The 64593-nt window shown below is 52.6% G+C and overlaps 1 protein-coding gene across 2 annotated transcripts; it reads left to right on the top strand.

Moving 5' to 3' along the window:
- The first annotated feature begins 5022 nt into the window (after positions 1–5022).
- SERINC2 (serine incorporator 2) lies at positions 5023–15922 on the top strand. Of its 2 annotated transcripts, none has more exons than XM_086626053.1 (10): positions 5023–5061; positions 12130–12291; positions 12850–13037; positions 13139–13218; positions 13361–13498; positions 13622–13791; positions 13882–13972; positions 14117–14252; positions 15029–15238; positions 15784–15922. In XM_086626053.1, the coding sequence occupies exons 1-10, from the start codon at positions 5023–5025 to the stop codon at positions 15920–15922; spliced, it is 1353 nt and encodes a 450-aa protein (XP_086482179.1). The 2 variants fall into 2 exon arrangements, with proteins under 2 accessions (XP_086482179.1, XP_086482180.1); XM_086626054.1 differs by lacking the exon at positions 5023–5061 and adding an exon at positions 6780–6866.
- Positions 15923–64593: the final 48671 nt, after the last annotated feature.

Genomic DNA, 64593 nt, shown 5'->3' with positions numbered 1-64593 from the left:
AAAAGTAAACTGCTGGCAGTAAACAGGTCCTCCTTGCTTGGCTTCTCTTGCAGCCTGGGAAGAGCATGGGGACCTCCCCACACCTCCCAGCGTGGATGAGCAGCACCCTCAGGTCTTGGAGCCATTCCCCAAAGCACCCAAAACACCCGGCTGTGACATGCTTGCTGGCAGCTGGTGGCTGAGGGGAAGGGTCCTGGGTGCCCTGAAAGCCCCATCCAGGCGCAGGACCAGCCCCCAGGGTGCTGGAGGCAGGACAACCCCATGGCCCAGGGATTTGTCAAATCCGAAATCATCACCCCAAAAACACACCTTACGCCGTGCCCTGGGTGATGTTCCAGAGGAAAGGTGCTCAACGAGTTTAGCTGGTTTTCCAAACACAGACTCGATTATTAATTATTATTATTATTAATTACTGTAATGTAGGTTTATCCATGAATAGCATGGCTCGGGCTCAGCAGGAACCCTTCTGGCTGCACCCCCGGCTAAGCCGGTATTGTCCCAGATACAGTCACATGAGATCATTTGTTTTCTGCCCAGGTCCCTGGGCGGGAGGCCATCCCTGGCGAGCTGCTCTGGTCCCTGCTCGCCACCGCTCCGGTGCCACCCCCAGCCAGGCTGGGCCTATAATCCCCCCGCAAAATGATACCCTGACCCCTAATGCACCAGGTGCCAGGGTGGGGAGAGGGGAAGAATGTGTCCCCTCATGCCTTGGGAATGCTGAGTGATGCTGGAGTGGGAGTGGAGGGGGAGGCAGAGGAGAAAAAAGGTGTTTTATCAAATTTTTGTCAGTGTTTTATCAGGTTTTAGCAGTGGTTTATCACCCTTGCCCATGGGTGCCCCCAGCCCCGCGGTGGGACACAGGCTGGGGGTTCTGTTGCAGGGCAAGGGCTGGAGACAGCCGCAGGTCCCTGGGCTCCAGCAGCGTCTCTCATCTCCCATTCCTCATCTTCCCTGGGTGCTGGGTGATGTAAACCCTGTGTGTCCCCAGTGCACGAGGGCTGGCACAGCTCAGGCACTTGTCACCCCGCTGCCAGGCTGCCCGGGCCCGGCTCTCGCTGCGGGCGGGGACACGGAGGGGCTGCTGCTGCGGGCGGTGGCAGTGGTGTGGCCCCTGCTCGCCAGAAAACCAGGCGGGGGGTGACCCCTGCGACACGGGTGGGGCCCCCGAGCCCCCCTGGCAGGCGGGGGCCAGCTCGGCCACCCAGGAGAGGACAGGGACCGAGCCCTGTCGCCGTCCCCGCCGTGTGCACCGGTCTTACACCGTCACTGCCATCTGGTGGCATCATCAGAGGGGACGAGGGAACAGCGTGGGGAGGGCTGGACCCTCCAGAGTCCATGGAGCCGGAGGGATTCCTGCTCCTGCCATGCCAGGTCCTGGCAAGGCACAGGGGGACAGCAGGACCAGGGGAGAAACACCTCCCAGGAGGACAGGGATTGAAGGACATTCCTGCTGCAGATGTCACCACGCTCCGATATCCAGCTGGGAAGGGATGGGAGCCACCAGAACCCCCATCTCCCACCCAGGGGGCTGTGCCCAGAGCCGGTCCATCATGTCCCCTGGCTGCTGCCAGACCCGTGCCCGCGGACAGACGGGCAGGACGGGTCCCCGCTCACCCCCCCTCTGCTCCTTGGGAGGAAAAGCAACCTGAGCCCAGCTGAGGTCAGCCTCAGCGGGCGATTTCTGGGCACTGACCTCTCCCGTTGCAGGACCGTAACCAGCCGGCAGCTTTTGGGAGCCCGCAGAAGTTTAGAAAAGCTTTTATTTAATTTTGTGCTGATCAGAGGCCAAACCCTGGAGCTTCACCTCTGGAGCAAGAACCGTGACACCCTCCTCTGCCTCAAGGACATGGCAGACACTTCAGACCTGCCCCAGCCCTGTGCCCCCCGAAACCTCCCTCCTGCCGCATACTCATGTACTCTCCCCGCTGTCTAAATTTAGGGTCTGGCAGTGGGCTGGTGCGTCCCGCTTCGTCTCAGCCCCTGAATTATTCGTGCCAGCAGCAGAGCAGCACTCGCCGCCCTGGGCAGACGTGCCAGACTCTGGCTGGGCGGACTTGGACTGCCCCGGCTCCTGCCACCGGCTCCATGTGGGCAGATGCCCCTCGGCATCCTTTGCCTGGGGTCTGGCCCCGCAGTGGGAGCGGGTTCGGGCTGGTGGGGTGCTGGAGCTGGAAGGTGTGTTGTCAAAGCCAGGAAGAAGGGCTACAGGTGGCAAAAGGAAGACTAAGGAATATACGAGTCCATCGCTCCACAAGATGGGGGACCTGGTGCCACAGGACACGGGAAAGGCTGAGGTACGGAATGTCACCTTTGGCTCTTTACTAGTGAGATGGGCCTTCAGGAACGCCAAAAACCACAGGGAAGGGGTGGAGCAAGGAAGATGTAACCTTGGTGGAAGAGGATCAGGTCAGGGGATACTTGTCCAGCAAACTGGACATATGTAAGTCCATGGGCCCTGATGGGATGCACCCATGAGTGCTGAGGGCACTGTCTGATGTCATCATGAGGCCACTCTTGATAATCTTTGGTCAGTTTTGCTGACTGGGAGAAGTGTCTGAAGACTGGAGAAAAGCCAATGTCACTCCTATCTTCAAGAAGGGCCAGAAGGAGAACCCAGGGAACTATGGGCCTGTCAGCCTCACCTTGATCCCAGAGAAGGTAATGGACCAGTTAAACCTGGAAACCATTTCCAGGCATGTTAAGGACGAGAAAATCATCAGGACTAATCAACGTGGCTTCACTAAGGGGAGGTCATGCTCAACCAACTTGATAAACTTCTACAATCAAAAGACTGACCTGGTAAATGAGAGGAGAGGTGTCGTCCACCTGGACTTCAGGAAGGTGCTTGATGCTATCTCCCCTGAAGATCCTCATAGAGAAGCTGTTGATGCAGATGGATGAGCAGACAGTTGAGGTGAGTTGGAAACTGGCTGAATGGCCGGGCCCAGGGGTGGTGACCCGTGGCACAAAGTCTTCTTGGAGGCCAGTCACCAGCGGGGTACCCCAGAGGTCTGTACTGGGTCCCGTCTTGTTTGACACCTTCATTAACAATCTGAATGATGGGGCAGAGTTTGCAGATGACACCAAACTGGGAGGGGCGGCTGATACAGCAGAAGATCATGCTGCCATCCAGAGGGACCTCAACAGGCTGGAGAAATGGGCTGCCAGGAAAGTTCAACAAGGGAAAGGGCAAAGTCCTGCCCTTGGAGAAGAGCAACTCCATGCACCAGCACACATTGGGGCTGTCTGGCTGAAAAGTGACTGCAGAAAATGACCTGAGTGTCCTGGTGGACACCAAGTTGAAGATGAGGCAGCAAAGTGTCCTGGCAGCAAAGGAGGGGGACGATGTCCTGGACTGTGTTAGGGAAAGTATTTCCAGGAGGACAAGGGAGGGGATCCTTTCCCTCTGCTCAGCACTGGTGAGGCCACACCTGGAGTCTGGGTCCAGTTCTGGGCTCCCCAGTATGAGAGAGACATGGACATACTGGAGGGAATCCAGTGAAGGGCTATGAAGATGATTAAGGGTCTAGAGCATCTCATGTATGAGGAGAGGCTGAGGGAGCTGGGAGTGTTGAGCCTGGAGAAGGGAAGGCTCAGAGGGATTTCGTCAGTGTCTATGGGTTCCTGAAGGAAGGGTGCAGAGAGGACAGAGCCAGGCTGCTTCCAGCAGAGCCCAGTGACAGGACAAGAGGCCACGGGCACAAACTGGCACGCAGGAGGGTCTCTCTGAACATCAACAAACACTTTCTGACTGTGAGGGTGACCAAGCACTGGCACAGGTTGCTCAGGGAGATTGTGGAGTCTCCATCCTTGGAGATATTCAAATGTCATCTGGACAAAGTCCTGGGAAACCGGCTCCGGGTGGCCCTGTTAGGCAGGGCATTGGAACAGATGATCTCCAGGGGTCCCTGCCAGCCTCAACCACTTTGTGATGCTGTGATTCTGAACCGGTGGGTGTGATGGAGCTTGTACATGTTCTGGAGTCAGGATGTGTGTTGGGGCTGGTGGATGTGCTGGACTTGGAGGACTTGACAGCCAGGAGTAGTGCAGCACTCAGCTCTTCCTGGGCCTGAAGGGCAGTTGTTGACCCCATGTGTCCCCTTGGCAGCTCTCAGCAAGGCCGCATCTGGTTGCACAAGGTTCAATCGTAAAAAATCACAGGGTTTCATTAACTCCTCTCCTGGAGTTGGGCGCCAGGTGACCGCAAGTCTCCGCAGCATCCTCAGCTGCTCTGAGCAAAAGCTTTGGTGAGGACCCATCCTGGCCTTGCCAGGAGGACCCAATTCATAGCAAACACACTTGAAATACCTCTGGGGACTCAGAGGAACTGACCCCTTCCCATGGACTGCTTTGAGGGGAGGGAGAGCTCCAGCAGTGGGACAGGGGTCCTGGACAGCATCTCCTGCTCCAGAGGCATCCCTGAGCCCCCTCTCCGGACTGGGCTCATGGTGTCGGTGGGGTCCCCTTGGCGGTAAATGGTGAAGGAGGATCCGGGGCTGCTGCTTCCCCGGTCCGAGGGGCTGGAAGAGGGTATGGAGGGGTTCGGGGGGAGGATGGAGGGGTTTGAGGTGGGGGGATGGAGGGGTTTGGGGTGGGTGGAGGGGTTCGAGGAGGGATGGAGGGGCTCGGGGAGGGGGGATGGAGGGGTTCGGGAGGAATGGAGGGGTTCGGGGGGATGGAGGGGTTTGGGGGGTGGAGGGGTTCGGTGTGGGGGGAGGTGTTCGAGGGGGGATGGAGGGGCTCGGGGAGGGAGGATGGAGGGGTTCAGGGGGAAACGGAGGGGTTCGGCGGGGGGTTTGGAGGAGCTCAGCGGGGGATGGCGGGGGCTCCCCTGCGGACAGGATCGACCCGCTGCCCCCGCCCCCGCCCGACGGCGCTTCCCCCGCAGGGGCCGCCCCGGGGAGGCGCGGCGGGAGCGACGCGCCCCGAGCTCGGCGCCCCGGGGCCGGCCCGGGCGGAGCCAGCGCGGCGGCGGCGGAGCGGAGCGGGGAGCCGGGAGCCGGCGGCAGCCGCGGCCGCGCCATGGGGGCCTGTCTCGGTGTCTGCTCCCTGCTCAGCTGCGTGAGTGCCCGCCCGGCCGGAGGGCACCGGGAGGGCACCGGGAGGGCACCGGGAGGGCAGCGGGGCTGCGCCGGCTCCGAGCGCCGCAGCGGCGGGCGCGGCCCGGGGGGGAGGGCGCTGCCGGTGGGGGCTGGGGAGGGTCCGGGGGGGGTCTGGGGGGCACTCAGGGGCTGCGTCCTGATACTGGCGGGAGGGTATCGGGGAGGTCTGGGGGACACCCCGGGGATGAGCCCCGGTACAGCCGGGGGGAGCCAGGGGAGACCTGAGCGCGCTGCGGCCGGGGGGCGGCGGAGGGGACGCGGCGGGTTCCAAGGAATGCAGCCCTCTGTGCCGGGGAGGGCAGGGGACCCCGGGGGGATGCACCCTTCTGTGCCGGGGGGGCGCAGGGGACCCCGGGGGGATGCACCCTTCTGTGCCGGGGGGGTGCAGGGGACCCCGGAGGGATGCAGGGCATCCCACTGCACCCAGGGGTGTCTGGGGCAGACCCGGGGGTTTCACCCCAGGGAACTCGGGGGTTCGTGAACATCATGGTCGGGGGAGTCTGGAGTTTGAGGGCACCTGGGGTTGGGCACCCCAATGGATCTGGGAGATGTGGGTAGCTGCAGGGGGTGGGGGAGGTCCAGTTGGCACCCCGCAGCACCCATGCGATGCTGAGGGGCAGGGGGTCCTGCCTGGTTCTCACCTCCGAGCCTCCAAAGTGAGGGGCTGGAGATGGAGTAAGAGAAGGAGCCGGGACGAGGGGTGCAGGTCCATGGATGGGGGGGCCCTGCGTGGGGTGCCACGGCCCAGGGTGGGCACAGGGTGCGTGATTCCGGGTGCCATGCCCAGTGACGCAGGCAGCTGCCCATGGCCAGCGCTGCTTTTCCTGGCATGACCTCACCTGCGGGCGCGGGGCCAAGGCAGAGCTGCGGAACCAGCCCGGGAGCCTGGAAACGAGGCCGGTTTCACAACTCGACCTCAAAAGTTTTGGAGGTTTAATGAACGGGAGCTTCTGAACCGCAAGATGGGATGGAGGACAGTCCCCAAGTCCGTCTGTGACACACGGCTGATATTTTTCCTTATGGGCACGTATTGGAAAAGCCACGACTTACTCTGGAGCAGGGCTGGGGAGGTTTCTGGCCTAATTCTGGATTTTTTCCCCAAAAAAAACCCTATTCTCGCCCAGGCTGTGCTAATGGGGTAAAGCTGCTATATAGGTGTAATTCTCCTATTCCCTCCAGTGAAGCTGGTTGCATAAAGGAGTGTTTTAGCTCAATTCTGAACTGAAAAGCCACAACATGGAAAAAAACCCTGACCCAAACCAAAAAAACCCAACCCAATTTATGTGTAATTTTTTAAATTTTTAACTAGAAAATCTAAACCAACCCCTTCTGGTCAGCCTGCATCGTTTGACTCCGAGCAGCGTTCAGGTTGTCAAGCCATCTCTTCCGCGCTGTCCCACTGAAACTCCACAAGCTGTTCCAGAGTGAAACTTTGCACCATGGAAGAAAAATTTCCCTTTCTCTGCCTCTCATGATTTGCCGGACTTTGGCCACTGCTGCCATGAGCAATGAGGTCATCTTGACACTCCCTTCTCCAGGGTGATCTTCCAGCAGCCTTCTAGTACCTAAAGGGGCTACAAGAAAGCTGGAGAGGGGCTTCGGACAATGGCGTGGAGTGACAGGACAAGGGGCAATGGCTTTAAACTGAAAGAGGGGAGATTCCGATGGGATCTAAGGAAGAAATTCTTCATCATGAGAGTGGTGAGGCACTGGACCAAGTTGCCCAGAGAAGTTGTGGCTGCCCTATCCCTGGAAGTGTTCAAGGCCAGGTTGGATGAGGCTTTGAGCAACCTGGTGTAGTGGAGGGTGTCCCTGCCCATGGCAGAGGGGTTGGAACTAGATGGTCTTGAAGGTCCCTTCCAACCCAAACCAGTCTGTGATTCTATGATTCTGTGATTCTATGATTCTATGACAGGGTTGGTGTTTGCCAGCAGAAGCCTGCCCAAGTTGAAGCAAACCGCTGGGGGGGTGTGCAGCCCTCCAGCATGGTCTGGGCACCTCGTGGGGCCTGTCAGCCTTGTTGTACCAACAAAAAATCACCTACCAGACGTGAAGGCCACCAGCCTCCCCAGCCTGTGCCTGACCCTGTGGGTTTGGTACTTATTAACCTGCTGGGTCATTAATTTAACAGGAGATAAAGACCAGTTGCTTAGCATTGCTTTTGGTTGACTCAGTCTCTGCACCCGTGGGTTTGCTGGGGCAAGGGCAGCTTGCAGAAGATGTGTTGTTGGGGTGGTGTTGTTGAGCTGGTGTGGTTGGACTGGTGTAGTTGGTCTGGTGTTGTTAGGGTGGTGTTGTTGGGGCAGTGTTTGTGCTGGTCTGGTGTTGTTGGCGTGGTGGTTTTGGGCTGGTGTTGGGGTGGTGGTGTTGGGCTGGTGTTGAACTGGTGTTGTTGGGGTGTTGTTGTTGGGGGGTTGCTGGTGTTGGTCTGGTGTGGTTGGGCTGGTATGGTTGGACTTGTGTAGTTGGTTGGTGTGGTTGAGCTGGTGTTGTTGATTTGATGTAGTTGGACTGGTGTTGTTGGGTTGGTGTAGCTGGTCTGGTGTTGTTGGGGGGGTGTTGTTGTTGGGGTGGTGTTGGGGTGGTGTAGGTGGGTTGATCTAGTTGGGTTCAAGTTGTTGCATTTCCCTTTGTTGGACGGGGTGGACAGTGCTTGTCTGGCTCTGGCCACGCTCTCCCAGCCTCGAAGTCAGAGAGGCAGCACAGCAGCCCTTACGTGTGAGTCGCACTGGACGTGAGCTGGATTCAATGAGGAAGTTGATAGTGAAACTGGAGACATTTATCTTTCATCTGCGGTGGCTGAAAACTGATGCTTCCTCATTTATCCACCACTCTCATGCTGCAGCCACTACTCCCGGTTGGCTTTTTCCACCCTGCTCTTTGGCCACGTTCATAGATATGGATATCTTCACAGGTCTTTGAACGGAGGTGTGGCAGAGCGTGTCCTGCACGGCCTTAACGTGGGTGGATTTTCTTTGCTTTTAACCCATTTGTTTTTTAAAGAAAAAGACTCAATTCAAGAGGTGCTGGGGCAACAGGTCAGGTTAGCACGTGGCACAAGGGATCTGCTTCCTTTGCGAAGGTGCTTAGAGAGGGATACCCAGGAAGGGCACCAGGAGCCGTGAAAAGATGTTCCTGGTGACACAGGACTCTCACATGACTGCTGCATTAAGGTCAGCGGGACGGGGCTGCCGTACCCCGTTACCTCGGCGGTTGCCTTCCCATGGTTGCAAGAGGCTGTAAAACCTGAAATACGGCCATGGAGCTTGGCCCTGGAAGAGTCATCCTTGAAAATAAACCTCTGGCAGGCTCCAGGGATGCTGCGGGCTCCCAAAAACCTCATACTAGAAACGACTTCATCCAGCTGCAGCTTTCCCAAAGGCCAACTGCATGGTTTGGAGGCTGCACGTGGAGAAAGGGTTTCCCTTCAGCCCAGCTCCGTCATGGCCCTATGGACACCCCTTCAGCCCTCTCCACCTGCACCAGCTCTGGGGAAAAGGTGATGCCCAGGACTGTGCTTCCTACAAGTCTTCAGTGATGCTTGGACATGGGGCTGAAGTCCCAAATCCAGCAACCTCCTAAACCTGGCGAAGAGAAGGCTCCGAGGAGACCTTCCAGCAGCCTTCCAGTGCCTAAAGGGGCTACAAGAAAGCTGGAGAGGGGCTTTGGATAAGGGTGTGGAGTGACAGGACACCAGGCAATGGCTTTAAACTGAAAGAGGGGAGATCTAGATTAGAGATAAGGAAGAAATTCTTCCCTCTGAGGGTGGTGAGGCACTGGAACAGGTTGCCCAGAGAAGCTGTGGCTGCCCCATCCCTGGAAATGTTCAAGGCCAGGTTGGATGAGGCTTTGAGCAACCTGGTGTAGTGGAGGGTGTCCCTGCCCATGGCAGGGGAGTTGGAACTAGATGATCTGTGAGGTCCCTTCCAACCCAAACCAGTCTGTGATTCTGTGATTCTAAACGACAACAAACCTCAGGCCAGTTTCAGTGATTCTGGGACTGGGAGTTTTTGTTTCAATTGGCACTGAAGGGAGAGGAGCTGGAAGTTAATGCTGCGCCAAGGTGCTTTGTAGCTCAGGTCAAATAATGCAATAATTCTGCGTTAAAAGGCATTTTTGTTGTTCTCTTTTTTATTTTACTTTATTTTATTGTTATTTGAAGGGGAAATACACGGGCACATTTTAAATGTGTTCTTGTGCAAGTGGTGCGTTTAATGAGCCCCAACGAAGCGATCTCAAATGGAAGGCCGATTTTTCCTGCTTTCAAGTTGAAAACACAAAGTGATGTCTCTTGAGTAGCTCCTGGAGCAGTGGGATGAGGATCCCTGTGGCATGCGGGGGCTCCTCTCACCCACCCCAGCTCCCGTGGGCACCCTCAGCTCAACACAACCTCTGGTGGGGCTGGGCCGTGGGGCTGGGCCGTGGGTAAAGAGGAGTAAATCAGGAAGGAGGTGATTTTTCCTCAAGTAATGATGTTCTTAGCTTTAAAAAAGAACTTCAAAGCTGCCTCTAGTGATTTTGGGGACATCAAAGTGATCACTAGTGAGCGTCCGTGAGCAGCCCTGATGAGGGAGCTGTGGGTTTGATGTCCTTCTCACACAGCAGCTCAACATCTGGATTTCTTTCCCGACACATCTGTTTTTCACTCTGATTTCAGCAATGAGAAATGTATATTTGGGTTGATCCTGGGCGATATTTAATTAGTATCGATTGCTGGGCATAATTAGGAAGCACATAGCCATAGTGAACACAATGCAGGCGCATCCCGTAATACTGGGAGAGAGCTGGACTCTTCTCCTGCTTGCAAGTATATCTGGCTGTCTGATGCTCCTCAAGTGCAGGAGAGAAAGAGCTGTTCAACGGGAAGAAGTGAGGTGTGGAAAGCCAAATAAATCCATGAAGTTTGCTTGTAAATAGAGGGAAAGTAGTTTGCTGAGGACCAGAGATGGTCACAGGATTTCCTAGGGAAAAGCTGGCGCTGATGCAGGAGTTAGAAACACTCAGTGTTGTAAATTCTGAAATAAGTGGGTTTGGGAACGTGTTTTAGCTGGAGAAAAATATTTGGGAAGAGAAGCAGTGGTATTTTAAACAAATTCCAAATATTTAATTCCCGTTGGTCTCTAGGTGATACCTGTAGCTGGATGTTTGCCAGCACCTGCGTGGGGATTTGTCATTGCGCCCTGGGCTGGTGCGGGGGACGCAGGAGGCTGTGGGCTCGTGGTGGCTTCTGAGGCATTAAAAAAAGGAAATAGCCTGAAATTTCCCTATTTTAGAGGACTTGGGGTGTATTTTGTGGTTGCGTTACTTGGGCTGTCTGTCCTGAGAGCCCCCCTGTTCCCGCTCAACACCATGGGGAGTGGGGCAGAGTTGGGAATTTAGTTTTAATTTGGATTTTGGATCCTTTGAGGTTTTATTTAGTGCTTTGGTCCATCTGTTTGTTTACACGGGGCCGATGCCGGCTCCTGGCTCAGTGGCCACAAGGGCATCGCTGCCCGCTTTGCCTTGATGCGAGATGTTGGTTTTGCTTCCCCAACAGCCCCTGATAATTTCTGAGGGTGAAGCATCCTCAGTAAAAACCTGAGAGACAACTTATTGCCCTGTTTTTTCCCCAAATATTTAACATGGGACCTTCTGTTTGTACGATGTAGTGGATTAGTGATCCAGCAGTGACAAGCCATCCCAAAAAGCATCTTCCATTCTCTTGTCAGAAAATGCCCATTTATTCTCCAACTTTTTGGGAAAATAGGGGGTGTGGCAGCGAGCTGGGAGATCCCAGGGGCTTGTGCTGGTGATTAAGAGGCTGAGAATCTTCCCATCCAGATCAGAGATGCCGCAGTTGGGGCTGGCAGTAACCTGCGTTCCTGCCCCCTCACAAGCTTTGAAACCTGTTACGCAAAATCCCCGCAGCTCTTCTTCCTCTAAGGCAAATGACTGGGGCACTCCCACACCTTGTAGGTAAATATCCAAATTCTTGGACAAGCTGGTGAGAACATTGTATGCTAGAGCAGCAAAACTCAACTCTAGTCAACTCAACTCAACTCAACTCAACTCAACTCAACTCAACTCAACTCAACCTTGTAGGCATTAAATAGACAGGTGGATATCCAAATTGTTGGACAAATTAGTAAGAGTAGTCTATACTGGAGCAGCAAAACTCAACTCAACTCAATTCAACTCAGCCCAGCCCAGCCCAGCCCAGCCAAACTGCTGGGCTGCAAACATTATCTCCCTAATGCTTCCCTAGCGATGGCTTGCAGGAGCCAGGGAAGGCTATAGTTTAATAAAGAATTCATTTTTCTGCCTGCAAATCTTATTCCGTGCAATCCTTGTACAGGAAACCCGTGTTTTACTCATATTTTGCTGGGAAGTAAGGTTGGGTTTTGCTAAGCTGGGGTTTCCCTGGTTCCCCGCTCTACACCCACCTCTGGCGTGGCAATGGGAGTCCCTGGAGCGAGGGTGCACCCAGCAGTGCTACTGATGCTGGATTTGGGAAACCAGAACCCACCATGGACTCCCAGGGATGATGTGCCTCAGTTTCCCTACCAGTAAAATGACCTTTGGGGAGGATGAAGGATGGCAGAACAAGCTGGTTTCCCCATGACACTGATATCAGTGTTTTCCCCACCCCGTATTAAATGGAGAAGGTAGCAAACTGGTTTTTTTTGTAGGGCAAGGAGGCTCCTGCAGGACACTGCCTAGTTTTGACCAAAGCGTTTTTTTTGCCTGCAATTGCTGGGGAGCAAAAAAGAAGACGAGGATGTCTCCAGGGCTCCCGGTGCCATCTTCCAGCTTGGTTGGTTATTGCAGTGAACCCGTTCCTGCAGCTCTTTTGGTTTTCACCATCTTTTTGGGGGGATTTGGGACCATTTCCGTGAGGCCCTGCGGGGCGCAGGTTGCGACGGTGGCTGGGGAGAAGCTCCGAGCAAAGCCCCCGGTGGGGATTCCTGGGCAGATCTTACGGTTCGACCTGGGCACGTGTTTGGGGGCCCATTGCCATCCCTCTGACACGGGGGTGCTCTCGTTGCAGGCGTCCTGTCTCTGCGGCCCCGCGTCATGCCTGCTCTGTGCCTGCTGCCCCTCCACCAAGAACTCCACCATCTCCCGCCTCCTCTTCACCTTCTTCCTCTTCCTCGGCACCCTTGTGTCCATCATTATGATAATCCCTGGTGTGGAGAAGGAGCTGTACAAGGTAAATAACTCTCAGAGGTGTCTGGGCTTGGTTGCCACAGGGAAGAGATTTAGTTTGTGGTGGGCACGTGAGGCTGAATCAGAAAGTGGATTTTTGGGGCATGATGGGGTTTCTGTTCCTTTTTTTCGGAGCATCTCGCTGGGAGAGAGTGTTGTTAACTTTGCTTTTCCATGGAGGAGAAAATGCAGTGGGATAATTTCATGCATTATGTAGTTTTCCCAGATGTCTCCCAGGACGGTTTCCTACATCCCGTTTTTGTGGGGGGTTCAACTGGCCAAGTGACTGGCAAGTGCTGGAGCTGGGACTGCAGACACAGGGAGCCGCGTTCTGCCAGCTGAGCTGGTGCGAAGGCTGGGCTGGGCTTTTTGGGAAGTGCTGGTCTCATCCCAGCTTCCCACTGACCTCCAGGGTGGCTTCAGCTGAGTCACCCCACCGCCGTTCCCACGCCGGCCAACTGCCTCCCTTTACGGGTGGCATTGGAGCAGCCATGGGTGCCTGGCCCATCTTTGGTGGGTGCGGGTTTCTGGGATGATGCTCACTCTCCCGTTGCCTTTGCAGCTCCCTGGCTTCTGTGAAGGCAGCGGGTCGGTCCTGGGGGTCCAGACCCGCGTTGACTGCAGCAGCTTCCTGGGCCACAAAGCTGTGTACCGCATGGGCTTCGCCATGGCTGCCTTCTTCTTCCTCTTCGCCGTGATCATGGTGTGCGTGCGCAGCAGCAAGGACCCACGGGCCGCTGTGCAGAACGGGTGAGTGTTCATCCCAGCGGGGTGGATGGTGGTGTGGGGCAGAGACCCCCTTCCCAGTTGGGTTCCCGCATGCGGATCGTGCCTTCTCTCTTCTCCTGCAGCTTCTGGTTCTTCAAATTCCTGGTGCTGGTGGGGATCACGGTGGGAGCCTTCTACATCCCCGACGGTGCTTTCACCTCCGGTACGGAGCTGCCCCCGCTCTCCTCTGCACCTCTGGGTCAACCCTCAGCACAGGATTAGACCCAGGGCTGGAGTCGGCACCCGCTGCCATTGCCGAATTCCTGTTAGCCCTGCTCTTAACTGGTTTTTCTCTCCCCCTCAAGTCTGGTTTTACTTCGGTGTCATCGGCTCCTTCCTCTTCATCCTCATCCAGCTCGTCCTCCTCATTGACTTTGCCCACTCCTGGAACCAGCTGTGGCTGCGCAACGCGGAGGAGAGCCAGGCCAAGGGCTGGTACGCAGGTCGGTATGGCTGGAACCACGGGGGGTAGGGATGGGGATGCTCGTCCTGAGGGTGGGGGATGCTGAGCCGGTGGGGCCTTGGGGCTCTGCTCCAGCCTCTTGCCTTTTCATTTTCTCCTCCAGCCCTTTGCGTCGTCACCTTCATCTTCTACGCCGCCTCCATCGCAGCCGTAGTGCTGCTCTACGTCTACTACACCAAGCCTGAGGGCTGCACAGAGGGCAAGGTCCTCATCAGCATCAACCTCATCCTCTGCCTCATCGTCTCTGCTGTGTCCATCCTGCCCAAGATCCAGGTGAGGTGGCGGGGGGGCACCTGGAAGGCTGGTGGCCACATCACCACGGGGTACAGGACCAACCCTGAGCACTGGCCGTTGTGTTTACAGGATGCTCAGCCGCACTCGGGGCTGCTGCAGGCGTCCCTCATCACCCTCTACACCATCTACGTCACCTGGTCCGCCCTGGCCAACGTACCGAGTAAGCAGGATGCAGCCTTGGGTTCTGGAGGGGGTTGCAGGGGGCAGGACCACTCGCTGGGGTCGGTGCTTTGACCCTGCCCTGGGTCTTTGCAGACCATCAGGGCTGAGGAAAGGTGCTGAACCCCCCATGTGTCCCCCCCAGTCCAGATCTGTAACCCCACGCTGCTGGTGAGGAACAGCACCAGCTCAGCATCGGCCACCCAGACACTGACAACCTGGTGGGATGCCCCGAGCATCGTAGGGCTGATAATCTTCATGCTCTGCACCCTCTTCATCAGGTGAGGACTTGGCTCATGTCTCTCGGGGCTCTGTCCCTCCACCTGCCTGGAGCAGCGAGGGGTCGGTGACTTTTAGGGAAAGTCATAGAATCCTGGAATCGTAGAATGGTTTGGGTTGGAAGGGACCTTCAAGATCATCCAGTTCCAACCCCCCTGCCATGGGCAGGGACACCTTCCACTACACCAGGTTGCTCAAAGCCCCATCCAGCCTGGCCTTGAACACTTCCAGGGATGGGGCACCACAACTTCTCTGGGAAACCTGTGCCAGTGCCTCACCACCCTCAGAGGGAAGAATTCTTCCTTAGATCTCATTGAAATCTCCCCTCTTTCAATTCAAAGCCATTGCCCCTTGTCCTGTCACTCCACACCCTTGTCCAAAGCCCCTCTCCAGCTTTCTTGTAGCCCCTTTAGATACTGGAAGGTGCTGGAAGGTCTCCCCGGAGCCTTCTCTTCTCCAGGCTCAACAGCCCCAACTCTCTCAGCCTGTCTCCATAGCAGAGGTGCTCCAGCCCTCACATCATCTCCGTGGCCTCCTCTGGACCCGCTCCAACAGCTCCGTGCTGCAGGGGAGGTCACAGCTTGGTCCAGGGTTTTTGTCACTAAGTTCCTCTTGCAAAGTCATCGCAGTCCCCAGGGACACAGGCAGCTCCATGGGATCATGGTGGCAGCATTTAGGGTTCCTGCACAAGCTGCGTCCCCCAAACTGTCCCAGTGCAGGGTGTCCCAGCTGAGCTGGGGCTGGGGGGCAGCTGCCTGAGCCGTCCCTCTGCCCGCAGCCTCCGCTCCTCGGACCACCCGCAGGTCAACAAGCTGATGCTGACGGAGGAGAGCGGGGCCGGGGCGGGGGGCGAGGCGGCGGTGGAGAGCGGGCCCCACCGTGCCTACGACAACGAGCAGGACGGCGTGTCCTACAACTACACCTTCTTCCACCTCTGCCTCCTCCTCGCTGCTCTCTACATCATGATGACCCTCACCAACTGGTACAGGTGGGCAGAGCTCCTGCAGGGACCGGGGGCTGTCCCTCGTCCTCTGCATCCCCTTCTCCTGGCGTCCTCCCTGCTCTTGCACCGGGCAGAGTTGGCTGAGCAGGCGCTGATCAGCATTAATTATTTTTAGGTGGCATAAGGCTGCCCAGGGCAGGTTGGGCCTGGGTTCACCAGCTCTCTGCTGCAACATCCTCTACTGGGATGGGATGGGATGGGATGGGATGGGATGGGATGGGATGGGATGGGATGGGATGGGATGGGATGGGATGGGATGGGATGGGATGGGGGGGAGCAGGGACTGAGCCCCTGGCGTGCTGTTGGCTGCAGTGGTGGGGTCGCATCCTGTGGGGGGCTGCGTGGGTGCAGGCATGGGGCACCTCCGTGCTCTTCTCCGTGCTTTTTTGCATTACACCCATGGCTCAGCGCTCGCAGGCTCCATCCCCCCGCGGTGCGGTTGCTGCCCGCCATGCTCGGGGCAGGCAGGGGGGTGCCACCCCACTGGCGCAGCACGGTGACGGATGCCACCCGCTTGTTTGCTGTTTCAGGCCGGACGAGAGCTTGCAGGTGCTGAGGAGCCCCTGGACGGCCGTGTGGGTGAAGATCTGCTCCAGCTGGGCCGGGCTCCTGCTCTACCTCTGGACCTTGGTGGCTCCGCTGGTGCTGCCAGACCGAGACTTCAGCTGAGGTGGCCCCGGGCGTCCCGCTGCCGGGTCAGAGCCATCGTGGCCGTGTCCCTCGAGGCCGGTGACAGCCCCAGCCCTGCCTGAGCCTCAGGCTTGGCAGGCGGGAGCAGCTACGCGGGGTTGTGCCTTCTTGCAGGACTTCTGTTTTAACACGAAAGGGATGAAGTGCCAAGTAGGGAAAACCAGCGAGGGCTGAGAAAGACTTGAGGATGTTTTCAAAGCTTTTCTAAACTCGTGTGTTTGTCTAGTGCCTTTGGCGGTGCCTCCGTACCCTCTTCTTCTAGCAGAGATGACTGCTGTGCCTTGGGAGGGTTTGGTTTTTACCAGCTGCTGGCATCTCACTTGGTGCCCTGGGACCACGGTGCCTTTTTGGAAAGTCCCTGGGACTGGCTGTGTATCGGGGCCTGGGACCTGGAACCTGGGACCTGGGACCCGGCTGGTGTTGCGTCCCCAAACAGCCTGGAGGAAGGCAAATCTTTGGGATCTGTGCCTGGAGGCAGACATCCCGCTGCATCCCCCAGCCTCAGTGGTGGCTCCAGCTCCTCGAGGATTCTCCTGCCCAACCGTCCCCGTGGGGGGATGGGTCCCAGGTCCTGGGTCCCTGGTCCTTGCTGGAGCACAGGTCGGGTTTCCCGCAGGCTGCGCTGGCCTGGCCCCAGCACCTTGCCTTGTTCATTAAGTCTTATTTGGAATAAACCTGGCAGATTGTCCTTCTGGGGTCTTTCCTGACACGTGTGTTGGGTGTGTGGGAGGTGGAGGAAGGGGAGAGATCTTAAACAGATCTGATGCCGGGGTGAGGGCAGAGCTGGCTGCCCTGTGTGTGCAGGCAGGGCTGGCATCACTTTGGGGCACAGTGGCTTTGGGCCCCGGACCCTGCTGCCAGGCTGTGACACCCCGAGAGTCGCTGCCGGAAGTGGGAGGGGGGGAACAATGCTGGGTGGGCAGTGGTGGGAAGCAAAGTGGGGTGCACAGTGTGGGATGCACAACATGGTGGGGTTCACACAGTGTAGGGGTGCACACAGTGTAGGGGTGCACACAGAGTAGGGGTGCACACGGAATAGGAGTGCACACAGGTAGGAGTGCACATAGGATAAGGATGCACACAGGATAGGGGTGCACACAGGATAGGGGTGCACAGAGGATAGGGGTGCACACAGATAGGGGTGCACACCATGCCCAGGGGCACACGGAGATGGGTACACACCACGCTGGATGTGCTGGTTGCACCCTGGGTAGGGGGTGGGGGGTGTACCCCCGAGTGGGTGCGCACTCGGGCAGAGGGGTCCCCGTCGCCCACCGCAGCTGAGGCTCCCCGGGAAAGGGCCTCCCGGCTGAGCCCGGGGCTGGAGCGGCGGTTCGGCCGGGGGAGCGCGGGCGGGGCGGGGACGGGCGGCTCGGCCGGGCCGGGGCTGCGCCACGAGGGGGTGCTGGCGGCACGCGCTGCCGCGAACACCCTGCACCTGCACCCTGCATCAGTCACCCTGCACCCTGCATCCCTTATCCTGCATCAGTCACCCTGCACCCTGCATCCCTTATCCTGCATCAGTCACCCTGCACCTGCACCCTGCATCCTGCATCTCTCATCCTGCATCAATCACTCTGCACCCTGCTTCAGTCACCCTGCACCCTGCATCCCTTATCCTGCATCAGTCACCCTGCACCTGCACCCTGCACCCTGCGTCCCTCATCCTGCATCAATCACTCTGCACCCTGCATCAGTCACCCTGCACCCTGCATCCCTTATCCTGCATCAGTCACCCTGCACCCTGCATCAGTCACCCTGCACCTGCACCCTGCATCCTGCATCCCTCATCCTGCATCAATCACTCTGCACCCTGCATCAGTCACCCTGCATCCCTTATCCTGCATCAGTCACCCTGCACCCTGCACCAGTCACCCTGCACCTGCACCCTGCATCCCTCATCCTGCATCAGTCACCCTGCATCAGTCACCCTGCACCCTGCATCAGTCACCCTGCACCTGCACCCTGCATCCTGCATCCCTCATCCTGCATCAATCACTCTGCACCCTGCATCAGTCACCCTGCATCCCTTATCCTGCACCAGTCACCCTGCACCCTGCACCCCTTATCCTGCATCAGTCACCCGGCACCTGCACTCTGCATCCCTCACCCTATATCAGTCACCCTGTACCCTGCGTCCGCAGCTTGCACCCTTCATCCTGCACCCTGTCTTCTTCACCCCTTGCTCTGTACCCTGCACCCCTCAGCCTGCACCCTGTGCTCTGCATTGCACGTCCTACCCTCCACATCATGCACTTTATACCCTGCATCCTGCATCCTTCACCCTTCACTCTGCATCCTGTGCTTTGCATCCCTCATGGTGCACCCTCTACCCTGCACTCTACACCGTTAATCCTGCACCCTACATCCTTCATCCTGCACCCTGCATTCTGCAGGCAACCTGTACTGGGCTGTACAGGCAGTGCTGGGGAGGGCAACCTTGGCTGGTGGGTGCAAGCAGTGCTGGGATGTGTGAGGAGGGCAGAAATCCCATGTCCAAAGTCCCTCTCCAGATTTCTTGGAGCCCCTTTAGGTACTGGAAGGTGCTGGAAGGTCTCCCTGGAGCCTTCTCTTCTCCAGGCTCCCAACTCTCTCAGCCTGTCTCCATAGCAGAGGTGCTCCATCTCTGTGGAGCAGAGCATAGCAGCCCTTGCACCATTTCTGTGGCCTCCTCTGGCCCCGCTCCAACAGCTCTGTGTCCTTCTGATGTTGGAGACCCCAGAGCTGAACGCAGCACTGCAGGGGGGTCTCAGGAGAGCAGAGCAAAGGGGCAGAATCCCCTCCCTCGACCTGCTGCCCACGCTGCTTTGGATACAGCCCAGGACACGGTTGGCTTTCTGGGCTGCCAGTGCACGGTACCGGCTCGTGTTGAGCTTCTCATCACCCAACACCCCCAAGTCCTTCTCCTCAGGGCTGCTCTCCATCCATTCTCCGCCCAGCCTGTACTTGTGCTTGGGATTGCCCTGACTCATGTGCAGGACCTTGCACTTGACCTGGTTGAACTTCATGAGATTTGCAATGCTAAACCAAAGCAACTTAACAAGAGATAAACCCAAGGCACTGGTTGCATGAAATGTTCCCTTGGCTCCTGAATGCCACCCCTGACCAGGGAGCCTCTTCGAGGATGAGGATGGCTCCACAGAGCTGGCAGCACCCAGCAGTGACATAGCAGCGTGCAGACGTGTCACATTGACAGACTATCCCTCTCGGGACAAGTCTCCAGCTGAGCCAGCAGCAGTCTCTTAGCTACCACCAATATGCCTCATCCCTGGGATTTTCTCTGAAACAAGAAATCCGTGTTCTTTCCTTCGCTCTCCAGCTCTATCCAAACAGCACCAGTGTGACACGGCTGGAATAACCCAACGGCCAGCGCCGCTGTGCTCCTTCCCCTGCCTTGACTTGGGAAGGTCTGGCTTGCACAAAGCACTGCTACAACATTTATTTTCATTCATGGCTCCTGTCCATTATTTATTTAAATAAGAATAACCTTCACTTGGAGCCGTTTGATGGCAAAAACCCCTCCAGCCCTAAGCAGGATGTGAATGAGGCTCCTGGGCAGAGGTGCTGGGTTCAGTCTGGGCCCCTGCAACGTCCTCCCGGTGCTTGTTATGGGAATGGAGAGTTGTGGCTGTTCTGCATTTACTTGTTAGCAAGTAAGAGTTCAAATACCCCATCGTTAGAGGGCAGGGAGGATGGGAAGCAGCCCTTTGCCAGCTGGGCATCACCGCTGAGTTCACCTGGGTCCACGGGAGAGGCTGCAGGGAGCAGCCCGAGGAGGCTGTCACTGTCCAGCTCGGGACACAGCAACAACCTGAGAGGCAGACGCTGCTGGTCAGCCCTGAATTACGCCTGGGATTCCCCAACCACGGCTTTGCTTCATGGGCCTGATGGAAAAGGGATGCACCAAGGGGAGCTTGGGGACTGCACAAGTGGCATTGAGCCAGTGAAGGTCTGAAAACTCCCTTTTTATGGGGATCATTGCTTCTGAAGGGAAGTGTCCCCGTGCCACGCATACGCCTGGCAGCAGCAGCAGCACATTTGGAAAGACAATTGGGTATTTAAGAACTCTATGGTAGGGGCTGGTTGCTCCAGCTCTGCCAGCAATGATGAGCTACAGGCTTCCTCCAGAGTGTGCCTGGTTTAGACAGTGTCTTCAGCCAACAGAAACTGGTGGCTTCAGTAAGCGGCTGGTTCATGGGCATGGTCCAGCCTGTGGCACCTGCAGGCACCGTATTTTGGAAGTAGCGCAGCCCTTTTTGTTCTAATTTTCTGGGTGAATAATTCCTCAGCAAACATCTGCTGTCTTTTCGCTCGGCAGCAAACACAGCCCTGGGTGGGGTCCCCTCCCTGCCTGTCCCTCCCCATCCTGCACCCGAGTGGCAGCCCCGGCCAGGAGAGCAGGATCAGACCGTGCGTGTGCCGGGCAATCCGTGCACCGGCACTGTCTGCCAACGTGGCTTTAATTGCTCTAATTTGCTCTCCCTGGGCGGGCACCTCAGAGCGATGGATATGGGAGAAATAAGGGGAACATGGGAAATTGGGGAATGCAGGCAAAGCCGCTCGGCGGTTTGCTTGACGAAAGATAAATGTGATCACTGCGTTGCCAAATTAAACTGAATTTAAACCCAGGGATGAGGATGGTGCCCTCCTGGAACTGCTTGGGTCAAGGGGTTTAGGATGGTGAAGAGGAGGGACCCCCCCCAGCAACGCCCAGGTCCAGGGTGACGGGGGCAGCCACAGTCCCAAACCGCTCCCCTGCCCACCCTGGTCCCCGGGCGATGCCAGTGCTGCCAGGGGCTCCAAAGCATCATTTTATTCTCTTTAATGCATGGTCTCCCTTGTTTTTTTATTTTATTCGAGGGATTAACACATCGGGCAGCAGCCGGACTGGCTTTTGCTCAAAAGAGGAGGAGAAAGCGTTTACATAATTCATTTAAATGAGGCACCCGGGGAAATCCAAATTGGACTTCCAGCATGTTTACAGTGCCATGCAGAGCCCCATGATCCGCATCTGGAGCCATTAATGCCTCCCAGACGGACCACAGAGCATGTATAATTAATTGTGGAGCAAAGCCATTGCCCAGCCTCCGAAGATAATGCTCAGAGGCAACAGCAGCGTCGCGCAGTACCGCTCCCCCGGGGCATGGATTTATTTCAGAGGGTCTTTTCTCTTCCCCAAGAAGTTCAACCAACCTGTCCTTGGGGTAGAAAGATGCCGTGGAACTGGGGGATTTAGGGAGCAGGAGGAAGAAGCCAAGCTGGGCTTCGAAATGATGGCTGCTTGACTGGGCTTGTGGGCAAGCACCATCTCTGAGGACCACTCGGTGTGTGTTTGCGCCCAGTGAGCCCTGTGGCCATCGGCAGGTGTCAGGGCTGAGCCCTGCCCTGGGGAGGAGGTGAGAGGGTCCCCTCAGAGGGGAGAAAACCCATTAGAATGGGGAACAACCAGTCCAGCACCAGCTATCCCCAAATATCCCCCTTTCGTTTTGCAGAGGCATGGACCAAGCATCCCCTGCTCCGATGCATGGGGAGGTTTGTCACTGGAAGGGACACTGGGCTGGGCTGGGGGGACTGGGCCCCCTCCCTGCCCTCGGAGAATTGCTCCCTGTGGTTTCCACCCGGTGACCTGGGGCTGATGTCGCTCCCTTGGGTGCTCTCCAGCTGCAGCGCCCCGAGGCAGAGCCCGCTCAGACCTGGGGCCAGCTGCCAGCCGTGGTCCAGGATGGTGTTTGTGGGTTTCCAAGAAGGTGCCCCCAGCCTCGCACAGGGACACAGGGGCACCTCAACCCACCCAAACACTTCATTTCTAAGACCCCAGAGCGGAAGCGACTCCTCTGCCAGCCCCGCTGCTTTCTCTACCTTCAGCGTGGCGTTGAAGAGCACAGGAGGGATGCGAAGGGAGACAGGGAGTGCAAAAAAAACTGAAAAAAAAAAAGTCAAGCTTGAACTGTGCTGCTCGAGAAACATCTGTATCTATAAATACCCGCCGATGTGAGTGGGAACAGACTGTATCTCCAGCAGCTCCCTAAGGCAGCGGAGCAGCCTCGCCCCAGCTAACCTCATTCCAACACATGCTCCTGGAGCACACACAAGTCACTGCAGCTCTGTAGGCTTTTTTCGGTGATAAAAAACCCCAAACTGGTCTTTAAAAAAAAGAAATAAACAAGTGTTGTCTTCTTGCTTGCGTCTCGGTCACAGGGAGGGTGAGCAGCGGACCCGGGGGATGTGACTGGGTCTCCGGGGTGCAACAGGGCTGTCCCACTGGTCCTCGCTGGGACATGATGTCCCACTGCCGGTCCCCACCCCGCTGTCACCCCTTTCTGTTACCTTCTCCATCCCACCGGCCTGGCTCACTTATGCTGGGAGAAACCCGTATCGAGGGCAGACTTGCTTCTTCACCACACACAAACCCTCCTGCAGCCACCGTGGCCTTGGGGCAGGGAGGTGCTTATCCAGATGGGAAACCACTGAGCTCCTGGATGGATCCATCCCTGCTCTGACTCTCTGTAGGAGCCCAGCATCAGCCCTGGAGCAGGTAGGTTGGGATGGAGTCCAGGAGGACACAAACCACCATGGGCTCTAGCTGGCCCATGGTCATGCCAGTGCCAAACAACTTTCTCAGAAGGGTTTTGCTCTGCAAGTGGTGACCATCACTGCTTCAGGTTGCTCCTAGGGAGATGTCCCTCACTGTCCAGCCAGGGTTGTCGGAGGCCATCACTGCTTCCACCTGCATCGGTCGGGGATTTCCATCACAAGTGCTCCTAAGGCAGGTGTTTCCCAAACCATACCACGCTCAGCAGCTCCCAGGGGTCTGAGCCCTTTCTGGATGTGTACGTGACCTCCTGGTGCCCAAGAGCCATGTTTGCTGGTGCAGGAAAGGGAAGGAGACAGGGACCTTTCCTTGGTGTGGGGGTTGCTGGAGCCTCAGCTGCAGAAAGGTCCTTTTAAGTTCTTGCTGGTGCCATGGCAGGTGGTGGGTTTCCATTGGTGAGGAACATACCATGCTGAGATTTTCCAGATCCCAAACTAGAATTAACACTGGGCCCAGAGACACGGAGCCAGCTCTGAACACCCCCAAATCCTTGCTCAGACCACACAGAGTCAGAAAAGGGAGAGGTTGAGTTTGCTTGGACTCTGTGGTCCTCTCTGTTGCCCATGCAGCTGGTTGGGGGGAGTGAGGTACATATGGAGTACCCCAGAGCTCCCCCAGGCAACAGCCACAGGGTCATCCCACATTGCTCTGTCCCCCAAACAGTAAATCCCATACTTCATCCCTCCTTGATAGCAGGAGCCTGCACACACACACACTTCAAGAGATTACGGGGTGTCTCTTTTCCCATTTCCAGCAGAACTACCCTCTTCCAGCTAAATCCCGTGGTCCCACCGCCTGTCCTGGGGCTGCCCAGCTCCCGGTGACACTGCATGGCGTGGTCCCACCAGGCTGCTCTCCGAGGCTGTTTCTCCAAGCCACTCAGCACTGCTGTTGTGCTTTATTCCCAGCATCATTGCATCATCTGTGCTTGGATCGGGGCCATAAGCCCAAAACGCCGGCAAGGCGACACGTCATGTCCCAGCTTCGCAAGGACTCGGCTCGCTCCAGGTCCTGGAGAAGCTCCATCCCGGAGAGCATCCCCCAGCCCAGCCCGCTGCCACCCGTCACGTAGGGCTGCCACAGATGTCCGTGGGCACCGGGGACCCTCGGAGCTGGCACGTGTGTCAGAGCTGAAGGCGGCGGTGTGGGAAGCACGGGCTGCCCTTACATCACCCTCCTCCATGGGGGCTTCTCAGGAGCACCGGGGCAGTTCTGGTTTGTTTTTTCCCTTTTTTTTTTCTTCCTCTCTATTTTTTTCCCCCCCATCTCCCTGTAACAACTAGGACTTTTCATCAGCCACCTCCCTCCCCCTCTTTTCCTCTCTGACTCATTCCCTTCTGCCCTCACAGCCGGGGATGTGCAGCTCCCCACGTCCCACAGCAGTGCCGTCCCTCCGGCCGGGCGGTCCACAGCATCATCCCGACAACGCAGCCCAGGACGGACAATCCCTGGGCGAGGGACAACAAGGGACTCAATGCAATGGAGTGAACGTTTTCTTCCCTTCTGTACTAATTCTAGCTGTGAATTTTGATGCATAAACATTTTGATCATCTCAAAGACGTTCATCAGCAGAAAATCCCTTGACCCAGTGACAGAGGAGTATTTCAGGGAGCATTAAGAGAGCTGGGAGATGCGGCACCATGAGGACAGGCTGGCCAGACCCTGGCCACCAAGCCAGCCTGCTGCTCCTGGCTGCGGTGCTATCCTGTGCCATCCCCTTCAGGGTCCCACCAATGGCTGGTGGGGGTGCAGAGTAGGTTACCTGGGGTCCCACGGTCCTCACTGGGCTGGGGGAGGGGTTGGCTGCTGATACCTGGAGTGATGGAGACAGCTCCGCCAGCCCTGGATTTCGACCCCAAAAAGACATCCTGACCTCACTGGCAAGTGCTGTCACATCGCAGCCACCTGCTTCGTCCTCTCCCCACTGGTGTTAGTGACCTGCAAAGCCTACAAAGGAAAAGCTCCTGAAGGCTGCGGGTCCTTCTTCTATCCCCAGGGCCCTCCAGCCGCTGTTGCAGTAGCTTTACTCAGGCAAAACACTGGGAGCGAAACCACTCTGACCCCCAACTCCTCTGACCCCCAACCCCTTCCATCCACCTCCCCTTGGCTATAAAGGATGCAGCGATCCCCAAACCCAGTTACTGACTCCTCTTTGAGCATCACACCCCAATCCCACCTCTAATCCCAGTCCCCTACCCCAGCGCAGCCCCACCATCCAATGTGGGAGCTGAGGTCCCAGGGGAGTGACACACGCAGAGCCCCGGGGGCAGCAGCAGCCCCTCAGCCTCTGCCACCCCCCTGCTCTCCCCTGCCGCCAGCCCCAGGCACACTGCGGGCAGACGCAGGAGGCTGGGGTAGTGTGGGGGGTGCGTCCCCACCCACGGCAAACCATCTGGGGCTGCAATGAGTGAGGCTCAGCTGACAGAGAGAAACGCTTCCAGCGACTGTGGGCGCAGGGACCGGGGCAAGGACGGCTCTGCGGCCCCCGCTGCCGGTGATGCTGCTGGGGGTAGCTGAGGCTCAGAAATGAGCAGACATGTTTTTTTTCCAGGAGATCAGGGCTAAGGAGGAGGTAGGGGAAGGTGATTTATTAAACTGGTTGCTTCAGTGAGAGACCTGAACAGGGAGAGGTATCTGCTGGATGAGCCTCTTCCCCGTGCAGGGAGCCCGGGTGCCTGTCCCCGCATCTCCCCGGGGACAGCAGCTGCTCAGGCTGCCTCTCGCTTTCTCACAGCCTTGCGCTGTGGTTGTCATGAGGATATCAAAAATAAATGAGCAGCTCAGGCTCTTGCCTGGGGAGTTCCAGCCTCCGTGGCTGGATGCGGCCATAGTCGCACTCCGTCTCTCCAGTTACCGGTGAGGCTGGTCCAGCACAGTCAGCGCGGGAGCATCCGACTGCTGGTGACGGAGCACCCTGAGGACACCCACACTCCTGGAACCCAGAGCTGATCCTGGATCATGCCCTGTGTCACATCAGGGCTGCCCGTGGCTGCAGCAGGCACAGGAGCACCATGGGCGTGCGGGGTCCCATCCTGCTCATGCTCAACTGTCCTGGTAGTATTTATTCCAAGAGCTCAAGGGTGTATCTGTAAACCTGCGTGAGCCCGTGACCAACCCTAAATACATCATTCCTGACAGATGTTTCTCTCTCTGGGCTTTAAATCCCCCAGAGAAAAGTTAAATCCCTCCAGCCCTGGGGATGCTGCATCCTTCCCCAGGCAAACCCTTGGGTGCTGGCTGCAGGTCCCTCGCTGCAGGGGCCGTTCCTGCGCTCCCCGTGCAGCTCTGCAGGCAGGCGACACCGCGTGCCCATGAACCCCTTACACCCATCACCGAGCAGCCTGGCACCCTCGTGTCTTGCCGTTATTTTCCTGTTTGCGCGTCCCAAAGCGCTGTTTGTCGGTGTGACAGCTTGGCACGGCTGACTCACACTCAGCTTGTGATCGGCTCTAACCCTCAGCTCTTCTTCTCGCTGAGCTCCCACCAGCCCCTCGTGCCGTCCCCTGTTTGTCCCGCTGAGCAGCTCAGCCTGGGCATGGGGGCTTGTGCTTGTTCCTTGTATGGGGCTGCCTGGTTTTCACATCAACCTCTCCAAATCAGCAAGAGCCATGCAAACGCCAGCCCTGTCCTCCAGCATGTTGGTGGGACTGCTTTGGTGCAACCTAGAAAATTAATACATTCCTTCATCGTTCAGAGCCTGTAGTCATGAACCGGAGTCCTGAGCAGCACTGTTTAACAAAAAGCATTAATGAGCATTGTTTGATGAAGATATTGGACTTCTACTGTCTTTCCTTTGTCATTATTTACAGTCAGAGACACTGAGGCATGAGGGACATCTCAAGGACATTGATGAAGATCATGTAGAGCAGGAAATAGGGTGTTTTGGTCTCATTTGGATGCTCTGCCCTCTCAGGGCTCTTCTTCCTTTTCTCCTTCCCACATTTCACACCGTGGTCACAGTTAGGGCCAGAAACCAAACAAAACCCAGCTGTTGTATGAGCCTGGGGGGGTCTTCTTCTGGCATCCCCCCACCAAACAGCTGCGTAAATCCATTTTCTTTATGAAACCAGACTGAGCTGGCTGAAGAGAAACGCTCACCAGCATTGCATTCAGATGCAGGAAAGGTTCCAGGTGAAGATGGTTTAATGACTGTTTGTTTTCCAGGATTTACTCTATGCTCTGGCCCATGCTTTGCTAACCAGGCAGCTTCAGAGTGGGCATGTGCTTGTTAATTTTTCCCTGATTTTTATGAATTGAACAGCTTGATCTGTGCTGAATTGAGGCTTTCCCTTTTCCTAAGCAGGTGCAAGCCACAGTCTCAGCGAAGTATATTGCAGAGATTCGACCCCAGAAGCAAACTGTTGGGGCTGCGAGCATCAGCCACAGACTCAGTTCCTGGTCTGCAACATTCCTGATGTGCGTTATTTTTAAGAGACGTTGAGATGGGCCTTAATAATGGTTTTGAAAAACGATGCAAGCTGGCTGGTGGGATGGCTGGATCTTATTTGCAACTGTGCTGTGCCCTGGGACATTGTGAAGGGAGCATGAATGTGGCTGTAGCAAAGCTGTTCTCCTTTCCAGGGATACTGTGCATCCCCGGGCAGAAGTCCCTTGGCTGGGCTGTCCAGCTTGAGGGGAGAAAGACAAGCAAGGTCTTGAGAGCAAAGGAGGTTGAGTGGAAAATGAGATGCAGGAGGGACTGGGAGGTACGTGGGAAGAAATCCTTAAGGATTCACATAGTGGATAGTTGGACTTATCAAATAAAGGACTTTTTTGTTAAAAAAGATGGTGATAAAGACCATAAAGACACTGATTAGAAAAGCTTCGTAAAGGCCAAGTGTTGTTAAATGAGCTGAAGCAATATGGAAATTGCCCCTTCTTAGAATAATAAAGGGATTTTTCTGTGTGCAGGGACTGTTGAGAGAAGCAGCAGGCTGGATCCATCATGATGGGTCAACCCAGCAATGCTGTCCTCTAACATGAGCCCACATTTCGTGGTGGGGGGACTTAATGAAAGCCGGGGTGCCATTGACCTGCCAGGCTTTCTCATGGCCAGCTCATAGGTCTGTCTCAGGTTGCAATCAAAATAATTCCAGTATTACAGCTCTTTTTGCTTCCCAGGAAATATGGCTGCAAGACCTCCTTTGTTCACCACGTATTTTTATGTTCTAAAGCACTCTGAATGTAAAATTTGAGAGTGAATCATATTTTTGCTTTAAATAAAACTCCTTCTATACTTAAGAACGTGTTCGTCATCGATTGTGTGACTTCTGTGATTGAGCACTGGTTAGAAGAATTAAAGCAGCCAATAATTATCCTTAAGCTCCACCAAGGAGCACGTTACTGAGGAAGACATAATGAAAGAGGTAATATTTGTGGGAAGAAATAATTTTTTTTTTTGTTAAATCAAATGATACAGTTGGAAAATAAAGACTAGCTTTTAGCCACAAATCAGAGTATGACCATGGGCAACAGCAAGTATGTCCATTTTTTCCCTATATGCTGTTTAATCTAATGATGGTTGTGACTCACCCCTGCAGACTTGCCTCCCTTCCATCCTCACGCAGGCAGGGCTGTCACAGCACCGTTACACTGGGACAATAAAAGTCATGTTCTCATCTGCCAGGTGGATGAAGCTGTTAAATGATTTTTGGAACAGGTCTAGACACAGTGGAAAAAAAATGTTATATTTCCTTGCTGCACATCCCACCTTCATCTGGTTGTTTTTCTGCTCACTCCTCAGGATGCTGTTCCAGGAGACCGGGAAAGCATCGGGTGGTCCCTGCAGCTGGGGCTCTGCTGGTGTCTCACACGGTGTGTGATCTGGTGGCCTTTTCTCCACTAAATGTCACAGTCCTTTTTAGGCAATCAAAAGCAGTTTGGAGAGCTGGCCTTAATAAGTCAGAAAACTTCTCGCAGTGCTTGCCTGTGGGATGCACGGCTCAGCATCGCTAAGTCAAGGCTGCAAGATCCAGCCCCTGGGAGCCAGGCGCTGGGGATCATGGGCAGAACCTGCTTTGTCATTAACCTTCCCATTTTAGACTGCATACTCCCATTTTTTACTCGGCTGAGCTGTGCCCAAGGGCCATGTCTGGTCTCTCTCTCCTCTGTGGATCTGTGGAGAAGGAAGAAGTCAGACAGGGAAGGAGGATTTTGGTGACACAGTTCGCACACAGTTTTGGGACACCCTCCTGGATCATAGGAAGAGATGAAAACACTCTGTAGCTTGTCCTAAATCCCTGGAGTCATGGGCACTGGATCCACAACTACTTCAGGTTCTACACAGGGATGGAAAAAAGCAGAAAAGAAAGACAAGGAGGGCCATGAAGATGATGCAAGGGCTGGAGCACCTCTGCTATGGAGACAGGCTGAGAGAGTTGGGATTGTTCAGCCTGCAGAAGACAAGGCTCCGGGGAGACCTTCCAGCACCTTCCAGTACCTAATGGGGCTACAGGAAAGCTGGAGAGGGACTTTGGACAAGAGTGTGGAGTGATAGGACAAGGGGCAATGGCTTTAAACTGAAAGAGGGAAGATCTAGATGAGGTATAAGGAAGAAATTATTCAGTCTGAGGGTGGTGAGGCACTGGGACAGGTTTCCCAGAGAAGTTGTGGCTGCCCCATCCCTGGAAGTGTTCAAGGCCAGGTTGGATGGGGCTTTGAGCAACCTGGTGTAGTGGAAGGTGTCCCTGGCCGTGGCAGGGGAGTTGGAACTGGATGATCTCTGAGGTCCCTTCCAACCCAAACCATTCTGTGATTCTATGATTCTATGAAAACAGGGAGAAATGGCTAAACGTGCCTTGTCAGTTGTGCAAGGATGCTCTGACCTAAAACCAGACTTCTCTTTCTGAGCTAATTCTCCCACCAGCCATTAATAGCATGGACATCTGTGACTGCTGCAGTGAGCTGGAGACATGCTGACTCTCTTCACATAGCACCTGGCTCTCTTCCTAGCATTAGCTGCTGGCTGATGTGAACCCGCCAAGGAAAGGGGACACATCCTGCCTCCCCCATCTGGTGCTGTGAACAATGCACAGATGTGCCAGGACATGAGCGTTACATGGCTGAGGTGTGACGTGCTGTTGCAGGACTAGCCCAGGGCTTGGCTACAGGGAGATGTGCCTGTGGATGCCCTTGTTCATGTCGACCTGAACCACATCCATGGTGCTTTGCTTTGGGAAACTGAGGCAAGCCCATGGTTACCTGATGCATCCACAGGGACCCAAACTGCACTTGCAGACCTTGGCATCAGCCAGGTGGCTGATGGGGCAAATATTGTGTCCAACCACAGCTTATGGGACTTTAAGACATGCAGCAATTTAATACCTACCCAGCATCCCTCCCCAAATACATCTGCAATATGCCCCTGCTAGTTTGAAGCTCATGTCAAGTGTAGAGGACACACAGCCAGGAATGTTCAGCAGAGCCAAGAAAATGACTGAAGTGCCTTTGAAAACTGACTGGAATATGAACTGAAATTACAGCAACATATTAGGTGTAAGCGTGGTGGCCAGCAGGCCTGACAGAGCAGGGATTTGCCATGGACACCTGTTGGGGAGCAAGGAAAGAGCAGCCTGGAGATCTCCCGACATCTCGCACGGACAGATGAAGATGCTCTGTTGGCACGCTGGGGCCAGCTGCGTGGGCCAGACCCTATTTGCATGGCTGTTGCGTGGGACAAATTAATAACAAACTCAAAGCAATCTGTGCTTGCAAATGGAGGGAACACAACGTTTGTATTGGAAACATCTGGAGGAGTGAACAATGTCTGCGTTCCCCTGGGGCAGGGGGGTGGCAGACAAAGTCTCTGCAAGCCTGTGTTATGTTCCTTGGAAGAAGAGGTCACGGGGACCCTCTGGAAAGAGCAGAGATCCCCCCCAAGGAAAGACAGTGACAGCAGACATTTGGGAGCCTGCTGAGGTCTTGGCAGCTCCCCACTCCAACTGCTGAGGGAAGGCTCTGCATCTTATTTACTTAAGTGAAGAGGAGGCCAAGATGCGACCTAACAGCAGCCTACAACTCTTCGAAGGACAGATAGAAATGATGCATGACGGAGCCAAATTGTTCTTGGTACTGGTGGATGGTAAAACAAGGAGCAGTGGACACAGTCGTGACTTGAAAGGTACAGGAGGTCCTTCAATGGGAGGGTGATGCAGCCCTACAGTAGACTGATGGAGGCATCTCCATTCGTGGAGGTTTTCAAGGCTTAGCCAGACAAAGCCATGGCCGTTCTGCTCTAAGGATGGTGATAGTCCTGCTCCAAGGGGCAAGAGGAACTGGAGATCTCCAAGGCTCTCTCTCTGGGGAGACCTTCCAGCAGCCTTCCAGTACCTAAAGGGGCTACAAGAAAGCTGGAGAGGGGCTTTGGACAAGGGCGTGGAGTGACAGGACAAGGGGCAATGGCTTTGAACTGAAAGAGGGCAGATTTCGATTAAATCTAAGGAAGAAATTTTTTACACTGAGGATGCTGAGGCATTGGACCAGGTTGCCCAGAGAAGTTGTGGTGCCCCATTCCTGGAAGTGTTCAAGGCCAGGTTGGATGAGGCTTTGGGCAACTTGGTGTAGTGGAATGTGTCCCTGCCCATGGCAGGGGAGTTGGAACGAGATGATCTTTGAGGTCCCTTCCAACTCAAACCATTCTATGATTCTACAATGTCCCTCCCAACCAAGGCCTCTGCTGCTCTATCGGGAGGAAATCCAGGGACCTGAACCTTGCGCAGTGACAATACTGAAGGGACATCACCGTATTGTGTCTCGCTGTGCGGCAAAGACATAAACCATGGCAGAAGTTGCCTGAGTCCTCCAGTCTGAGCTATGCCTGTTTAAAAAGTAGAGGTGACCTGGACCCTTTGAGCAGGAGAGGAGGCTGAAGGCTGGCATGGCAGGAACCACCAGTCGGGCTGCAGAGATTGGGGAGGGATGTGCTGGGGCTGGTGGGGCTGGTCAGAGCTTGTTGGGATGTGTAATGTCTGGGGGACAAAGCTGTGCATGAACCTTTGTCATTGCTTTATTGGACTAAGCTGCTCTGTGCTTTCTGTATTTCAAAGTATAGTTACTCATTTTACATTTTAAGTATATATATATATATTTTTTTTAATTTAATTTTTCCTTCCAGCTGATTTAAAAGCCTTTGGAGAGTTCTTGATAGGACATGGTCTAGACAGAGCCCTTGCAAAAACTGCTTCCACCACTGCAGCACATGGTGGAAGGAGCAGAATGGAGAGCGAAGGAAACGGCTCCCACCTAGGAGTGTCTCCTGGTGGCTCCAAGTTCTCAGCCAGGCTCCTGCAGGATGCCTGTTCTCCTCTGGAAGAACCAAAATCCACTGTGGTCATGTGTGTCCAGAGCAGTGATGGACATGCAAGTGCTGAAGAGTGACTGTTTGGCCCATAGCCACCAAAATCCACCAAAAGCCATAGCCTGGAGCAGGACTACACCTTCCTACCCAGCACCAGAGCCAGGCTGAGGCCACAGAGTCCCTAGAAATTACTTGTACTTGAAGAGAGACCGACCTGTCCAGCAGCAGGACTCCTCCAACCTTAGAAAACACTAGGGGTGGTGGACATGGCCAGGGAGGTGGGCAGGACCTCTTTGGTACCAGGCAGGCGTTGTACCCTGGAGTGATGTTTGCTGCACTTGTGCTACTGACCTGGTGGAGCAGGGAGTACTGCACAGCCCTGTGTACTCAGGGTTATGGGTTGTCTTCTGGGTGGGCAACTTTCTAAAATCTGAGCAGATCTTTTCCCTGCTGAAGAGCGTTGGGCAGAAGGGAAGGAGGAGCTGTACCACGGGGAATCGTGCAGCCACTGTAGAAAGACACATCCATAAGTATATGTACACATATATGTGGGTATGTATATGACTGTATATGTATATAAAGCAAATAACCTGCTCAGTGAGCACATGTTTCACCAGGAACTTTCTCCCAGCAGCCTCAAATGTGGACATTGGCAAGGGCTGAGTGACCCATCCCTGTGCCCCTGTGTCCAGTAACAGTGATGGATATGAGGAGGGTCTGCAGTCCAGGAGGGGGGCACAAGCAGAGTCCTGATCTGGTGCATTTTTGGGAGCTGGCAGGATGCAGGGAGGTGATGTTGTGCTTGACATCTGGAACAAAACGTGTTGAAACACAGATGCTCATGTTGTCAGTGTCATGGTTCCTTCCATGTCCATGTGTGTCCTTTGCAGGTCTCGTCCTGCCTTCTGAGCTACGGGGTTGCTCAGGGAAATCTCCTCTTCACCTCCCGTCTTCATGGCTGCCAAGTTCTCTGGACATCTCTCCCAGGCTCCCACGCTTCCCTCAGCACCTCACCAGCTTTCTGGTGAGGGTGACACTCATGCTGTCCGAGTCAGCACAGCTGGATCTAAGGACAGGACAAACAAGCCCAATACTTGTTTGTACACCAGCAAAAATGAATCCATTGTTTCTCAGACAATTTTGGGAAGCGGTTCCGGAATCTCCACTGTTGTTCAGTGATGGAAAAAAGGCTTTGGAGTTTCGGAGAAGATGGGAGGTTCGTGACAGGAGATTGCCTGGAGTCAAGCAGAGGCATTTTCTTCTCCCTGCCTGACATCGCTCTGCTCATGGCTTGGGAAACAGGTCAGATTTGGGACCATCCAAAGCTCCCAGCACCCTTTGTAAAGACTCTGCTCAGCCCAGCGTGTCCAAGCCAGTGTCTTTGCTCCAGCTGCCATGCAAAGGGCAGCCGGGCCCATCTGAGTGGTGACGTGCAGAGAGGTGGCTGGAGGAAGGAGGTGGCCTGTGATGAAGCATCCTTCCTCCCTGCCCATTCTCCCGCAGCAGGCAGCTCAGCCAGGCACAGCCCTGCCCTGTCCCCAGCCCTAACCCAAAGGCACACAAAACACTTGGCTTCTTAGGGTTAATAACCACCTCCTCATCCTTCCTCATCCTCACTTCTCCTCGGTCCTGCCTCCCATGGCCTCCATCACAATGTGACACAGGTGTCCCCCCATCATCCCCCTGGGAGGCTGCCGTGCCCCATGCAATGTCGCATAAGTCCTTACAAACAGCATCCTAATTTCCCCCCAGTTTCCTCTGGTTTTTGTCTCTGACATGTTTTGAAGCTATCAATGACTCCCATTTGGGGTTATTCTTGGCTCTTCTGGTGGCAGCTGGGCTGTCAGCGAGCGGCCAGACCTCGGAGGCAGTGGTGCCAACACCACGTCATCGTCAGAGAGGAAATCAAGCAGAACCCACTGTTTTTAACAAGTTCTTTCAAAAGCAGTTTCTTTACCCCATGACATTTCTCTTCTTTCTTTTTCTGCCCCTCGAGACACTCTTCTGCCCTGCTGTAGGGTAACTACCGAGTCGGGGAAGGCAGCTGCAGAGCTGGGGACAGCCCAAAACTCTCAATTCCCTGGCCAGACCTGGAAAAAAACATCTCTTCCAGCAATATACTTTTCAATCTTATCTATATCAGGCTGTTTTGGGGGGAAAAAGGAGTATTTCTCTGCCCTCCTGCAAATCCTCTCCAAGCGACCTGTGAAGGATCTTCTCCCAACCGCTCATGGTGCAAGGAAATCGTGGGGTCCCTGGTCCCCTGCCTTGGACCCAGCTGTCACTGTGCAGCAAGTCAGAGGTCACAGGGCCACCCGACGCCTTGGCAAATGCTCCATCTTCACGCCCAAAAGCAGGGCAAATCTTTCTAAATAAGTATCTTCCTCCCCAGGTCAGTAGGATAGAGTGGGTGGGTGGGAATGATTCCTCCCTGCCACGGCTCAGGGCTCAGAGCTCTGCAGCAGACACTGTTCCTGCCCAGTAAACGGGGGGAATTTGTGCATTTGAGTAACTTGCTCCATGTCCCCATTCCCTGGGAGTGGCCCTGGAACAGCAGGTTAGAAACAGCTGGTAGAAAACAACCTGGGATATGCTCCAAATTCCTAAAAACACGATTTTGCTTTGACACGTGCCCCAGGCACCCTAGTTTCAGTCACTCTGGGCCAAATTTTCCCTGTGGAAGGGACAAGGAAGAAAGTACGCAGCTTTTTTGCCAAAAGATGAACCAAAAGCTGGATGGCTCTCTATACTGTCGATCTCCATATATATCTTTCTCTCCCCATACTCATCTACCCACATGCAATCTGCCGCTCCGAGAGCTATCTAGGTTTCCAAGAAGTCCCTGGGGCGATGGTGAGGGAGCTGTTCTAGTTCTTGACTGTGCCGAGAGCCTCTTTTATAGCTGGGTTAAAATCTTTGCTGCTCCTTTTCCCTTCCCAATTCCCCATATCCTCCAGGGAGATTGGGGGAATCTTTCCAGCCAGTGAGGAATTTTCCACCTAAACACTTTTCTGACCTAAAATCACTTATCTTTCCAGCAGAAAACACTATTTCCATAGAAAATGATGGCTCACTCTACAAATAAAAGCCTTGAAGTCTCAGCTTCCAGAAAAGAGGGGCTTTATCCTGCTCGCTGAGCACCAATGAATATTTTTAATCAAAAGCCTTTTTTTTTTTTTCTGCAAATAAACTTTCCCATTAACTGTCCTGAGGGGCCCATTCCCAGAGTTTCCAAACCCCCCAGATGACGGCTGGGAGCCAGCAGCACATCAGCTTCCTGCAGAGCTGCTCAACTTCTTAAAACCACCAACACTAAGAAGGAAAGCCAACGGACTCATCGGACCCAGCCAGCGGGACTTGGCTGCCAGAGGTGGCTGAACGCTGAACACACTTCTGACGATGCTGTTGGCAGCTCTGCTTCCCTGGGCTTTGCGGATCCATCCTTGGAAACGCTGTCGCTGCTTAATAGTAAACATGTGGGCATCTCGGCCCCTTCCCCTTCCAGCGCTGGGGTGCAGACGGAGGTAGAGGGCAGTGATGCTTCGTCTCTCTCCTCTGCTAGAGCAGCTCATCCCAGCAGGCAGGACCAACTGTGCTCACACAGGGCTTGGCAGCAAACCCTAGCCTGGCTTCAGTGCTAAGCTGGCGATGAAGGAGACTCTTCCAGGCCAAATGAAGGGAAGGTCAGCGTCTTGTCCTGGTGCTGAGGGCTACCATCAATGTAGGAGATAAATCTGGAGAAGAAAAACTCGAGAGCCTTCCCTTTGCATTTGCTCCCCTGCTATATCCACCTTCAGATTCCTCTTGTGCCCCTGGTCTTAGATCAGGGGATCTCCTGGGGCTGGGAGCAGCTGGATGGGTTTCCCTTGCAGATGGACATCTGCTCCTTCAGTGCCTTCCTGCATTGCCTCATTTTTGCCCACAGTCACAAGGATTGGAAGATTTCCAGGAAGACTGTTCCTATCCCAACAAGTGCCTCGAGGAACCGCAGTGGGACTTGCGTAGCAACCAGGGCCATCCAAGAAGGGACTGCCGAGATGTGAAACCTGGCCACCAGTTTCACAGTGAAACCTGGCCACCAGTTTCACAGCACAAGCCCTGGCAGCATTTGTAGGTTGTTTTCTGTGGACGCGTCAGGGAAGTTCATATTGATAAAATTTTCCAGCATGGCATGCTGGAAAGGACTGTTCCTAGTGTCTTTTACCCAATCCTTTCCCCAGCCTGACTGTCCCCAGCCACCCCCAGCTTGGCTGGTAAATCCCAGCACGAGCACAGCAGTGCTAAGGTGGTTGTGTTTTAGATGCCTTATCCCACAGGATATGGAATCCTCGAGACAGAAGATCTGTGACCTGCCACAAACTCCAGGGACAACACAGGGGTTTCTGCATTCCCTGATGGGCTCTTCAAAGGCAAACCAAGTCCTCAGCCCTAAACCCATCTGCACAATCCTTGGCATCTGTAGCTGTCCAGACCACAAAAGTGCCCGCTTATCTTCCTCTTAACTGGAGCCAGCTAACCTTTTTTTTTTTCCTAACGTACCCCCTGTGATGCACTTGATGATGCACTTACTGGCAGTGGTTGAAGGAGAAAAGCTGCAGGTGCAGGAGATGAATTTTCAAGGATGAACCTGAATACAGGAACGGGGTAAATGGGTGCACCCCAGGAAAGGGTACACGGAGAAAAGCATGTCTCTGAGATGTGGGGCAGCACATGGAGCTAGGACAGGGACACGGTGGATGTGTTCCCTCTGGCAGTGTCAGACTGTCCCTGCTTCAGCCACGCTGGGGTGAGCTCAGGCATGGAGACAAGGAGCTGTACTCATAGCACTGGGATGCTGGGGAGGGTTTGGGGCTTTTTCCCATGAGGTTTTTGACTTTGAGAGCAGGTTAAGCAAAAAGCAGAGATGACCCTGACTTTGTCTGGGAGCTGTAGTGGAGCAGGACATGCCCATGAGCTGGTGTAAAACAGCTGCTCCTGGCACCTTAGCACTGGTCCATGCTGGACAAGGACCCGGCAGAGGATTTTCCAAGACAGACATCCGTATCTGAGAGTATTTGGAAAAATGATTTGTCTTATCTGTCCCATTTCTGTAGGAATTTGGCTCAATTTCCATGGTACCACAGCATTCAAATTCCTGAGTTATCCCTTTTCCCCAGGTAGCATTTTGGAGAAGGAGAAAGCTGGAGCTGTAAGTGATGGAGAGTGCAGAACAACTCAGGCTTGGTGAAACACAGAGAGATCACAGCTTTACTCCTGAATGATCCAAGGAGGATTGGAAATCGCCAGGCTGTGGCAGGCAGGTCAGGCAGCTCCACTTCGACAATCCCAGAAGTCCTACAGCAGGGCAAAGGGCTGCAGAGGGATGCATCTGTGGGAGGTGAGAGGGATGCCCAGCCATCAGCGGGGAGAGAGTGGGCTCGGGGTCACAGGGATTTGAACGACACCCACATGGAAGCGGGAGGATTCCCCAGAGCATGAAGCTTTGGTGGTTTCCCTTTGCACACACAAACTGCAGAAGGGACAAGACTTTGGAGCAAAAATAAGAATGGGTTTTTCAGAATTATTTTTCTCTCCTAAGATATAAGGACTCTTGAGAGGAGTCTCAGCTGTCCTGTCCTCTCTGAGCAGTGGCAGACACCAGGGACAGCAATGGTTCATGCAAACACATCAGAGCCTGCCCCCTCGGACCCACATTGGGTGGTTCAGGAGGGCCTTGGGCTCTGTAAACCCCTCCTAACACCACAGGGTGCCTAAGGGCTCTTTTGCATTTTGTCCTTAAAAACATCCATTGCCTCAGCTCCCCACTTCTAAGATTCACCACTTCATGCATCTTATCTAAGTAGGGTGCTGGGTCCATATTCTGCTGCCATCCTGGCACCCCAAGCTTGTATTACACCCCTGGAGATGGGATTACAGTAATCATATGATCATAGAGGTCTATACATTAGCAGAGAAAACAGCCATGCTCATGCTCTGAAACATCTGCAGAACATGCTGACCATGTCTTATAGGAACATAGTATGGGACTGATTATTTGATTGGAAGCACAGAAATAATGTGTTTAAAGGTTGTAAAATCTGACCTGAATTGCTTTTTGATTATTATTGCAAGTGGATTTAAGCTTGGAGTTGCTAATATAAAAACATAAGTAACATCATTAGTAACAAACACCAGTGTGCTGAGGTTTCTTTTATTACTTTATAATTTGAAACAGAAACTGTTTGTGGTATCTTCTGAGATGAAAAAAAAATGCATAGAACGTCTGGTCCAGACGATTTGAGATGAATATACTGGATTTGATGAACATGAAGGAACAGACTCCAAGGCCTGAAGTTTGTTGATTTCTCTGCTGCTGTTATTTCCAGTTAAAGTGTCATCTCACTTGAATTTTCTATCAAAACTTTTTGAGGTGGATTTGGAAATGTGTGAACCTCAGTCCCATCAGGATCCGTCTTGCACAGTGTGTTCCATGTAAGGCAGCAAAACCCAGCAGTGTGAGCACATGTCTCACAGCTTTTCCCAAGACAGCTGCTGGAAAAGCGTGCTTTTCACATTTTTTTTTTTTTTTGACTGAGAAGGAGGCCATCAGCAAAACCAGGCAACCCCGAACTCAGCACACCAGCACTTGCTTCTCCAGAGACCCCAACCCTCCCTGACCACAGCTGGCTGATTGCTGTGATGACATTGGGTTGAAACGGTCCCACATCTTTAAAGGAAGTACCATTTTTAGGTTCTTTAAGGGAAGAATTCCATCTTTGAAGGGATTCATATGTCCCATGACATCTGCAGGGAGATCCATTTGCCCCGATTTAGTGCCTAAAAATTAGACTACCAAGTGTAAACCGGTCCCCTTGGCTTCCTCTGAAGGCAGAGGAGCTCCTTGAAAGAGCAATCCATTTCCTCATGGTGGCCTTCCAAGACAGGGCAGATGACTCCCCATCTGGAGGTACCTGCTGTCTATGCAGGTTATCCAGGGAGTTTAAGGTGACATTTAAAGCTTAAAGCTAGGTCAGAGGACTCTCACTTTCAGGATTTCTCAGTTACAGGATTTAGCACAAGGATCCTGTGTTTTCCAGCCTCTATTGTCTCAGTGACCCAAAGGAGAGGGAAGGAGGAGCAGAGGGCTGGCAGTTACTCCCATGTCTTTGCCAGAGTGTCCTGAGAAACATCCATATCAGAGAGAAAAAAATGGCTCCAAATAAGATGCTGGAGCTGATGAGCTAATTGTTGACTCTTCTGATGATTGTAGCAAATCTAGTGCCAGTGCATCCACCTTGTGATGTACCAAACGTGGACGGATGCAAGAGAGCTGGGAGGATGTGGAGCAGTGTTTTCTTGGAGGACATTTCCTTGGGAGAGGCGCAGGGAGTATAAAGCTCTTTGGGACCAGCCTGGAAGATATTCCAGGAGAGTTAAGGGAACAAGTGCCTGCAACAAAAGCCTAGAGCTCTGTGAAGTCAGGTTGAACGTGTTTGGTAAGGATGTTTTCCATGGGCCAAACCAGTGGAAGACTTTGTATTTGGACAAATAAATGGTCCATACAACAGGAGGCAGCATGGATAGTAAAGGATACAGCAGGAGGGGAGATGAACCAGTGTGGGACAAGATGATCAGAGCAAAAGTCATCTAAGAAATGTCAGCAAATAAGGGTATTCCACCACCGTGAGCTGAAAACAGCCCCAGTGAAGATCTGAAGGACCTAAGTCAACTGCTAACCACCACGGGGAAAGGCAGCAAGGCCTGGAGGCAGTGGGGACTTGGATGCTACAACTCGAAGTGGTCACCTGAAGGAGGAAAATCTCTTGTGGTTTTGCAAGTTAGCCAAAATATTCAGTATCTGCGAGTCACATCAGGGCAGCAGCAAGGATTAGGGATGCAGCTTTATTTGCAGGTCTAGCAGTGCACTTTCACTTTAGTGATGTTGATTTCTCCGCTGCTCACCAGCACCTGGAGGATATAATGTGTCAAACTGGAGGTGTTTGTAGATGAGAGATAACAACTGTTGAAAAATTAAATTAAGTGTCCTTAGAAAGCGTTAGCCAAGGTGCAGAAACAAACCAGCTGTAACTGCAACACCTGGGAAGCGGAGTGTGAACTTGGGGAATGCAGGAGGGTGATAATATCTTGCTGTTTCACCCAGCAACAGGTCCTGGAGGTAAATTGTCACCCGGCCAGGGAGAAGGAAGCAGCCCTTGCAGCTATAAGAAAGCACGTGGGCAGGTTTCAAGAGGCACATGTGGTCTTGCCAGTCCTTTTATCTGTGTTTTCAGTGCATGTGCTAACAGGACCGGTTATGTCTGCATTTAACCCTTTTGTTTTGACTCAGGTGCTTGCATCATATCTGTCAGCTCAGGCAGGGGGAACAGGCACTGGGGAAGCCTCAATGCTTGGACCAGCACAGGTCAAGCCAGGTGGGTACAGGAGGAAACTGTCCTCCACGCACAAGTAAACACTTGCCCCAAAATGAATATGGTTTCTCTAGAGTGGCTGGAGAACTGGCAGGAAATTCTGCTTCTACGTTCGAGCTCCAGATGACAGAGGTGCAATTTGGGAATGGATGGCACGGGATGCTGCAGCTGGCATGTACTGTGATGTGAGACATATTGGGTCCATGTGGAGCCCAGACATGTGCTACAGACCCAAGGCCACATCCTTGGAGGTGAAGGCTGTGTGAGGTTGCAGAGCTTGTGACGGTGACCCAGGTCATAAAGTGAACACTTGGCCTACACTGGGGTTGTGACAATGACTGGAGGGACAATGCAGAGTCTGAGTGGCTGGAGCTCCTTCAGGAGTCTGGGATTTGGAGTCACACTGCATATCTGTCCATGTTGCTGAAGACATCTCCAGATACTCACCCCTGCGATGTTGAATTCCTGCCTATCCAAAGGGAACTGGCACAACAGACCCAGGGTCATTTACCTTTTTTCTCAAATGGAAGCAGAAAGACAAACTTGTTCTTTCACTTTTTCCAGGCCAGGGAAAGTCAAGCTGTCACAGCAATTTCAAGACAACCATTGTCCCAAGTGATTCTCAGCCTCATGGTCTTGGCCAAAGGGCCACATAACAGCCTATACCAACAGTGGTTAAGGAGGTGGCAAGGAAGCTTCCGTGTGCATGAACTGCTGGTAGACAGCAAAGCTAATAACAGTTTTTAACTTCTGTGTTAAACCCTCAACAAGGAAACGGTACTTGGGTAGACAGCACAGAACAAACTTGACACCTGTAAGTGTGGCACATCTGCTCGGTGCAGCATCACCATAAAAAATACACTGGCTCTGTGCAGATGAGGGAGTTGCATGTGATCTTACCCATAACCAGAGCCTCACGAGCAACGTGATGCTAGTCTTAGCTGGAATTGCAAATTCTGTGATAGCTGAAGAAGTGGAGGCCCATGATGTCCCAGCTTGGGATGTCTAGTCTCAGCTTGCTTGGGTGTTGTGAGATTGATGTAATAAATGTGAGTGTTGTTTGCAGAGCGCGGATTTGGAAAGTAAATCTTGGAAAAGCTAAATCCAAGACTGTCGAGAGAGAAGTGGTTTCCTTTCCCATTTTCTATCCATCACACCTGCCAAACGCTAAAGGCAACCCCAGGAGAACATCCTGCAATCACTTATGGAAAAAAGAGTTTCAGGTTTGTGAGGGTTCTCCACTCACTGCCAGAGAAAGCAAAGCAATGAGAGGACATTTACTTTCCAGAGATGTGAAGTGTGTGGCACACTGCACCTTAATCGTGGCCATGTCGGAGCAGTGACCAATGGAAGACTCAGGTTTGCACTTGTGCTCGTGAGCAGATGCTTTGAGAGGCAGCCCTGACCTCTGGGAGATGAATGGTTTGTAAACGGGTCCTGCCTGTCCTGTCTTGTGTGGTCCACAGAAAAAGCAGATAACCAGTGACTCCCATACTCCTGTGTTTCTGAGCATGCCCTGGCCGGTTCACAATTTCATATCCATGTGCAGCTTTGTCCGTGTCTGCTCCAGCTGATGGCATGGCCTCAGCCATGTCACCCTCAGGGAAGAGGTTTTCTCCTGTCCTCCTCTCACCCGTTGAGTCTCTCGTCCACAGAGCCCTTAAGTCCATCAGGATGGAGTGTTTCTCCCTCTGTGCACCCAGCATCCATCAGGACAGAGCTCCCATCTTTGCTGGGGCCTCCAGATGCTCCTGTAATTAAAGCAACTCTTGAGAAAGCTGTGGAGTGGCGTGTGTTCATGCCGTTGTGCCATGGTGTAACACTTTGTCAGGACTGATGAGGGAGCAGAGAAATGATGGAATAATAGAATCATAGAATGGTTTGGGTTGGAAGACACCTTCAAGACCATCTAGTTCCAGCCCCCCTGCCATGGGCAGGGACACCTTCCCCTACATCAGGTTGCTCAAAGCCTCATCCAAACTGGCCTTGAACACTTTATCACCTTTCTGCAATGGCTCCTCAGCCCTCCCCAGGCAGAAGGTGGACTCAGAGGAAGGCATCGGTCTCTTGGACACACAGATCCTGCTTCTGACACAGAGACTGATCAATGCTGGAGCCAGTGACCACGTGGAGCAGAGTTCTTGCTCTTCACAATCTCCAGGTCAACTGGTTATTTTTCCGGTCGAGGTGCTTTAGTCAAACAGAGGCAACTGAGTGAAATTTTATAGCCTCTTTTTTCTGCCCGAGGCCAGATGAGATGAGCTAATGATCCTCTCTGGCCCTGAAGTTCACACCTCCAGGGTGATATCGTGCTCGGTATCCAACCTTGAACACCATGATGAATGGAGACCCAGATGCCAGCTGTGCAGTGTTGTGTCCAGAGACAGCCTCTTTGGGCATGATCATCCCATATTACGGATCTGGAGAAAAAACTGCCTTTCCCTCAGTGTATAACCAGAGACAGCAACTCTGGTCATCATCTTGGCCAGCCCCATGTCAATCAGCCGTGTTTGTCCCTGGTTTCTGCTGACAACGAATTTCAAGGGCTGGATCCACGCTGTGTGCAGAATTATTTCCTGATACTTACTCTAAGTTTACTGCCACTGCTAGAGATGAGGATAAGGGGAATTTGGAAACGATCTTCAGAAAAGACCTCTTTGCACTCTGTGTTTAACCACGCAGGCAGAGACCCCCGGGTGGGCAGCGGTGTGCTCTTGGGGTGGCCACGCAGAGCCCCTCTGCTCTCCAGACCCTGCCAACAGGGTCTGTTTTTGTAAACCCAAATCAGCCCTGCAGAAACCACCGTTTTTGTGCTGTCACATGGCTGTGAGACAGGTGCAGGTCAGGTCCTGCGTCAGCAGAAATCAGTGATTTACCTCTGCAACTCTCTCCTTCTTCTTACTCATAATAACCACCCTGGGGTAACCCCACTGGGATCTCTCTCCCCTGGATCTCCTCTTGCTGAGGAGCAGGAATTGCCCAAAAGGTCACACGTGGTCCTGTCGCCAGGTCCCTGCCTCTGCCATACGATGGACCGTGCCACGGGCACTTTCCACCTCTTGAGCAAGAGGGAGAAACAAGCCCTTGTTTTTGTAAATATGAATTGAACAGAACTATGCCTTTCCTTCAAATGTTTATTTTCATGACCCGGTGGGTCAAACAGCCCAAAAGTACGGAGATGTTTTCTCAGTAGGCTTCGATTTGAAGCAATCCAAAAATGCCGAGAATCTTCCGCGGAGTCGAGTTTGACGTCTCGGTCCAGGGCTAACAATGCAGGACGTGGCTGAAGGTCTGCGTGAAACATCCACCCTTCACATCTGTTTGGTTTTAATCAGAGATTTATTACGAGCAAAGGCAGCTCTTGGAAGAGTTACTCTTCTCTGACATGCCTGCCTGGCCTGTTGGACCAGATGGACAGAAATAGTTCCACGTATTACTCAAATTCTGGATGGCTACTCACCATAAACTACAGGCAGGCATGAGCAGAATGGACATTATATTGTCCTTGATTTATAGACAACCACAGAAAATAAATTCTAGCCTTGTATGGGGATGTTAGCCACTTAAGTTTCGGTATTGATCTCCAAGCCAAGAGACTGAAACTCCAGGTTTTTGTAGCCCCAAAGCCAGTAGCAGTAAAAGTTTATATTATCCCTGATGAATTTGTGCTGCACATTGAATTGGAAAAGCGATCTGAGGAGCAGAAGAGCAGATTAAATTGTTACACTGGGAACTGGGGGGTATATTTCTTAGGCTGCAGTTGCAGGGCTTTACTTCTTACTACCTGGTTTTGAAAAATAAATATTTAACGAGGCAAATTTATCCTCCTGCACTCGTAATTAAAGGGAGATAAATTACATTCCTAATTATTCTTAACAAAAGGAAAAGCAATTTCCTCCAAGATCAGCGAGAATTCCCATATCTCCTCAAGTGAAATAAGAGCATGTAAGGAATTGGGTGAGATACCAACCTAAACCGAAAGAGGACATTTAGCATCTGGTGGAAAAGCAGAGGCAGTGCTCATCTCTACTGGATAAGCTCACCCAGGGACACTGGGCTAGGAGAAGGGATTTCTGGGCTCCAGCACTAACTTACTAATGGACTATGGGGAACTCCCCATCTCTCGGCCTCAGTTTCCCCTTTCTAATATGAGGATAATATTGGCTGGTGCTCACAAGGACTTTGTTGCTGGAACGCTTTTTAATGCCAAGGTATGAGTTGCAACATCTCATGGAAAAATACTTTTGGAGCGTATTTGTTGTTGGAAAACATTAATATTCAAGCTCGGAATTTTCAAATATTGCTTCACATTTTATGAGAATTTTTTTCCCTTAGTGATTTTTATTACTTTTAAGAGTTTTTCCCTAACATACCCCAACTGTTAAAAAAGTGGTTTATCAATATGTCACCGCCGATAACAAAGTAAAACGCAGCTTATCAGGATGCACAGTCATGGAACCACAGAAGCCGCATCCAGCCTCTCTCCCAACGTGATGCTCTAGTAGTGCTGCCCCTCACAGGAGTGGAAATGCTGCATGTTGACAACCTCCACTGCCCTCAGAGAGAGAAAGGGACAGGACCGGGACCTTTCCTGGTCTTGGCTCAGTTCCCTGGCGAACATCACTTGGGGAAGCCCACCCAGTTTCCCACTAAATGATCCCGTGAAACTACAGCCCCTCCTGCCCACCTCTGCCTCATGATGCCTGCTCTGTCCTCTCTTGATGCTGGAGCAGCCCCTACAATCCCTGGCACTATTTGCACCCTTCAAGGCGGTCTGCCTTCCGCAGGCGCTCCCCTTCCCCACCTCCCTCCCCACGCCATGGCTCCTGCTCCTGGAGCTTCTCCCAGTGCACCGCCTCATCTCTCCCATCCCTTTGCGCAGCTGATCCCGGGCATCTCAGGGTTGCCTGTTCCCTTCCACCTGTTCCTTGTCCATCCCCTGCTCCTACTCCAGTTCCAAATCCCTTTGGCTTTTCCTATACCTTTAGCTCTGTTCCCAGTTTTCGTGCTCCAGCCTTCTCTACGCCTGGCTCTTGTCTCCCCTGGATCTGAGTCAAGGAGTTTTCACCTGCAAGAGCTCAGACTGGTGGATCCTTGAGAGCAGGAGGAAGCCACGGCTTTGCTGTCAGCTGCAGCTTCAGCAAGTGCCACTGGAGTAGAAAGGTGCAGACACAGAAGATGCTGCTGATACATGGACCAGCCGTGCAGTTGGAGCTACAGGAGCCGTATGTCTATAATGTACAGACGAGGTTTGATGTTAAACACAAGCCAACATCAGTGTGGGCTGCTAGCAGCCTGCTTCCCTCCTCCAAACCCTGGCAGCACGTGTGCCCCTTCCTCACATTGCTCTGGTCACGTACCACCGTGAGCAGGTCGCTCAGGTCACTGATCTGCTGGAGGACCAACCCAAGCCCCACCACGGCTGAGCCCAGCACCAGGGGTGAGCCCACCACAGCGGGGATGGGAGTTGGGGGCATGGGGAGTCCAGGGAGGTGGCAGGGACACAGGACCAGGACGTGGCATAGAGAAGAAGTCTTCCTCTGCCAGTAGCATCCTACCAACTCAGTTGATCAAACAAAACTGCACCAAGCTGCGTCGCTGGACCAAGCCCTCGCAGCAATTTTTTTTCTATGCATTTACAGCCTTGATTTTCTAGGTGGTAACAAATGGCAGAGACTTCACTCAGAAATCACCCTGCAGGCCCTTATAGCGACATTGAAAAGTCACAACTTTTTGAACAGAAGTTGGCCAGAATTATCAGGCTGGGAAAATAATATGTTTTTTCCTCTAAATTTCTTCTTAGAAACTCCTAAATAGTTTTGTCTGAAGTTCACTCCCTCCCCTTGCCCCTTAAAAAGAAAATCAGCCTGAGGTGGGTGCTCCATTATACAAAATTTCAGCACAAATGATTTAAATTAAAATTATAACTCCAAGCAGAGTCTTACAAGGGAAGTTTCAGACAGCCTTAATAGGCAATGATGCTACAGTGAATCGCTCCTTTTTACTGGATAATATTAATAGGCCTCTTTGGACAATTATATCCAGAAACAGCAATTAAAGTAAGATCAGAAAGGGTATAAACTCTGGGCCAGATCCTCAGCCAGCACTAACTGGTGCAGCACACAGAAACCAACAGACCTAAGCAGACTTACACCAGTTTTGAACTGCTCCAAGGAATTAGTGATTTCCTGCCACCCTCCCTTTGCATTTGTCTATTTTTTTCTCTTGAAGAGCCAAGGGCTCAATTAGTTTAACCCTAACCACAGAGACAAAGGAACCTCTTCCCCACCAAAAATTAAAAATAAGGCAGTCCTGGGATAATTGATGATTTCTTCCACTTTGGTAGGGGTTTGTTAATACCATGGTTTTGGGATTTTTTAATAATTGTAAGAATTAAGTGCTGTATCCTTCAGGACCTTTTCTGTCTCTTACATCCTTTGATGAAGAAAAAGGAGGTAATGTTGGATAGTATAAAAATGAGATTTTTGTTTCAATTAAAAAACAGGCCTAATGTCCTGGCTATTGCCTGTCTGACTCTGGGAAGCAAAGGACTTCACTTGCTTCACGTGTAGAGAGACGGGATTAAGGTGGGTGAGAAGTTCCCCATCAAAAACTGAATATGTCACTGTGTGTTAGGGACGGTACCTGCTTCTCTCTAAACCCTTCCCTGAGCACACAGGAGAAAGAAGAGCAAAAAAAGCAGGTATGGCTATTTTTCCTCTCCTTTCACTTTCTTCAAGTCCAAAATCTACATCTGCATTTAATCCCTTACCAGAAGACAAACAATTTGGGAATTTCTTCTGAAGGTGTTTTTTCTTATTTTGTGTCACTTTCTTAGCAGGTGTTAGATAATGAAGTCATGTCATTGGCAAATTTATATGGCAGTCTTGGCAGCTGGGAAGCTAAATAGCCCCTGAAGTGCCTTAAGAAAATAATTTTTTTCCATCAAAATTGGACTACACAAAAATGAGCCTGTTTTTTGCATCTTCTAAAGAAGATGACAAGCACTGGGGAAATGAAGGGGAGGAGGAAAGTTTTAAAATGCATATTTTGAAGTCAACATCTGGATTTGGAGATGCCTGGATCCATTTACCTACAGACACCCAAAGAAAGCCACCATCTTGGCCAACACGTGAAGACTTGGGCCATGGACTGACTTGCTTCATCTCAGAGCCCAGGAAACTGGGCGGAGGGGATAGAGCCGTTGCTGAAATGCCTCCTGGAGTTAGCCTTGGAGCTAGTGAGCCACCAAATCGCTGCGGCAAAGCTCATTGTGTCCCCATCTTGTAAACCCCTCCAGAGGGTTGACCTTGAGGTAACTGAGACCCCTCTGAGAACCCTCTAACACTGTCAAATAATAATCTCTAACCTCCACGTGTACATTCATTAATTTTTCTTGTTCCATGAGTGAATAATGAGTGGTGGAAAGGCTGGTAGATCCATTTGTAAGGGGAGAGGAACCCCCTGAAGCTCATCTGCTTGGTTGAATTGCAAAACTCAGAGGGGCACATCAGCTGTCAGGGGGAGGTTGAGGACCTGCAGCTCTATATCCTCATGGGATGGCTCCGACGATGACCCAACCCAACTGAAACCCTCATCTCTGCTCCACAGGCTGGCAGAGTGGGGAGATGCAGGAGTCAGGGGTGGTCACCGGGATGGAGGTGAGGGAAAGCCGAGACACGGAGCAGCAGGACAGGTGTGCTCTGGTGTCACCATCACCTGGGGTATTCGTTGGTGCCAAACAGCAGGAGGGACTTCAAGACTTCTCTGTAAAAGACTGCTTCTTGCCCGGAGTCCTGCCTCCTCCCTGCTTGAGTGAGGACAAAAATAGCCCCTTTTTTGCCTGTTGGCTGAGGACAAGAGGCTCTTGTTCTCTTGCCATCTGCCTTCTGCTGGCCCCTCTGCAGCGTGGGACCCCAGGAAGCCAGCCTGGGCGGTGAAGGACAAAAGTTTTAAGCTCCTGAAAAATTCAACAGAGGAGGGAGGAAATCCTTGGGAACATCCTCAAGAAGGGAATGGCAGTAGGAGACACCCATCCCTACAAACCTAGCCTTTACTATCCCCGACTCCTGTGGGGACGGTGCCACCGCCACCCCACAAAGCCACAGCCTCGGAGTGCCCGTGCCCTGTGCTTGTCCCCTCTGCATGCACGGCCAGCTTGGCCACTCCTGGCTGCAAACTGCGGCCGGGGCCGGTGCAGCGATCACAAGGCTGAGAGCAGAGCCCTGTGATGGGTGGATCCAGCTTGACCCCCTGGGACCAAATTACGGATGACCTTGATCACTGTTGCAGGGATCTACCACGGCACTGACACCGACTGCACCTCCAGCCAGTGCAAGCTGGTTGCCTGGATCCTCATTCCATGCACAGCTGGAAGGAAATGGTAAAGAGCAGGACAGGCTCCTTGTTTTTCTATTTCCTTGTAGTATAAATGATCAAATATAGATTGAGACAGGGTTTTCACCTGTGTTACACAACCCCCAGCACAGAGCCTGGCTGCGGAGCTTGTCGGCAGAGAGGGATGGCTTTCCTGGGAAGGAGCGAGGATGACAGCGAACCTCGCTGCTTCCTGCATAGAGCGAGAGGTAAAACCAGTCCAAGCTTCAAATCAGACAGAGAAAAGAGCCAGTCTCAGGTTTTCCAGTCCCGCTGGGTTTGCTTTCCCCAGAGGGCACAGCTCAACTCGTGCAGATGTCTTTTCGGATGAGGAATGACCTGGTTTGGAAAGGGGCGACGTCTCCCAGAGCCGGCTGGGGAGGGCAGCGTGGCCATGGCCCGTGGCAGCATCTCTGCAGGTGGCCAGCAGGACAGCAGTGCCCGGCTCTGCCGATGGCCACAGCGGGGCTGGCAACCACCGAGCATCGTCCCCTCCTTTTCCTCACAGCACATAGTATTCTCATGAAATACAACGCTTGGCTCTCTTGCTGGCTTTCTTAGAGCCCTCTACAAAGCATCCAAGTATTTAACCCCGCAGTAAATTCACGCCAGGAACGAAAATTATCTTCGTCTCCCTTTTTTGAGGCAGAAAGAAGCAAAAAATTCGATATTTAATGCCAAAAATTCAGAAGTACACGAGTGAGGCACCCCCTCCTCCCTAAATATAGTAGGATCGACTTAAAAGTCAAGATCTTTGTTGCTGTTAAAAATAGCTAATGAAGTGACAGTATTTGCTCAGAGGCTGGCTGTCCCGTGTGAGCGTGCTGCCAGCCACCACCGAGTCTCCGATCATCGGGAAGTTCAGAAGTGACATGTACAATGGCAGCGACCAAGTTTTGTAAGCACAATCTGGGAGAAAACAACAATTATGCAAGAAAACATGGCAAAAAAAAACCCCATCTGGGTTATTTTCTCCTTTTGTTTGCTCATTGGGTTTTGAGTCTGCAGGGCTCAAGTTTTCCACATTTTCTACAAAACAAATAATTGGCTTTTTCAATGGAGTTTGAGATTATCACATAATCACCTGTTTCAAGGAGGTGAGGCCAGGAGGCAATGGCACAATCCCCAGCACAGCCAGAAAACCCAGTGGTGCTCAGAAATGAGGTGTTTCTGAACACAGAGAGAAGGAAAACTCCAACCTCCCTATTTCTAGACGTGTGTGAGAACCAATGAACCTTTCTCCTCTCTCCCGAGACTTGCAATTATAGATGCTTGCCATATAGCCCCGTAATTAATGTAGTGGGTCCAGAAAAACAAAAAAGCCCCTGGAAAAAAAAAAAAAAGTTTTCTCTTTGCCTGCCAAAACATATGCCTTTTGTTACACCCCTGGCTTGTGCATCTCCCATGTGCTGCAGGAGAAAGCAAACTCCAGTGATTTCATTGCTATGCCTTGGTCATGCTCCTGTTCACATTTGAGGAGTAATTTCTGGACAGATAATGCTGGTTTGGAAAGCATCATGTGTGCCTGAAAGCCACATGGTGAGAGAGAGGGGAAGAAAAAGTCATCCTTGCTGTTCACTGGTAGTAAATTCTCCTTCCTGGGAGATGCTGGCATTTTTGGGTGCTGTTTGTCTTCAAGGCAAGTCTTTTCTCCTTTCATCTCAGAGGTGCTGGGAGCAGCAGGCAGCATCAGCTGCTGCTTGGTGAGGGGCTCCCCTTTATCAGGCACAGCTGCCGGGAGATTCCTCCGCTTCATTTTCCTGTAAATCATCTTTAAACACCAACAGATCACCCTGCACACACGCGTACGTGTGCGGAGGGTGCGAGCGTGACAAATGGGAGAGCAGAAGAAGAGGCTGCGTTAAGAAAGGTGCAGCCTGGAGCTGCTTTTTAGAGGATTCCCAATTAAATCGAGCTTCAGGCATTGTAAGATGAGGGAGGGTCTTCCCGCAGGAGGCTGGACAGGGTGGTCACAGGGGGTCTTTTTGACACAGGGCTGATGAAGAGACCTCAGCTTGGCAGCAAGTGAGGCAGGTGGGACCTCTGAAGCTGGACCAGCATCTCGATGGGAGGACAGATGGCAGCTGCCCTGGGGGTAGAGAGCTCAGGTCAAACTCTCCAAGCCCTGCATCAGCAGGAGGAACAGACTGGCTGGTTTTTTGTCCCGTTTCTTTTTAGCATCTCCATCACCACCTCAGTAGCTCTCTCCAGCAGCTGTTCCCGTGGCTGTGGGAGAGGCTCTCGGGGAGGTGTTAATGCCGTGTCTTGGTCTCGGCAGGTCCCATCCTGCTCGACAGCGAAATGCTTGCTGCTTGCATCCCTCAAGCTCTCTGCACAAAGATGATTTTAACCCGTCCTTGCACCTACAAACACCCTGCAGAAAGGCAGGGAGCCGATGCATGCCCAGAAATGTGATTTTTCTTATATTCACACACCAGATTATTCAGTCTCCCAGGCAGATTTTCAGTGCCACTGGGCCTAATCTTTCACCCAGCTGCTGCTATTTTGAGTCTAGTAAACTGTATTTAACAGGATCCTCTTCCCCAGGCCATAATACCCGCTCTGAGGGGAAGGGGTAGCACAGCTGACCAGCCCCTTTCCCGTTTGCATCTGTTGGTCAGCTGAGCAGAGCCTCACAAATAATGAAGGTCCTGAGAGGTCTTTAGGAATCAGCAGGGAGGCGAAGGAGAGAGACTCAAGCTGATGCTGCCAGTGGGGTAGATGCAGGTGAATTGGGGCTGTGACACATCTGGCTTGGCAGCAGGTGACTGACCAAGCAGCTGGTCTTATCTACAGAGAAAAGGAGGGTGAATGATTTATGCTGCAGCTCCTGGTCACGAGCAGCCACCATCCTCCCTGATCTGCAATGTCCTTCCCAGGCAAGGCAGCCTAAGGCTGCGCTCCCCACCGTGCCCACACTGAGCCCAGGGCTTCAGGGATGGCGATGACCTGGGATACAGGGTGGTACAAAGCTGAGCTAAAGGGCTGTGGCCAAGTCTACTTTGAGGCAGAATTGCACTGGTTGTGCCTGTGGATGAGGGTGTGAGGAGGGGGGGCATCACAGCAGATGCAGGCAATAATTCCAGAGGTATGAGCGCGTAGTGTTTCAGCTATAAACCCTGACTGGACCTCTTCAGGTTGCTTCTGGCAGCCTCTGAGCCAGGGATGATGGGAAATAGAGGGTTTTCAGATGAACTGATCGCATTCCTGTCCACTGCAGAGCTTCAAGTCTGTTAGCAGCCTCTGAAAAGCAGAAGCGAGAGGAAGAAAGAAAAGGCGTCAAGGAAATGATGAAGTAAAGACTAAGCCTCACATCTGCTATCGGTGTGAGTCAGCACAAATCCATGCACATCAGTAGAGCTGGGCTCATGTGGAAGACCTGAGCATCCAGCCCTCCTCGTCCTCATTGCCAGCCCAGCCACCACAAAGCCATGTTAAAATATTTCTGAGTGCCCCTCATGGCCCTGATGGGCAGCAGAAAGCTCAGGGATGGTGCTCCCTCAAGATGTCTCTTCTGGAGGAGGACTGAGGATAATTAATAAAAACTTCATCAGGGGACTCATCTCCTGAGCCAGCTCTGGGGCATGAGGGCTTCCAGGGCTGAGCTGTTTGCTGGAGGCTGCTGCGGGGACACGGGGGATGTAGATCCACACTAATGAACAGTCCCATGGGCTGATAAGTTAAAGAGCTCAGTGCTGGGGACGGGGCTTCTCCGTGCCTGCTGGGTGGGAGCCAATGCTTTGCGTTTGTGCAGAAGAAACAACTGCTGCATGCTCGTGAGTGCCAGCAGCCGCGGCGGTACCGGTCTGATTAGCCCCGTGGAGCGCGGTTTGGCAGCTGGCGTCAGTGTCTCCCACCACGATACAGTCATCCTGTGACAGGCAGCCGTGGCCGTGAACCACGGGAGGAGACATGGTCACGACGTGTGGTTTCCCCTCCCCAGGCAGGGATGCCTGGGCAGAACAGACCGCGCGGGGCTCAGCTCCCTGTCAGCAGGTGGCTGCACTTTATTTTTGCTGGTTAAAAAACAGTTAATTAAAGCAGAGCAGCAAAAGACACAGGGGGAGGGAGAGGAAAAAAGGCCTCGAAGGGAAAGGAGCGTCTGATGGAGCTGAGATGTAGGAATTGCCCAGGCAGTTCCCTGATTCATAGCGTGTTGTCCCAGCAGGTCTGGGATGCCTGTAGCCCTGCCTGGGGCCAGGGATGCCGGGCAGAACGCAGCAAGTGCCAAAACTGTGTTGGGGCAGTTTGACTCCATCCAGAGCTGACTTCGAACGTGCCTGCAGGTCTAGGAAGAGAAAAAAGCTGGGATGGAGCCCAGGAAAGCCAAAGCTGTGACCTTTGCTCATAACTTCTCAGTGTCCTTTCCGGAGCTAAGAGCTGTGACAGCCCAAGGACATCTGTCGGAGCACCGCGATTCGCTCCCATCTGAGCTCCTCCAACCAGTTCCCAATGCCTGATGGGGGGGAGAGGGGAGAGTTGGGGTTTTGGTGCATCGAGAGCCCCATGGGTGCACAGTGGTGGTGAGGAGGTGGAGGTAGCAGAGCTGGTGTCCGGCTGCTTGGCCTGGGTCTCTCCGGTGAGGTCGGTTTCAGGACTCGGTGGAGCCGGTGTCGGTGTTTGCTCCCTGCCTCCCGCGGGCTGTGCGGCGCTCAGAGCGGGAGGAAGGACCGAGGGACCGTGGGGACAACTTCAACAACAGGTTGCCGTGTTTCGTGTTTGATAGTGCAACAGCGAGGGATGAGAGGAGGTAGGAAGGCTACTCTAGTTATTCCCCCAATAATTAAAATGTAGAGTTTATTGCTCCTTCCAGCGAGCCTCACGCAGAGAATTAAACACGAGATTAATGAGGTGCCTAATGGTTTGTGCAGCCCCACTCAGAAATAAAGCAACTGTTTGCTCCTTGTGTGACTGGGTGTCTGAGAGCAGCCGGTTTCTCTCCAGATGATGTGCGCTGCTACCAGTGACAACTGCAGATGGATGTTTGTGCCGCTTGCCAAGCTGTGGAGAAAAGCACTGACGCAGATCTGAGAGAAATGCACTCAAACTTGCTGCTTCCAGCCACGGGTGGGAGAACAAAAGCTCGGGGAAGGAGCAACATCCAGGACTTGGCTGCGGTCGGGCTTGCTGGACGAGGTTACTCTGATCCAGCCGGGACTACAGCTCTTCAATTGAGATGCCACAAAGCTGCTGGTGACCCAACGCACTTTGTCACCCTGAGGCACAGGTGCATGGGTGGCCGTGACAGCAGCGTAACCCCCGTGCAGGTCTGCCCGCGTCCCTGGCAAGCAATAAAAAGTTCGGTTGTATAACCACGGCTTGTGCTCCAACTGGACGTGTTATCTCTTGCTCTACCTCATTTTTTTCTTTTTTGTTTTTTTAAGGACCACCCGGTTAAAGTGTTTTCTTCCAAAGCATTTGGCCTCTGCGTCAAAACCACATGCTCTCCCCAGTCCTCCGAACACGGGCTCTCCATGCTGGCTCCAGACACTGATGCTCTCTCCCACTGAGGGCTGGGAGTGAGTGTCAACCCCCGGAGGAGCCCTGCTGTGGCTGGGACCGAGAGAGGCAAAGCAGGAATTAGAAATGCCAGCTTGTCCCCTTTCCAGAAATTTTCAAGGTCTTTTCTTGCCGGTATTCCGCAGTGTGTTGCAGTCTGCATAGATGCCAGCATGGCTTCAGCTGTGCCTGTCGGGACATGCATCGTGACATGCTCTTCCTCTGCAGCTCCTGCTGCCTTTCCATCACTGGGACATGTGGTGGGGCTGGAGCTCATCAGGTGCCCCGTCCCTGCTCCTCCTCTCAGTCACTATAAATCTGTTCATAGGAGTAGCTCATGGATTCATGTCGGTGGTCTGATGTTTGCGGGCATCACAGTGGTACCTAGTGGGGTTCGCCTACCAACCTCTCTGAAGAGGAACTGTGGGCTGAAAGATTCCCATCCAAGAGCACAGGGCTGGAGAGATCCCAGGAGCTGGCATCATCCATCCCCTGCCAGATCATGCCAACCCGTGTCCCTGATGGCACCAGCTGATCCCCCAACCACAGGTAAGACCCCAAACCTCCTCCACTGCCAAGCCTGAGACTTCCCTACTCTCTCATCAGGGTGTTATTCCTAAATTACTCTAAATTACCCTTCCCTGGTACCCAGCAACATGGAGAACAGTCTATTGCCTTCTCTCTGCAGTGAGAAGGGCTGTCCTCTCGCATAGCTGAGTGTTGTTATCACGTCTTCCCTCCATCGCTTCTAGACTAAACAAGCCCAGTTCTCGCAGCCTTTCCCCACAGGTCATGTTTTTGAGACCTCTAGTCACGTTCACTGATCGCCTCTGGACTGTCTCCTGTTGATCATCATCTCTCTTTAAAGGCGGTGCCGGCTGGATGCCGTTCTCTGGCTACATATGCAAAGTAGAAGGATTATTTTGCATTTCTGATGGGCAGCATTTGGATTTATACCTCCCAGGGCTGTGGAGAGAGGAGAAAGCCAACCTCCTCTTAACAGCTCCACTAGTCACCCATTTATGATACTGCCTCACAAATCAAGCTCCCATTATCTAAGAATCGCAAGACGTAGCCATTCAGGCATTTTCTTCCTAATTCTGGTGTCTCAGGAACCACTGGGTTGACTCGTTTTGGTATTCCCTGCACCTGGGAAGGCTGGAATCCCCGTGATCTTCCCCAGCACAAAGTGCTGAGAGATTACAAGTGGACAGATACTAGAGCTAGGCAGAAAAAATGCAACTCCCATTCCCTGGGAGAGGATCAGGAGAAACTTAACATTTTTCTCATAGAAAATCAAAATTCTGAGAATTCTGGGCTGAAAACCAATAGGGTTATTTTATTCCTTTTTTTTTTTTTTTTTTTTTTTATTCCAGAAATGCTCTGCAGTGTCTCATGCATCTTTTTGAACCTTGCTTTCCATTCTTCAGCCAAATCTCATCCCCCAGGACTCTCTACCGCCTGCCTTCAGCTGACCATGCTGTTCCACCATGGAGGAGTCTCCATCTACCCTGAGCCATCAGAGATGTCATTCTTTGGCAAAAAGTCATCCTTTTTTAAACAGACAAAGCAATCCGTGATCCAAAAAAAACCCCACAGTGTCCCAAAGGTGTCAATAAACCCAATGCAGAAGACTCAACGCTCAGCAGTACATAACCAGTTGTACCGAGTACTTTTTTGCAGCAGGTCTCACAACTTTTTGATGAGAGGAGGATGTGCCAATGTCAGAGCAGAATGCCCAGGGAGGTCCAGGCTTCACAAAGGAGCAGTTGCAAAGGTGGGAGAACATCCCCATCCAGACTCGTGTCCAGCAGCAAAGCAGCATGAGCTGAATGAGCTGCTGTTGGCCCATAGTCTGGGAGCTTAAAATGACATGAGAACTGGGAGGCTCAGCTTTGCCATTTGTCCAAAGAGCTTCAGGGGAGGCTGGTAGGACAGGACTGGGCACGAGCTTGGATGGAAACACATCCCCCAGTACTACCCAGCATCTCGTCTTGTCCCACTTCCCAAAATGCAACCAAACGGAAAGCGGCCGGTCCAAGCGTTCGTGCTGTAAATCCACTGGAAGCTGTATTTCCTAACCGAGGGGCTTTTACAGCCCTTACAGTAAGTAATAAAACTTCAGGAGGATTTTCTTGCGGTAAAACACTGAGGCTTGTTTTGGCCAAGCAAAGTGGGCTCTGCTCTGTCCTCCGGATGGAGTGGAACTGGATTTATTGTTATTTATGTTTCAGTTTAAGTGTTGCTCAGAAGGTAGCATTAGTCATAAAGCTGGCTCCCTGCACGGCTGCCCTTGTTTTCCTTGTGTTTCTCTTCCTGCCTTTAGCAGAATTCTCTTTGACATCAGCCATCAAACACTAAACTGCACATAGATCACACATTGTCAGGGGCTGGCAGGGTTTCCGATTTGGCCTCTCGCTGCTCTACAGCTGTTTGGAGAGCTTGCTTTGCTGGAAGGAGGGTGGTCAGTGTCTCCTGTCCTTTGAAGTCCAAGGAGCCCCTAGACAAGTGCTCAGACTTCGATGTGCTCTCAGCTCATCCGCGTTTGACCGTCAGCTGGACTGGGGCTCCGAAACTGACTCGATGGATGAGGGAAAGAGCAGAAATGCAGCACCCTCCTTGGGTGCTTCATCCTCACACCCTACCGGTAGCCAAGGGAGAGAATCAGGGACCCCCAGGGAGCCTTTCCCCCCTCCCAAAGCATAAGAGAATCACCCGATGGACCACTTGGGCTTTGCCTTGGCATGGAGGGAGCTGAGGGGGCTGGCTCCGATGTCAGTATCCAGCTTTGAGACGTCTAAAATCAGTAGTGCAATCCCACCCTCTTTCCGTTTCCTACATAATTTCATCTTCCTGTCCACAGTTTCTGCCACACGCTGACAACAACATCCACCATCAATGCAGTCTCAGGTCATTCCTCTTCTTGTTTGCTGTCCTCACTAACCTCTACCCTTAAATTCACTCTTTCACCTTCCCCTCACTCGGAGCTGCCCCCGTGCAAGTGTGCCTGTGTGGGACCTCTCTTTTAGCAATGCCACCATCTCTTCTGATGGGTGCAGTCATGTCTTTTCATCAGCCACACGTTTGCTCCTGCCAGTGCCAAGGACATGGCAGCGTCAGTGGATGGACACCAGGGTGAGTGATGTGCCCACCCAAGATTTGCTCTGTGGACTGAAAATGCTCCAGGAAACCTCCACCTGCTACCCCTCCCATCAGATGAAAGACCCTCAGAAGGTCCCTGGGGGCTACAATCTGAACCACATGGCTGGAGGCTCCCTTGGACGTGCCCCAGCTCTCCATGCCCACAAGCTCTCCATCGCCAGCAACTCTCCCAACCTCAGACCTCCTTGACGCTGAGCTCAACGACTGTGTCCGTGCATCTGTCTTGGCAAAAGCGTTCAGCTTTCCTCCCGCCGCCTCTGCGCTAGACAGTGTCTCTAAACACATTTTCCAAAACAGATTATTATTTACTCATCCAAGGCAAAGAAAAATATTCCAACACGAGGCGATCTCCTGCGCTGCTCTTACCCAGTCCTTGGCGTATTCCTCTCCGGGTGCTGCAATTTAGGATGGGGAAGGTGGACAGCCTTCATGTGGTTTTTCTTTCTCTCAGAGCTTCTCCAGCACACTCGTGCCCTCCCCCCATGCCAAGTAGCTCTCCTTCCCCTCTCAGACAACATATAATTGTTCTCCAATATTAGGAAGCTAAATGAAGAAACAGTTTGTTAAACTACTTGGAGCTGAGCAAATAGACTTTCTCTAATTAAAGGTCCCAAACCCGTGCCCTGTCTGGTGGACAAAGCTGCCCTTCACCATCGTGACTGCTAGAGATTTTGGAGGGATTGACCGTGTAATTTAAAGGTAGCTTTTGACACAGCATCCATAGCACTGCTGATATCCTCAGGGGTGCCTGGGATGGCAATGAACTCCATGGGATTAGGAGGTGATCCTATTTTACTATCTCATCCCTCTGCTAGCTAAAAGGCCTGATCCAAAATTCCAGACAAACCCCAGTGTAAGCTATTATTAGGTTTCAATTATAAATTAATAGATGAGAAAGTCATGCTGGTTAATTACAACAGGCTAAAGCAGTAACCTGGCTTTACAGCAATGTTAATATGTGATCCAAGAAGTAAAAGCAATGGGATGAGGGCCGGGAAACACAGAGAGCAGATAACATGGGAGGGTTACAGGGAAGGAGGTTGTCATCTTTGTGTTTTCCGTTGAAAGCCGTGGCTTCATCAGCCTGGACATACTGAGATTCGGAGCTGAGAGCTGGAGCTCCCATCCTGCACCAATTTCCAGAGGATCTGCGCGGAAACCTCCTCAGCCGGAGAAAGCAGCAGGACCAGTGCCAGTGCCAAGGCAGAGGGATATCACTTCCAACACCCCTCCCAAAAGCCATTCTGTGTTCTGTGACTGTCCACGGGTTTTGTAATTGTTGATACCGAAGCACAGATAAGCACACACCAAATTAACAGTGCCCTCCTCCGGCTTTAAATTCTTTTCACGGATCCTTCTCTTGAAATTGCAGCAGACTTTTGGTTCAAAGCTTTGTGGAAAATAAATCATGCAGGGAAGGAGATGGGGCAGGCTGGAGTCTGCACTCCCGCAGCTGCAGCTATGAAGCCCTGCCGTGCCGCTTGCACGCGCTGTGGCTTCCGAGCGCGACGGCTCCTTCTCTCCCCGGTGACTGTAAAAGACATCTCGCCCCTTGCAGAGCGAGCTGGATCTGGCCCACAGTTCCTCTAACGCTTGCCTCAAAAATGCAAGCAAGCCCCAGCAAATCCAGCAGTGACGACCGAGTCATTAACAACCCCCCGTGACGCCTTCTGGCCCGCTGTTGGGTTTCACCACGTCTAGCAGAGGTGACTGGTGGGGACATGGGGTTGTGGGTGTGGCCCAGCAGCTCCAACATTTTTGATGCATGAGTTTAAGCCCAGCCCTGAAGGTTGGGTTGCACTTGGGTAGCCGAAGTGTTGGGAGAGTGAATGCTGGGGGATGCTGGGGGATGCATATGAGCTGGCAATGTGCACTGGCAGCCCAGAAAGCCAATTGTGTCCTGAGCTGCGTCCAAAGCAGTGTGGGCAGTAAGTTGAGGGAGGGGATTCTGTCCCTCTGCTCTGCTCTCCTGAGACCCCCCTGCAGTGCTGCGTTCAGCTCTGGGGTCCCCAACATCAGAAGGACATGGAGCTGTTGGAGCGGGTCCAGAGGAGGCCACGAAGATGATGGGAGGGCTGGAGCACCTCTGCTATGGAGACAGGCTGAGAGAGTTGGGGCTGTTCAGCCTGGAGAAGAGAAGGCTCCTTCCAGCACCTTCCAGTATCTAAAGGGGCTACAAGAAAGCTGGAGAGGGACTTTTGACAAGGGCTTATAATGATAGGACACGGGGTAATGACTTTAAACTGAAAGAGGGGAGATTTTGATTAGAGATAAGGAAGAAATTTTTTACAACAAGGGTGGTGAGGCATTGGACCAGGTTTCCCAGAGAAGTTGTGTCTGCCCCATCCCTGGAAGTGTTCAAGGCCAGGCTGGATGAGGCTTTGAGCAACCTGGTGTAGTGGAAGGTGTCCCTTCCTCCATGGCAGGGGAGTTGGCACTAGATGATCTTGAAAGTCCATTCCAACCCAAACCATTCTGTGATTCTGTGATTCTATGCACGGAGAGGAATTTCTCCTCCATGTCTTGTGGAAAGCTGCTGCCCTGAGGTAGGACCATGCCTTCTCAGTTAATGAATCATAGAATCATTAAGGTTAGAAACGACCTCTAAGATCATCAGGTCCAACTGTCAACCCAATACCACCGTGTCCACTAAACCATGTCTCCCTTTGGCCATACCAGAACCGAGAATTGCCTGGAAGAGAGAGGCAGGGCTGGCTTTTTACTGCTGCTAATGAAGAGTGATCCCTGCCTGACCCTCGCATCACATGAGTCTTGGCATGGTCGGTCTGGCTGCATCTTACAGGGTAAAGCCTGTTAAAGAGGAGACACTGAAGTTTATTGCCCTGTTTGAATTCCACATACCTCCAGATGAAAAACAAGCCACTTAAAATGATAAAATGGCCTGGTTTTTATTTACTGGAGTGGCAACAAAACTCCTAGCTACATCTCTCCTGCAGGCTGTACTCACACAGATCAGACACTGCCAGGCACACAGTCTTTCTTGACATAAAGCAACTGCCTGTTTGCAGGAGAGAGTGGAAGGGTGCTGCAGAAGTGCCTGCCTGCCTGCTAGTCCCCTGCCTCTGCTGCGGAAGTTGGTCGATCCTTGAGTCCTTCTCTCCCAGCCCTCCTGCCATGGCTGCATCCTGACGCTGTGCAGGAGGAGAAGAGATGAAATCGATGGTGGCTGTCCTGGAGGAGCAGCTGTACAGGGGAGGGAGGGTGATGAAAACGATAGGCAGGGACAAGGGTCAGGCTGACGTCTGAATGGGGTGGAGGGGGTCTTAGACAACAGGAGACTCCAAATCACTGGGCAAGATGAAGGTAGAGAAGGGGAGGAAGAAACGGTGGGGACTTGACCTTGAGAGGGGAGAAGAGGGAACAGCAGAGAATGGACACCAAAGCCACAGTGAAGGAGGAAAAAACCTCCCTCAGCCCATCAGTGGGGTGGGACAGGAGAAAAGGGGTGACACTCCAAAGCTGGGACAAGCGGTCCCTCCTGCAGCTCCAGCCCAGGCCCCGCAACTCCTCGCCAGTCAGTCAGAGGGAGGACAGCAATGGCAGGGGAGATGCAGGTAGCAGGGCTGAGCCAAACCATGGTCTGAGAGTTTAACCAGCTTACCCTACGTGAGACACTGCTTCAGCTTTGGCGAGTTGCAAAAAGCCCCGTTTTTAACGGTTTCCAGGTTGCCAAGCCCCACTGATTTCAGTGTGTTGCTGACAGACCTTGAGCTCCGTGGTTCCCCAGGGACAGGGGCTGCAGAAGCAGGTGAGGTGACAGTGTCTGAGCAATAAGCACGTTTCGAGGCAGCTCACCCCCTGCTATCCCTGCACGTGTCGGCGCGATGCGGATGCAGATGTCTCTGTCGGTACATGTGCTCCCTACAGCATTACATCATTGCAGTGAAACAGCACCAGGTAGCGATGCAGCGTGCTGCAAGCCAGGGCCAGAGCAGGCTTCTGGCTTCTCCCTCTAAAATAAACCACAACAGCAGCTGGTGGGAAAGGGGAGGCTTTGGAGTGATAGATGTTGGGGTCTTGACCAGCCCCATCACCTAAACACTTGTGCCACGGTCCCTCAGGAGGATATGTCCATCAGATTTAGGAACTCGGGTGGACATACGCGTTGCAGCGATGGGACCCCGCAGCGCAGTCCGCTACTGCGATTTAGAGCCTGCTATGGGAGAAACAAAAGGGTCTGTTCAATGTGCCATCCTTGGATGGAGAACAAGCTGTCATGGCAACCATATCAGTGTCATTCCGGCCTTAGGACATGCATTGCAAAACAGATATGGCTTAAGACATCACCCCATGGAGCCAGAGGAGCCTGATTGGAGCTGGTACCCAAACCCAGGGGTCAGGTTGTCCCTGTCGGACGTGGCAGTGACTGGATACTCAACTCCGGGGCCAGCAAACTAAAGTGACCACATATGAGACTATATGCATCCCATCCTTGTCCGTATAGAAAACACGTGGGAACTGCTGCCAGTCCAAGAGGGTACGTAGGCTGAACCTTTGACCAGGAGGAGCTGTATTAGTATCTGAATGGCAAGAGATAATCTCAGTATTTGAGCCAGAGCCTGAGTTGTGATGTTTGTGTTGTTTCACAGATCACGCTGGTTGCAGAGAAGGTTGTGTATCTGTTTATAGGCTCTTCATTATCGAAGTGATGCTGATAAATTGGAGCAAATTCCTCTGGGGATTTTTTGAGACACAGCTTTGCAAAGGAGCCTAAAAGGACTAAATGTGCTTAGGTTTTACAAAAGGACTCAGTTAAAGGAGAATATGCTGTCTGTCAGGTAGAAATGCTACCTGCCTCGAAGGGGGAACATCAGTTTGGATGGTTTGCAGTGGTAAAATTTCTTGGGATGAATCTAGGCAAATAGAATTTAGTCTGGGTCTTGGAAAGACTAAAAGGATGTTGCAGAAAAATTTATAGAGTTTTTTTGAATGGGAACTTAGTGGAGGACCAAAAAGTGACTTTAAAAGCAATAAAAGGACTGGCTGACTTTCAGATGAGTTATATGGCTTATCACCATGTATTTCCTTTCTGCAATCTTCAATGCAGCTACAATAACTACTCTGTTGGATCAATGAATGGGCTTGGTCATTCTTCTAGACCATCATTGTTCCACACGCATTTTTACTCCTAAGAATTTTAGTCAGGCAAATAATTTGCTACGTGCAGTTTGTTACAAAACCAAAACCCTTTTTTCCTCTTTCCGTACCATAAACACAGAGCAGTTTATGTGACTTTCTTCACTCTTCATTCATTTGGCAAGTGCAAACAAAACCTGGTTCTTGTATCACCCACAAAATGTTTCCATGATTATTCACAAGGTGTGTGTCAGGCAAGATGTGTAACTGGTTTGCTGAAATCGATGACACTATTTCTGATTTTTGGCTGGCATCACAAAATTAGATATACATGAATTTTTGACATGACATCCTGGCATCCTTATGCAAGTAGTTGCTTTTTGCAAAGGACAGTCATATTCCTACAAATAAAAGTAGTTGCTTTTTGCAAAGGACAGTCATATTCCTACAAACCTCCCTGATTCCCCGGTTGCACATGTTTAATGAACTGCAAGCACCCGTCGTGTGTTCAAAGAGAATTGACTTCGGAAATCAGTGAAAGATTTATGATTCTGTACTGTTTATCTGAGCATCAACTTGCAACCTGAGAAGAGGAACGCTGCCATACTGTGCTCAAGACATGGTCCTTTTCAAGTGCATGATTATATTACAGCTATGAGCCATGCTTGCATGAACAGGTTCGCATGAGTGGCATGACAGAGGAGTTTGTTCACTGAATCCAGGGATGACACCCGCTGGGAGAAACTGCAAACGTGTTGGAGCACAGAATTTGAATTCAAAATGGTTTTGACAAGTTAGAGAAATGGTCTGAAAAAACAGACCTCAATTCAGGAGGGGCAAGTGCCAGGCACCATAGGTATGCGGTTGCACCAATAAGGCGTAGAAGGAATTGTTTGGGTGGCAAATGCAGAGGAAAAGGAAAAAAAAAAGATAAGTAGGAGCTGGTGGATTGTAAGTTGAACACAAGTGGCAATGTGATTCGAGAGAAAGATAAGCCAAAGAGAGAGAGGATGTGAGAGATGAGAGAAAACCAGGGATGTAAAGAACATGATCTACAGGGAGGGAGTGGGAGACTGGAGCTGCTGCTGGCCCAACGCAGATAGGATGCCCAGCAGTCTTCAAACACCTGGAGCGTTTGCTGAAGGGAGGGAGGAGCAACCTGCAGCCCGCCGTGAAGAGCACGGAGATGAGCTCCAACTGCAGCCAGAAGAAGATTCAGACCCACTTTAAGACAAACATGATCGGCAAGCAGGCTGGAAAAACAGATATTGGGAGAAACCTACACCAGAAAACTCCTCAAGGTCTCCTCATGGCTGATTTTTTTCTATATTTCTGCAAACTGATTTGAGCATCAAAGCCACTAGTACGTGGCGCAGTTAGAAAAGGCGACGCAGTCCTACCCCAACTGCAGCAAATTCCTCCCTGGATAAATCAGGCAGTAGGCTCAGAGTTTCCACTGCCGGCTAATCCGTGCCCAGGCTGCTCTGGGTACAGCTGCCTCTCTGAGATTAGCTCCAGGATCATGCCCTGACCTTTACCTCTCCTCCCTTAGCCATTTTTGTTTACTTACTAAAATGATTTAAAATTCCTACGTATCTGAACACCTTAATGCATTTAGAGTCATGCGGCACCTGGTGAGCCGCATCCGTAGCCGGGAATGCCGTTGTAAGGATCACGGAAACTGCTGTGGACCGCTCAGCCATCTCAGCTGAAAGAGAAAACAGTGTCCCCCGTGAAATCTGCATTGCACGGGGCAGGAGCTGGCCATGCTTGTGAAAATTTTCCAGCCCATTTGCACGGCGTGAGCAGCCCGTTTTGTTGGGTCAGTAAATATTGCGTCTCGGTTTTATTCCGTAAATTTTTTCTCATTAAAGAGTGAAATAACTCTGATGAGCCTACAGTTCACCAAGGGATTTTTAGATGAGTTGAAAAGAAAAATGGACAGGAGTGGACAGGGTTAAACTCCTGGGAAAGCATGTGCTGCAGCCTGGGAAAGTATCTCACCGGCCTGAAAATGGACCTTTTTGGTTTTGTACGTCCTGTTTCCTATTCTCAGGGGGAGAGGTGGTGTACAGTTCCCTCCAGAAAGGGATTGGGTCCATCTCAACACTAGTTTATTTTTTGTTTCCTCCTACTTGTCTTAGTTAAGAGTATGCCTGCTCTTGTGTTGAGAATGGCTTCAATTTAAAGCTTAATTTTTTAAGAGGAAACTTATAGTATC

The sequence above is a fragment of the Tauraco erythrolophus genome, chromosome 24, assembly GCF_009769465.1.
Source record: "Tauraco erythrolophus isolate bTauEry1 chromosome 24, bTauEry1.pri, whole genome shotgun sequence".
NCBI classification, from domain to species: domain Eukaryota; kingdom Metazoa; phylum Chordata; class Aves; order Musophagiformes; family Musophagidae; genus Tauraco; species Tauraco erythrolophus.
The sequence above is the reverse complement of the archived record's forward strand: the minus strand, read 5'-3'. Positions and strand labels throughout refer to the sequence as shown.

Bases quoted from the DNA above. Each gene is read 5' to 3' on its own strand.
- SERINC2 (XM_086626054.1), top strand. From the start codon at position 6,795: ATGAGAGTGGTGAGGCACTGGACCAAGTTGCCCAGAGAAGTTGTGGCT. The intron at 6,867-12,129 runs GCCAGGTTGGAT...CTCTCGTTGCAG, and splicing joins TATCCCTGGAAGTGTTCAAG to GCGTCCTGTCTCTGCGGCCC. The intron at 14,253-15,028 runs GTGAGGACTTGG...CTCTGCCCGCAG, and splicing joins CTCTGCACCCTCTTCATCAG to CCTCCGCTCCTCGGACCACC.